Here is a 72089-nt window from a genome sequence, read left to right as displayed (position 1 = left end):
AACTGACCCACAAAGAAAGCGTACTTCCTTTTGACAGCTACATGTGCCACATCTGTAGCTCAAACTGAAGTTCGCCAAGAGAATAAGATCAAGTTTATTGTCCAAATATTATTATGAGACAATAATATTTGACTTTTCTATTTTTGACAGCTAGTCTAAAAATAGACTTTGATCACTCCTGCTGTGATCACTCCTGCTGTGGTCACTCCTGTTGTGATCATCCCTGTTGTGATCATCCATAATTTTCTTGCGGGCCCACGTAGTGAAGGCGACTCTTTTCACTAAGCTCCATCATCTTGTTGCATTCTCAGCAAGCATTTCTTGTTGCACACTTTTCAACAGATTAAGCAAGGATAAATTAACGACAACATGAGAACCTGTGAAGGTAAAATGCTACAATGTGAATTACAACTGTAAATGAGAAAGTACAATTATATGATAAGCATGATTATGTTATGTCGAAAATTGGAATGTATACCACCTATATGTCATTTATGTTTCCTGTAAATTTCCAAATTGTGAACCAATGCTGAGGGTCAAGTATGAATACACGATGTACATAAATGTTCCTTTTTCTTTAATGTTAATGTACATACAGTTAGTTATGGTAATTACAGTGGGAAAAAAGTGTTAAAGAGAATTTCACTTGCCATATAGTTGTGGAAGGTTGTGAAAGGCCAGAGGGTCTTGGGTTGATGGTGGTTGAAAGCCTAGATGAGTTGATGATGGTTTTCTACCCATATTTCCTCTCAATAGAGATATATGATCTTAGTAAAGGAAACGAGTTGGCGAAGAGTGTGAAGAGGGGAAAAAACCTGACGAAACTTTGTTTATTTTTGAGCTTATTAGAGGAGGCCCAAAACTCCTCATAAATGGGATGATGTCAGAGTAATAGGTAGGACACTACCAATATGAATCTTGTATTGGACCATGTGCGATCATTGGAATTATTGAGTTGGTTGGCTAGGGGAATTACAGGCTTGACTTGGTATGGTTTGTGTTAGAGAACTGTCTGGACGTGAAAATGGCTCAATATGGTTGTGGAAGCTAGTTCCAATTTATTTGGAAGATAATTATTTTTCCAATGTGGTTCTCGTGGCATAAAAAGTTAACTAATCAAATAAACAATGTGTTAAATTTGAATTTTACATGTGTGTGCGTGCAAAGAATATTGTGTACACCTTGACAGGAAAGGCGTCTAGTGCTGAGAAATAAATTATTGGATGTGTAAGTTCCTTTATTATTTTATCAATCTTATGAATGTATTTAGTAGAAGCTAAGACGATTTCAACTTTATGAAATTAATGATTATTTCAATGATTAGAGAGCCATGTTCTCTCTAAGTACTTTTAGAAGTATTGTGTGGATGGCTTTAGTGGGAGCTAAGACAATGTCCACATGGTGCAGTCATTTATCATTATGATGATTATAGGATTGGTGATTTCTGAGTAGCTGTGGAGGTACGTGGTTAAAATATCACTCAACAATGCATAATTGATTGATAGTTAAAATTATTTCATTTGATTGAAAATTTTGTGATTAATGTGATGATATTGACATTGTTACATGATTCTTTCCATGGAGTCTGTGAGACCACCTATAGTTAAAATGTTTACATAAAGTGACCATAATTTCAAAACATAATTGGTAAGTAATGGTAATTCAGTATAGATATTTTGTTTTTATTTCTATGAAACTGAATAATGTATAAATCCCAGAAAGTAAAAATTGCTTCTCTTTGCAACTATAAGTGCCTATGACTATTGATAAAAACTTCAGTGTCTCATTTAATGGAATTTCTTGGAGAACGATACTCTTTCAATTGAAGTGGAAGGATTCCCTTTTGGGTGGTTTAGATTATTATATCAAGAGTAAAATTTTAAGTTGCAGTGAGAGAAGAACACTAGGGACACCTTTCTATTTAAGGGGGCAAGTATGTAATATCCCTAATATAGAATTTACCCTTTATCACAATATTATTGTTCTAAATTGATTAACATTATGTTATAATTAAATCAAGAATAATTTAGGGTTAATAGTTAACGCTAATGACCTTTTCATTCATTATTCACCGATGAAACCCACAATTAAATTTAGAGGCTAATAGAATATGGGAAAGAGATCATCATATCCTCTTTTTGGAGGATCGAAGCACACACTTCATCGACAACTTTGTATCAGAACCTTGTTCTACACTTTGTTTTTCATCATATTTTTCTCTGGCATTGTTTTGTCCATGAATTGTGCCTTTACTTCCCCTCTTAATATTTTTGATTATAATTCATGGCTACGGGATGTTAAGCTAAACATAAAATGCACTTCCATGATTGATGGGATCACTCTTGTAGTGCCTCCTCTAAAACCTATCATGATAACATTTCTTGAACCTTGTTCACTCTTGAACAATGTTTTACCTCCAACTGAAAACAATAGCAATTCTTGATATATTTCATGCAATTAAAATCCTTACGAATTTAAAGATAATGAATTCAAAGAAGTATCCAATGAAAGCATATATGGTGGTTCTGTAACATTGCCTCTTCCCTGGTCCTCACAAGCAACCAGCAAGTCGGGGTAAACATGCGATGGGAGAGACTACTATAAGGGATTCAACTTCCATGGTGACCTTTAGGAAATGCATCCGATGTAATATGTCAAACAAACCCATATACAACAACAACAACACCCTCAGAAGAAATGTCAACCACTCAAACATCTTGTCCTTGAGTCTCATTAATGATTTAATCCTTTTAACCCCTGTTTTCTCTCATGCTATAGGAATGATAGCGTCCAACAACCCAAAGTATCTCTCATAGGCCTACGTGCTAGCGACTATGGAATTTTCTCAGCAGTCCTATGCCAACAACCTCGAGATTTGGGCCACTTTTCTATCCTAGAATCTCGACCTCTACGTAGAACTTGCTACAACCTTCAAAATGCATCAAAGGCGTGATAAAAATGTTGATAAATAAAAAATCAACCTCAACACTAGGCCTAAGCATCCCCAACCGAGACTCAAATTCTATCAAACACTTGACATCAATGGAACCTACTGGTCTGGGAAAGAAGACAAAGCATAAATGACTGAAATAACTTATGAAAATAACCAAAAGGATCGTCTCCTCCAACATTGATATATTATATCATCAATTAGTTTGTACATCCATCCATTCAATAATTACAAGTAAATACATGAAATAAACATGACATGAACCAATCATTTAGCCATGCTTATAACGAGCATCATATAAATATCATAGATATGACAACTATTAAATCCACATATAAGAAAGTGTAAAAATAAGAGAACTTAGTTTTTATTAATCATAGGAAAATCCAAGCAAGTTCGGGACTTCCACATACCACCTGACCATAGACATGGATGAACAAAATCTCTCTTTCAGTCAGTCACCCCCATGCCATATTCCAAGAATGAATGTGGGATCTCATAGAAAAACCAATCCAAGAAAAAACAAGGCAATAAAGAGGTTAAAACACCTCCACCGTCAACAAACTGTGATCACACTGAAACGGTGCTTCGATCACAACCGAATTGAACTTGGAATGCCACGCAAAATTCATCACTATCCTTGAAGAATTTTTTTTCTCATTTTCTCTGAGGATTTACTGCAATCCAAGCCTAGATCACTAGGCCCTAAAAGAGGCGAGTCTCTTAGGATTTACCACAATCTAAACCTAGATCACTAGGCCATAAACATAGACTTCTCCCTCAAGCTTTACCATGTATCCCACCAAAACTAGTCAAGGGATTCCTAGGCCTTTGGGAATGAACCTTGAGACCACCTCCACCTTGGATTCTGAAATCGATCCAGAAAACCAAAGCTCAAAACTAAGATAAACATCCCAAAATACCATGGCATCCATAAAAAGGCAAGTCTAGGCTAAAAACCACTCTGATAACCCGACAAAACCATGCCACTAACAACAAGAGAACCATACACCAACATGAAAATCCATGCATGTCCAAACCAGCTAGGAAATCACACATGCAAAAGGTTACCTGCAAGTATTCCTCCTGAAGCTACTTGATCCTGCTTTTCTTTCCTTTCCCTTTGCTTGATTTTCCTTCCTTGATCCAAAGCTAGAGTGCTCCAAGAAAACTCTACGTGACCAAGAGTAAGAGAAAGAGAGAATAATGAGAGAACTCCAAACATGAACTAAAAAATGGTTATCAACTGGTCCTGAGAAGACTTTTTATTAATGACACCTCTATTTCTTCATTTTCCATTATTTTCCTTCAATTTCCTCCTCACATGCAACTTGTGACCTTTCACCTTACTTTTCTCATAATTTCCTTTATTTTCATAAACAAATGTGCAAAAAATGCCTTTTTTTCCTTTTAATTCCTTTTCCTTATCCTTTTCCAATTTTCGTTAGCCAAAACGCACATCCAATGATCACCACTAAGATATCTTTACCCAACATTCAACTTGGAATAAGTGTCCCTTCACTGTGGTCTTATTTTTCCTTTATTAAATTTATTACGTAGAATTTTCACAAGGGTTGTTGCAGGTTTGTTCGAACTAGATGTAACTTCTAATTGTCATAATTATTATGATGATTCTAAGCATGAAGTTCCTTCTATTTTTGTGATTAAACAAGTCCAATGAAGGTGTGGATTCCATGAAGCGGAGCATTGCACCTCTCATATATGCTTGACCATTCTGATTCAAGAGATATGTATTCTTATCATTTTTCTTGAAAGAAAAGTTTATAAATGAATCTTATTATTTTTAAAAGAAAAGAAAGTAATCATTGTCTTGAAAAGGGTTCATATTAGTATCATTTGTATAGATTATTCATATTAAAAGATAACTTATGTTTCTGTGTGAATTCTTGGAAAAGATTCCATAGCTAGATTAACTATGTGAATTGCATGCTTCACATGCAGAAAAAGTTAAGTCAAAGTTGTATTTTTATAAAGGTTTGTTTGGTTTTCATGCATAATAGGAGTTTTTTTGGGTTAACTAATTTATTTATTTGAAAAGAATGCATGAGAAACTTGCACATAATAGAGAAACCATGTCATTTCGTAGAAAATATTGTAAGAGAATCATGTCCATGAGAGATAAGTAGCCATGTTTCCTTTGAAAATAGTATATGATTATCATATTAATCTCTTGGAAAGATATATATATATATATATATATATATATATATAGAAAGGCCAATTTCTTGAAAAGAAAATATATATATTGTTAGGTTTCTATACTACTAGTGTAGCCCCTTATTGTTATTAGTGCAACTCCCTTATCGTATTGTTGTGCCCATGTAGTCTCCATATTGTTATTATTGTGCCCCATAGAAGCCCACTATTCTTATTGTTGTGCCCTCAAAATATTATTTCTATGTAGGCTCTTATTATATTGTGACCCCTTAGACTCCTATATATAGAAAGGAGGTATTGTCATTTGTATCATTTAAGAATTGTTCATTTGTGTAATGTAAAGGAGGTTTCCCCCTTGAAGTGGCTAATTTTGAATTCATTGATCTATATCTTCTTATATTTTTTGATTTGGTTGCATAACATTTGGTATCAGAGCTTCAGATTCTAGGGTTTCTCTGCTTCAAACATGTCATTGTGAAATTAAAAAACATTTGAGATAAAATCTTGGTGGACCGCCTGTATGAATTTTAGATCTTGTATTACTATATTGTCAGAGATATGATCCAAGGAAGTTAGGGTTTTGGCAAGCTCCAAAATTTGATGTCAAACATGTGACCTTGGGAAAGCCATCATAACTTTCTTTGAGCATCATATTCAATTTCGTTAAAAGTGACATAAATAGGAGGGACTTGTTGAGTATCATTTTCAGGACCAAAGGTTGAAACAGTGACACATGGCACTTCGTACAGGTTTGCTCAACTAAAGTAATCTATAATCAGGTCATTGTGGGACATTGGGCATAACTCTTTCTTGGAGAATATAATATTGATCATACTTGTTGGGTTGGAAAGAGACTCATAGGGATACCACATGAAAAATTTCATACCTTTGAGATGTAAAATTAAAGATATATATAACATATTAAAGATCAAGCTCCTAAAAGCAAGAAAAAGAATGAGTCAAATCAAGAAAATAGAAATATATAGAAGAAAAATTGGATGGATGATTTGAAGAATGCAATTGAAGATAAGATAAATCATTTTATCTAGGGCATGGAAACTAATATCGATGTTATAGAAGCATAATTGAAAGGAAACATGGAAGATTTGAAGAAACACATGAAAGGATTGAAGGAAGGTTGGACAAAGTTGCTAGAGCAAACTCATAATGAGAACATAGGAAATGTTAATCATGATTTCATAGAACCTAACGTTGGATTAAAGACCCACCATATTCCAAATATTGATATGAGGAAGTTTAATGGCAAGGATCCCATAACATGGATACTACAGATGGACCAATATTTTGATCTCCATAATGTGAAAAACACACAGAAGGTACGTATTGCAACTTTATATTTAGAGCCCAATCAGTTTATATACTATCGATGGCTTTTCTCTCATAAAAAAATTGTCACTTGGTCCATTTTTATGGAGGATATGATAGCACATTATGAGGATACAAAGAGCAACACCTTATTTAGCCAATTGATAAATCTCAAACAAAATGGTTAAATGGAAGAGAACATTGAGGAATTCCAAAATTTGAATATAAGAGTAAATGATATTTCAGATGGGCATAGGTTTGATGTGTTCATAAGGACCTTGAAGGGTAATACCCAACATGAGGTTCGTCTATGGGAACCTGATTCATTGGAGAAGGCATTCAGGTTGGCAAGAAAATTTGAAAGAAAAATTATGGCAACAAGGAAGCCTACCACTCACAAATATAAAGATGGAAGTGTTGTTTCCCCTAGCCTTCCACAACATACAAGTTTGACACCACAACAATTGGAAGAAAAAATAGCAAAAGGGATTTTTCATAGTTGTGATAGAAAATACATTAAAGGTCATAAGTGTACTGAGAAGAAATTATTTTACATAGATTGCGAAGAGGAGAAAGAAAAGGAACAAGAAATGTCAAAAGAAGAGGATATACACGAGGAAATGACCCTAGAGAAAGAGGAAGTGAATCTGACCATATATTGTAATGCATTTGTACAAATTACAACTCCTCAAACTCTCAATATATATGGAAAAATAGAGATCATGAAAAAATGCTTGGAAGGATATCTTCATTGCGTTGTATATAATAAATAAACAGAATGGGTCAAGCAGTTACCTCTAGTTGAATGGTGGTATAACGCTTCAACAAAAATGACCCCATTTATGTGACTTTATGGATATCATCCACCATCCATCACATCCTCTTTAAGAGAAAACTATAAGGTTCAAGCAATGAAATATGACATCAAGAATCAACAATAGATTCTACAACTCTTAAAGGATAACGTCACTTTGTCCCAGAATCAAATGAAACAACAGGAAGATCAACATCATAGTGAAAGAAGTTTTGATGTAGAAGACTGGGTATTTTTGTGGCTACAACCATAAAAACAAATGTCCCTCAAGCATGCTAAGAAGGATAATAAATTATCACCAAAGTGTTATGATCCTTATAACATGCTACAAAATATTGGTACTATGGCATACAAATTGGAGGTTCCTTCATCTTCTCGAGTGCACCTAGTTTTCCATGTTTCATGCTTAAAAAGGATTGTAGGTGACAAGCTCCTAGTTCAAACAATATTACTGAAACTTGACGAGGAAGGAAAAATCATATTGGAACCTAAAGAAGTCACAAAATCAAGGACCCGCCAGCTAAAAAATCAATAAAATTCAGAGTATCTCATCAAGTGGAAGAACTTACTCACTAAAGATTCACATTGGAGGATGAAAATTTCGTATAGACGCATCTGGAACTACTCAAGCATTGAGGAAAACACTTTTTTGGAGGAGAGGGGAATGTTATGTCACTATACTACTAGTGTAGCCCCTTATTGTTATTAGTCGAACCCCCTTATTGTATTTGTGTGCCCATGTAGTACCCATATTTTTATTATTGTGCCCCATAGAAGCCAACTATTGTTATTGTTGTGCCCTTACAATATTATTATGATGTAGGCTCTGATTATATTGTGACCCCTTAGACTCCTATATACAGAAAGGATGTCTTGTCATTTGTATACTCTAAGAATTGTTCATCTGTGTAATGTAAAGGAGGTTTCCGCCTTTAATAGGCTAAATTTGAAGTTGTTGATCTATCTCTTCTTGTATTTGTGAGTTGGTTGAAAGAACAGTTTACATACAAATCTTATTATTTTTAAAAGAAAAGAAAGTAGCCACTGTCTCGAAAAGGGTGTAGACTAGTTAATCATTTGTATCGATTATGCACACTAAAAGATAAGTTACATGTGTGTGAATTCTTGGAAAAGATTGCATAGCTAGATTGTGTGAATTCCATAGTTCACATGCAGAAAACATTAGTTGAAAGTTGTTATTGTTTTAAAAAGATTTGTCTAGTTTTCATGAATAATAGTTGTTTGGGGTTAACTATTATATTTATTTGAAAAAAATGCATGAGAACCCTGCACATAATAGAGAAACTATGTTATTTCGTGGAACATATTGAAAGAGAATCATGTCCATGAGAGATAAGTAGCCATGTTTCCTTTGAAAGGAATATATGATTATTATATTAATCTCTTGGAAAGAAAATACATATATATATATATATATATATAACAATTTGTTAAAGACATACATACATGTGTACATAAAACTATTTACAAAATTTAATCTATATATAATAGCCTATATATATATATATATATACATACAATTTATAAAAGAATATATATGTATATATGTTATATATATATAGAATATATATTCTTATATATATATATATATATATATATATATATATATATATATATATATATTCTCTTACAAACATTTGTCAGGTGATACTTGGAAAGTCTTTGTGGATTTTGTGGAAAATAATTTTTCCTTGAAAAAGGTTACATGTCAACCTTGAATAACCAAAGAATAAATATTTCCTAGATCTCTATAAAAAAAAAAAAAAAGTTTAATTACAAACAAAAATATAGACTCAATGTGGTTAAAAATTTTATGCACCAAAGGCTATAGCTATTGTATAAAGAAATAGGAATCTTTATGCATAGAGACATTAGCTATTTTGGAAAAGATGTATTGCTTACATAGAAAGAATGGTTAATGATGGTAGAATTCTAGGGAAAGAGATATGTGTTGCATGCATGAGGGTATGGCTACTATGCTTTTAATTTACTGGAAAAACAAAAAAACAAAAAAAAAAAAAATATTGATCGATGGGGTTTTATATTAAATGAAATTATCCAATGGATAAGAAATATGCATATATAATTTTTGACATTTAATAAAAATAGTTGATGTATGAGAAAATGCATGTCAACATTGCACATAGAAGGTGAAGAAGTAACATCATTCTTTTGAAAAAGATAGTTTGATTTCTTGCTATTATGTTTGACTTCTTGAAAGTAAATAAGTTCTTCTATGTGCAAAAAGTAAATCTATTGTTTTAAACTTCTCCAAAGAAATGTGTTTTTGTATGCAAGGATAGAACAACTATTGAGTTATATTTCTTTAAAAGAAGATATAGTTATTTTTATTAGTTTCTTGAAAAGAAGATTGCGTTCTTATATGCAAATAAATAATAGTTATATTGCTAAAAGTTCCTGGAAAAGAATGTGTAAGGTGCACAAAATAATAGTCCTATTCTCCATTTCTCTAAGAAAGAATATGTGTTTATTTTTCCACCATCTTGAAAAGAGAAAAATGTATTTGCATGCGACTTACCTCCCTTCCGAAAAAAAGATTTGTTTTGCACACAAGAAGATTAGTTGTCATGTTAACTTATTTTGGAAAGAACTATTGGTTACATGAAAGAAAAAATAATAATTAATAAGTTAACTTTATTTTGGAATAGAGCATGTAATTTTCATGTACAATAGTTATTATGAATATCTCTCCTTTGGAAGAGTTTCTTTTGGAAAGGACATGCATTCACATGCATAAGAATTATATCTATTATATTAGTTCTTTTGGAAAAGAATACATAATGAAATACATGAAGACAATATTTTAGGGCTAGTTTCTTTTGAATGAATTTTATTTAGTCACATGCACAAACTTCAAGGACTATTGTAGTGGTTCTCCTCTTGAAAAGGAATGTATGCTTGTATAAGGGTAATATTAGTTATTGAGGTATTTCTTTTATAGGAATGCTTTGCTAGTTATATGCTTGTGACTAATGCATGTACAATGTTGTTAAAGGAAGCATGATGTAATATTTTGTTTACATTCTAGTTATGCACATGAATAGATGTTGAAGGAGTGTTAGTATATATTTCTTATGGGTTTTATTAATATTCTTGACAATAACAATGGTAGAAAAGGTTGTGACACATGTTTAACATTATGGAAAGCAATATACTAGTGTTCTATGTAGGTTGAATGGATGTCACTACAGGATAGTCAATCGATGGGAAGAACTAGGTCCCAAAGACACAATTATCAACGCTTTTGGGTAAATGATATCATAATGATTGTAATAAATTTTAGCTATATATGATGTATTTAAATGATATTTTTTTGAAATATTTTATGAAAATGTTTAATGGATGGACTCTCTTACAAGTCATTGAGTAAGGGGTGAACACCCTCAGGACTGTTTAATAATAAAATTAAATGTCTGTTGGTTTTCACCTTACAGGGTTTCTCGGGTATATTGGCATTCAATAATGTGTTTTCTTATTGTGTCATTCTTATGATGTTGATTCTTTGCATTATGTGATTTTTATATTATAAAGTATGTGATTAACTAACTAGTTAAAAGAATCAGGAAAATGACGCAAGGTTACATGAGAAAGTTTATGATAGTATGCTACAACAGTGATTGTTATTGTTAATGTAACTTAATATTCCTTAACTAAAATTACTCTATACGATAATAAATATTTGATTTGATAGTCAATAAAAAATTATGAAATAGTAAATTGGGAAATTACATATTGGTAATTCTATAAAAAAAAATTATAATCCTACATATTTCTACATGAAATTTACATGTCACAAAATTACATTCAACAATATTCATCTTTATCTTATTATTTAAATAATATCTATACAATTTTATTCTTTTAATCAAATTAATTTATCAACAAAATTTATAATAAACATATTTTATTATATAAAAAAAACTATTTTTATTAAAAAACATTACAACTATATATTTCAAACCCTGGTACGTATACAACACCGTGAGATGAAGCATACTCATCCAAAAATGTGTCAACCATCACATATTTAGTATTATTATCATTATTATCATTATCTATTTTTAAGATCACGGCCAAGACACACACCAAATTGGTGTATGAGACCCCCTTGTTTGTGGGACAAGGGACGAAGGCATACATACTCTACCCCTCTCGTTTTGAACATGTGACCTCTTATGAGGAAACACATGCTCTTAACTATTAGGCCCACTCAAGCTGTATGACACAAAATCACAACTACATTATGAACTAGTTATGCATAATTATTGCGATCTATTAGAGATATTTGGTATTTAGTTTATTATAATTATATAATGAACTTGTGAAATATGTAAATTATATGTAAAGTTATTATGCACAATTAATAAGTATGAGAAAGAGTTTTTGTAACACATTGGGAGTAGAAATGGCTTTTTTAATTTGTCTTTTGAAAAAGAAAGAAATAATAGTACAGATGTAAATTTATTTGGGTAACATATAAAGAAAGTGCATGCATAGAAGCTATGTTTATTAAAAATAATATTTAAATTATTTATGTAAAATATTATTGGTTTAAAAATTTTACAATAATTACATATGTACATGTTTTTGGAATATTTCAGATTTAAGTTTTAAATTTTAGATAAGATTTAAACAAAAATTATCAAAAGGGAAAGTAATAGCTAGTCAATACGAAATTAAATGTATTTATTACATAATTTAAAAATTACAAGGAGATAAGGAAGTGATTCAATACTATATTATTACATTGTTTCTCTTAAAGTTTGGATTATGCAATATTTTTTCCATCTTTATCAAAAGGCTATTCCATTTGAAGAAAAAAAATGCTCATATGTGAAGTTTGGAAAATGTCATAAACATATCAATAAGAAGGATATAAATTAGGTTAACCAATTGTTAAATACATGTTAAAATGACATAAAATCTATGTATTCGATATGCCAAAACTGAAACAAAGTCTAATTTTTGAAGCATCCCACTAGTGTTGGAAACTTTAATTGAAATGATAAGGGTTCTTGTTAGTTTAATTATTGAACTTTGAAATGCATGAAAAACTCTCAGATTCTAACAGGGCTTAATTTAAATATAGTTAAATGAAAGTAAAAATAATAAAGATATAATGGGACAAAGTTGTTAACCATTGTGTGCAAAATTGACACATTTTACCCAAAGAACTTGTCATATATTTGACTCTACCATTGAATTTATTGAGTATGAGTGGAATGGATAAATTGACTATTGTGGTATGAAATTGGCCCATCTTGCTAGAGAATCTGTTGTGTAGTGGACTATAGCATAGATGTAGATAAAGCAGTATTTGTGGTGTGGCTAGGTGATTAATTCTCACCTGAAGTTATTTGATTCCTTTTGTTTTGAATGCTTTTATTTTGTCATCATCAAGTTGTTTTATAATATTACTCACTACTTATGTAGTAAATGCTTTCTATGACCCATAATTATATATACTAGTATAACTCTCTCTCTCTCTCTCTCTCTCTCTCTCTCTCTCTCTCTCTATATATATATATATATATATATATATATAACCTTATTAATATACTAAAATTAGGGTACTATTGTATTATATGGTAATATTATTATCTATTGAGTTTTTAACTTATATGATACCTATAGTATATTAGCTAACTTGCACGTTTATATTATTAGTATATTATAATTATGATATGGGATTTAGTACCTTATTATAATTTAGGGTTCTAATATAAGTACTTAATTAGTTTATCCCATTAATGACCTTAATTATTATAATAGTCTTAATATTAGTATAGGTACTTAATTATAGGATAACAACTAAGATTTTATAAGCTATAATGTCATTATCATACTTAGGTGTTAAAGTTATAATAGGATAATAACTATTAACATCAATATCAATTTAGTAAGTTTATTAGTTTAATGGCCTGTTTGGATACTATTAAGACTATAAGTAAGAATGATAAGGAGATTATATTCCTAAGGATGTTATATTATGAGGCATTAATTAGGGAAAATTTTAAGAACCACCCTAAATTTATATGTATAATAAATGGGCTAATCCCCATGATACATAGGAAAAATGGGAGGCAATTTTATCAATAATATAATATGTATATATAATTTTTTTGGCGAATCTCTCACCAGATTATATTATGTTGTATAGTGATGGAGAATCTTTCACTAAATTATAAAATCTTGTAAGATCTTGGCAAATCTTTTACTGAATAATAAAACATTGTGAAGTCTTGGCGAATGTTTTGTTAAAGTATGAAACCATATATGATAATAAGAAAACATATTCATTAAACGGTAACATACTAACATACATGTTTGGAAAAAAGAAGCATAATTTTCTCTTCCTACAAACAATGTTCCAAGTTTCAGTGGCCATGTTTGTCAAGGTTCTTACAATACACTCTTTCATATCCTTCTATTAGTTTTGATAATATTCCATAACAAAGTTCTTGTAGCTGTTGATATTGACCATGAGTTATGTCAAGGTAGGAGAGATAAATCTTTTCTCTACAACTTTTGTTAAGCTACCACTTTTTTCAAGTTATCAAATTTCTTTCTTATTCCATAAACTCCAACTGTGATATAAAAAAAAACACATCAAGTTTGTTTACCCCAACATGCCAACAAGTAGCAAGCCCCAACTATATTATATAAGAAAGTATTAGGTGTCCCAAAAGCTTGAAGGAGATCTAATTGAAAGAAGTGACCATTGTGAGAAGCCTTCCAATCAATATATGAATATATAAATGTAGGTTTATTATTATTTTAATTGGAAATCTTCAATTAAATAATAAAATTTAATTATGTCTCTCCCAATATAAATTGTTTATTAGCAGAATTCACTACCCTCATACGTCTCGCATTTTTTAACAGTGTTGTAACATGCAGATTAATTTCCTTTTTGGTGAAAAATCTCCATATTTTAGGAAAACATGGTGCAGTGGCTCCAACCCCTACAGATCATTAGGACAAACTAAGAATAGCATAGAATATGAAAGGTTGTACAAACTAGCTTATTTTTCAAACAACTAATCCAACATCAGTACCTAAACTTTTTCATGAAGATATCATACTAAGAATGTTTGAAAAAAGGTGGGAAATATTCTGCGAGGCTGATGTGGAAAGAGTGATAAGGTTTCACTATTTTGAATTTTTTTGTTAAATCATAAAAACCAATATTAATGGAGATATTGGTATTTTTTACTAAATTTTGTGAAGTGACTAAATGTAGCTTTAACCATTCACCTTAAGATGTTTTTACAATATAATTTCCTAAGTCTATTTAATATCTTCATTATCATAAAAACCAACCTATATCCATCTTAACTCCACATCTACCACTCTTAGAGGGATGAAATCTATTTATCCCTCTGAGCACTTGGTAGACCCAGAATTAAGATGGATCTAAGATGATAGAATTTCCCCTTTAAATAGTCTATGCTCGCTTGAATACCATGGTATTACCATGGGTCAATACCATGGGTTATCATAAACCTGGAGCTTAAAAATTACTATTAGTAATTTATAATAATTAATAATTGATTTTTATTTTATTTTTTATTTTAACCAAGTTAAAATGTTTAACATACAATAAAATTACAACATCCATTTTTACTCTTGATCCACTAGGACCCGAGAGGGATCAAATATTTTTTCACTCTATGCTAGTTTGCATATCACAATATTTGATCCCACTTGGGGCTTAGTAGATCTAGAGTAAAGATGGATCTATGCTGGTTTAATTCCCCCGTTTAAATAGGCTACATTCCATGTGAATACCATGGGTCAATACCATGTGCCATTTTTTTTTTTATTAATACTAATATTAGGGTTAATAATGTTTTTTTGCATGGTATTAATAATAATCTAGCCCATGGTATTTGGCCCATAGTATTTTTCCCAAAGGTTTCACCTAAATATAATGCATTTTTTGAGTGTTCGTAAATATAAGGTGACTTATGGATTAAATATAAAAAAAAATGTTTTATTTATTTACCATACCTCTCCTTTATTTATATTTTTATTAATTTACCATACCTCTTTTACAAATATGGTATTTGGCCCATAGGGTTCACTTAAATAAAACCTCTTTTTGAGCCTTCATAAATAGAAAGAGGGTTATGGACTAAATATAAAAAGAGGTTTTATTTATTTACCATACCTCTAGTTTATCTATATTTTTATTTATTCACCATACCTTTTGAGTAAGTATAAAAATAGGTTTTATTTATTTACCATACCTCCACTTTATTTTTATTTTTATTTGTTTACACCCTTGCATGTATATAAGGTGACTTATGGAGTAAATATAAAAAATGTTTTATTTATTTACCATACCTCTCATTTATTTATATTTTTATTAATTTACCATACCTCTTTTATAAATATGGTATTTGGCCCATAAGATTCACTTAAATAAAACCTAGTCTTGAAAATTAGGGCAAATGGAAGGTTGTAACTCCTAATTTCAAGGGCTAAATTTACCTTTTTTACCCTCTCCCTTAAAATAAGGTGGGCTAACCTCCATACCTAATTTTTTTATAAAATAAATTTGAGGCGATTTGTAAAAATGTACTATGATACAAAATATTCGCCCACTAAAAATTTAAAACCCCTTAATTTCGCCTAAGGGTGAAAATTCGCCCCTAAAATTTTCCATGGCCTTAATATTATACCACTATAATTCAAATATAATAACTACAATTATACATCTTATAATGAATCTTATAGTTAATAACTATACTAATAATTTATAATCATATTTATAATTATAGGCTAGTTATACAAAATATGAATCCTTAAAATCAATAAAATGAAAAACAAATATTTGATATGTATCCTTAACATTTAAAATTGATACATAGATATCATGGAACAATTGGACCTTAAGCCATAGATCAATACAACTATAAATACCAAGAAAAACGTGAATCATTATATTACTTTATACCTAAAATATTAATTATTAAATCATTTTAAATCTAAAATAATATATGTTACAAATGCAAAAAGTACACAATAACAAATACACTTTACCGAAATAAATATCAAATTAAGCTGAGTTTAAATCTATTTTAGATATTTAAATATCACGAGAAAAGATAAATTTATAATTATTTTTATTATTTTTAAATATAACATTTTATAGTAACATAAAAATTTAAAATTTATTTGCAATTAATATAGTAGAATGAAAATTTTTACTATTAGATAAACTATATTAAATATAATTCCTGTAAGTAATCCATTCTAGATAAATTTTATTTTACAATAACAATAAATAACAACAATGGATTAAAAAACTACTTTTGACTGGTCTCTCTTCTAATTTGTTATAAGAATGCAATTTGTAATAGTTGAAGCTTATCCACGTATAGTAAGGTGCATGACAAGGAAACTCCACAATGTTAGGATTCAATGGCAAGGATGAATTCCAATAGGGGACGTGTAGCATACCCTGGTAACCTCACATGTAAAAGTAGGGAGTTAGATTTTTTTATGCAAATTACCCACAAGTACTTATCCAAAATCACTACTCCACATTCCTCATTAACCATTAGATATAATGTTGATTAGTAAAATTGAAATAGAGGACAGTAAATTGCATATCCATTGACAACCACTGTTGTAGTATATTAACATAAACTATCTCATGAACCTTGCATCCATTTCATGATTTCCTTAACCATATTAATTAATCACATGCTTGAAATTATGACTATCACATCAAATAAGGAATCATCGTCATCAAGGATTCAACATCATCAAACTGACACAATAAGAAATCACATCATTGAACATCGATATACCCTCGAAACCCTGTAGGGTGAAAACCAACAAACATGTAATTTTATTATTAAACGTTCGTGAGGGTTTTCACCCCTCACTCAATGACTTATAAGGGATTCCATCCCTTATCCATTGCTATAAAATATTACAATGAAATATCATTAAAATGTCACATAACTAGCTAAAATCTATTACATTTTCCATGAAACCCTTTACCTACATATCACCGCTTTCTTCATCCTTGTGGCATGATTGTTCAATCAATGTACGATCCCCTAACTTGTACTCATGAGCATGGACCGTTAGTTCTTTACCTACCACAATGTTAAACATCATTTTTCTTTGGCAAAAACCGCCAACATTTCTTGTCATTGTGGTAGTCAACAAGCTTTGGCAACAAGATTAGATACAATATTAATCAATCAATAATCAACCTCTAAAAGTGTTCCTTTAACATCTACTCATGTGCTTGAATTGTAAATATATATCAAAATATGCTTCTTCTAACAACGTTGTGCACAAAGAATTATCAAGCATGAAATAATAAATAACTAGTACATTTATTCAAGTAAATACTTGTTTTATTTTCCACAATTCTTATTTACACTAATGCATACTTCTCTTCAAATGATATAACCCAATAGTTCTACAAATCCATTTTCCTCTTTACAATATATAACACAATAGTTATATCTTCATACATGTAATAAACTATTGTTTCTATGCTTTTGCATATGTGTTATTTTCACATAGTTATTTTTCAAGAACTCATCATAGTTTCTCTATCATTAATGTACAAAGTTAATATGCATTTGTTTCCATGAGAGTATCATAACAAAGTCCTCATGCATTTGTTTCAACAAAGTATCATAATCAACCTTTCTTTTGCACATAAGAATGAAGATAATAATAACGGTAACCGCTTATGCATTAAACCATCCAAATAAATCAAACTACCCAATATGCAACAACCAAATCCTTTACCTTGTTACTCACCAAAACTTGTAACTTTTGCAAACTCTTGCAAAGGAATTAACACCATTAACTTATATTTCATGCATAAAAAGATATATTATTTTCAAAGAAGGTTCCTATGACTTATCTCTGTGCATTTTATCTATGCATAGGTTATTATATTTTCTCATAACTAAATATTGTTTTTCAAGAGAACTCTGTACCCATGAGAATATTTCATAAATTACTCTCTTTAATCTTTATTCACTTCCAGGAAAAGGACTATGCAATCCCTTTTTAAGAAAAGAGAATTCATCCTATCTTTTCTTACATAATCACTTATGCATGTTATATAAAGACAATAAATGCTACTTATCTTTTAATGTAGAAAATATTTATAATAACCATATTTTCCTATATATAGTAGAAACAACCTTTAACTACATGTAGTAATATATTTTCTCTACCAATAAAATATATCTAATAATCAATATTTATCTACATGCGGTAATATATTTTCTTTACAAGAGGAATATATAACCTTTATTTACATATACTAATATATTTTCTTTTCCAAGAAAATATAAAACAACAATGTCCTCAAGAACTTTACATTTCTTATAAAGCTACTTAGCTTTTAACACTCTCAAGAAAATCACAAAACTACTTAGCTTTTACTATGCTATGTGCATAAACTAAGCAACAAATATTTTCAACCTGCAATATTTTAATACATAGAAACTTTGCAATACCTCGCAATCATAACCAAACTATACTTTGTGCACCAAAATAAAGAATCTACTTTAAAGAACATGGACATTATTAACCATATCTTTCTGTGCACATAAACAAAGAATATTTCAAGAGATTAACTTATCTTTTTTAGTTGTACCTTCACAAGCCATCCAAAATGCGGATAGACCAACGAGAAATCCAAAGGCATTGTGAACAGAAACACTATGAAGAATACCTATTATCACGTCGTTGCCTGATGTCTTTGCTATCAAAATGAAAAGGCCAGCATTATAAAGGCTTCATTGTGATGCATCTAAAATCTTCCTCCTTCTAGAGTATTCACACTCAATGGATACAACGACCATGGAACTCTCTCAAACGAGGAAATGGGTATCTTTATACACTAAACTGTACTTGGATAGAACTTCGAATTGGAAACTCGAAGATAATGGAGCAAAATGTCTTCGGCTTCAAACATAGAGATATCTTGAAGGAACTTTGAAAGTGGAAGCCTTAAGCATGTGAGGTGACCCCGATGTCTCTACCACAACAAAGCCTTTATCTCAAACTTAGAAAATGGTTTAATCTTTTAAACGTGGTGATATCTTGGAAGGAACTTTGAAAATGGAAGCCTGAAGCATGTGAAGCGCGCAAGATGTATCCAGACCGAGCTTCCTACCCCCGATTACCTTTCCTTTCTTGATTTGTCCTCATTCAGTTATGAAGAATTTGTTTTCTTAACCTTTTCGTAACTTTTAAAATTACTATTCAAAAATGTTTTATTTACATTGAGTTCTTTTAGGGATGTTACATACTCCCCCCTAAACAAGAACACCATCCTTGGTGTTCATCTCTCATTGGAACTTTAGATTTTACTCATGATATAACCGTCTAAGCCACACAAAAAGTTATCCTTCCTCTTCAAAATCGAAGATTTAATTCCAAGAAATGACAATAAAGAAAATTTGTAATGTTATAACATAAGAAAAATCAATAGTCATAGGAATTTATAACTGCAAAAATATGCAAGTTCTAATTTCCATCACTTGGCCCTTATTCAAATTCATAATATACAAAAACAAATCTCTATATCAACTTACCATTACTTACCAACTACTCTTGAAAATCATGAGCACTTTCACGTAAGAATTTTAATAGTGATTGGATAACCCATCAACCCTCCATGGTAAGTAATGTGTAATGTATGACTAACAAATTCAATCGCATTAGTCCCAACATTTTGAGTCAAATGAAATAATTTTAACTATCAACCAATTGTGCAATGTTAGATGATTTTTAAATCATAGTACTTTTACAAGTACTTAAAGTGCACTAACACTAATCATCAAAATGATAAATCACTGCATCATGTGCACACTGTGTTAGCTCTTGCTAATGTCATCGACACGTACTTCTAAAAGTACCAAAAGAGCACCTAGCTCTCTAATCATCAAAACAGTCAATCACTGCATCAAGTGAAAATTGTCTTAGCCCCTACTAAGATGTTTACAAGATTGGTAATACAATAAAGGAAATAAAATTCCAATAACTCCTTACTGAGCACTAAAATCCTTTTGTGTTAAAATGTGCATGACATGTTTACACAATACATATAAAAACCATTTTTAACATAACATATAACTGATTATTTAATTTCTTTAGCTATGAGAACCACAATAGGCTAAAGAATTCTCCTCCCAACCCATGGGAACTGGTTTCCACAACAAAATCGAGTCATTTTCACATCCAGACAACTATTTGACAAAGGCAATACCAAGTCTAGTATGGAATTTCACTTGCCAACTAGCTCAAGAATTCCAATGACCACATAGGGCCGAATATAAGATTCCTCTTAGCAGTGTCTTGCCTATTCCCCTGACAGCGTCCCGTCTATGAGTAATTTTGGGCCTCCTCCAACAAGCTCCAAATCAATAAAGTTGCCTCAGGATTTTTACCCTCTTCACCATCTTGGCCAACTCTTTTCCCTTATTGAGATAATTGATCTCTAGGGAGAGGAAATCCAAGCAAGAAAGTACCATCAACCCCTTCGAGCAGGCAACCACCATCAACCCAAGGCCTTATAGCCTTTCACAATTATCTGCAACTCTCTAGCATGCTAAATTTCTCTTTTATCACTCTTCCCCAAAACAATTTACGTAATGAACCATATGAACATTATCATTAACAAAATAAACATGCATGTATACCATGCATTTACACTTACCTCAACATGGGTCCACAACATCTAGATTGATAGGAAACATAACTAACATACATGTTGTATGCTTTCTAATTTTCCAAATAACACAATCATGCATATCATATAACGTTATGCTTTCTCATTAACAGTTGCAATGTGATTTTACATTGAGAGGTTTTCTTGCAGCCATTAGTTTGCCACTACTTAATCCCATCAGCCACATTAGTCATAAATATGTATCATTTAACAAGTATTACTTTCAAAATCATTTTAGTTTGAGGAACAATACTATTATGAATAAAAGTAGATGCAAATATTCATTAATGTGTAAATTCCAATGATAGTTGAGTTAACAATCTAGACATTTCCAATTTCCCATAGTGTATTGTCATAAAAAGACCAATACATGAAGTAATTACCATAATCACTTGTTTAGTAATTGTAATAACCTTAAATCAAATTCAATTAATGCATATAAGTTCTATTAGTTAGTCATACAACACTAACCAATCACAACTGCCAACCATCTTCAAGCATCCATGACAAGACTTAATAAAAAATTAGTTATTACAGTCAAGTCTCATTACTCGACTCATTGTTTATTTTCAATATCTAAAGGGGTTCCTAAAATGTCTTTTTAAAACACTATATCTTCATATTCAAGGACATTCCCCGTAGTTTACATTCATGCATTCACTCATTAAAATCAATTAATTGTAACTTCAATCATGTTCATTAAATGCATTATTATTATTGCCATATTTACAAAGCAAAATTTGGTAGTTGATTGTTACTTTCCCTAATCAGTGTTCAATATTGTTTATAAGTGTGAAAAAGTTTTATTGTCTTTTATCCTCATCAAGAATCCAATGTAATGAACATAGTTTTGCAACAAACTTTATTACTTACTACTCAATGCAGTTATAAACATGAATCACACATATCATGTCAAAAGTAGTGTACTACATAAATAAATATGTAGATTATCAGATTCATACATGAGTTAATGTCCATTAGTGGCATACCTCAATTTATTTTCCGCTTACTAATTCCTAGAGGTGCCAGTGCTACAACCTTTAGATCTGATAGCACTTGTAACATACCCCGGTAACCTCACATGTAAAAGCAAGGAGTTAGAAATTTTTACACAAATTACCCACAAGTACTTATCCAAAATCACTACTCCACATTGCTCATTAACCATTAGATATAATGTTCATTAATACATAGATTAAATTGAAATAGAGGACAGTAAGTTGCATATCCATTGACAACCACTGTTGTAGTATATTAACATAAACTATCTCATGAACCTTGCATCCATTTCATGATTTCATTAACCATATTAACTAATCACATACTTGACATTATGATTATCAAATCAAACAAGGAATCATCATCATCAAGGATTCAACATCATCAAACTGACACAATACGAAATCACATCATTGAACACTGATATACCTTGGAAACCCTGTAGGATGAAAACCAACAAACATTTAATTTTATTATTAAACACTCATGAGGCTTTTCACCCCTCACTCAATGGCTTATAAGGGATTCCATCCTTTATCCATTGTTATAAAATATTACAATGAAATATCATTAAAATGTCACAATACTAGCTAAAAGTTATTACATTTCTATGAAACCCTTTACCTACATATCACCGCTCTCTACATCCTTGTGGAATGATTGTTCTATCAATGTACAATCCCGTAACTCATACTCATGAGCATGGACCGTTAGTTCTTTACCTACCACAATGTTAAACATCATTTTTCTTTGGCACAAACTACCATCGTTTCCTGTCATTGTTGTCATCAACAAGCTTTGGCAACAAGATTAGATACAATATTAATCAATCAATAATCAACCTCTAAAAGTGATCCTTTAACATCTACTCATGTGCATGAATTGTAAATATATATCACAACATGCTTCTTCTAACAACGTTGTGCACAAACAATTATCAAGCATGTCATAATAAATAACTAGTACATTTATTCAAGTAAATACTTGTTTTACTTTCCACAATTCTTATTCACACTAATGCATATTTCTCTTCAAATGATCTAACCCAATAGTTCTACAAATCCATGTTCCTCTTTACAATATATAACACAATAGTTATATCTTCATACATGTAATAAACTATTGTTTCTATGCTTTTGCATATGTGTTCTTTTCACATAGTTATTTTTCAAGAACCCATCATAGTTTCTCTATCATTAATGTACAAAGCTATTATGCATTTTTTTCCATGACAATATCATAACAAAGTCCTCATGCATTTGTTTCAACAAAGTATCATAATCAACCTTTCTTTTGCGCATAAGAACTAAGATAATAATAACGGTAACCGTTTATGCATTAAACCATGCAAATAAATCAAACTACCCAATATGCAACAACCAAATCCTTTACCTTTTTACTCACCAAAACATGTAACTTTTGCAAACTCTTGCAAAGGAATTAACACCATTAACTTATCTTTCATGCATAAAAAGATATATTCTTTCCAAAGAAGGTTCCTATGACTTACCTCTAAGCATTTTATCTATGCATAGGTTATTCTATTTTGTCATAACTAAATATTGTTTTTGAAGAGAACTCTCTACCCATGAGAATATTTCACAAATAAATCTCTTTAATCTTTATTTACTTCCAGGAAAAGGACTACGAAATCCCTTTTTAAGAAAATAGAATTCATCTTATCTCTTCTTACATAATCACTTATGCATGTTATATAAAGACAATAAATGTTACTTATATTTTAATGTAGCAAATATTTATAATAACCATCTTTTCCTATATATAGTATCAACAACCTTTAGCTACATGTAGTAATATATTTTCTCTACCAAGAAAATATATATAATAATCAATATTTATCTACATGCGGTAATATATTTTCTTCACAAGAGGAATATATAATCTTTATTTACATGTACTAATATATGTTCTTTGTCAAGAAAATATAAAATAGAAATCTCCTAAAAAACTTGAGATGTGTCATACATCTCTTCTCAAGAGGATATCTTGGGTACTTAGCAAGAACCTTGTGTAATTTATCCCAAATAAATATTAAAGCTACTTAGATTTTAACACTCTCAAGAAAACCACAAAACTACTTAACTGTTACTATGCTATGTGCATAAACTAAGCAACAATATTTTAAACCTGCAATATTTTAATGCATAGAAACTTTGCAATGCCTCGCAATCATAACCAAACTATACTTTGTGCACCAAAATAAATAATTTACTTTAAAGAACATGAACATTATTAACCATATCTTTTTGTGCACATAAACAAAGAATATTTCAAGAGATTAACTTATCTTTTTTAGTTGTACCACCACAAGCCATCCAAAGTGCGGACAGACCAACGACAAATCCAAAGGCATTGTGAATGGAAACACTATGAAGAATTCCTATTATCATGTCTTTGCCTGAGGTCTTTGCTATCAAAATGAAATGGCCAGAATTATAAAGGCTTCAATGAGATGCATCTAACATCTTCCTCATTCTAGAGCATTCACACTCAATGGATACAACAACCATGGAACTCTCTCAAATGAGGAAATGGGTATCTTTACACAATCAACTGTACTTGGACAGAACTTCGAAGTGGAAGCTGGAAGAAAATGGAGCAAGATGTCTTCGGCTTCAAACGTAGAGATATCTTGAAGGAACTTTGAAAATGGAAGCCCCAAGCATCTAAAGTGACCCCGATGTCTCTTACCGTAGTAGAGCCTTTATCTCAAACTTAGAAAATAGTTTAATCTTTTAAACGCGGCAATATTTTGGAAGGAACTTTGAAAATGGAAACCTCAAGTGTGTGAAGTGAGCAAGATCTCTCCAGCCCGAGCTTCCTACCCCCGATTACCTTTCCTTTCTTGATTTATCCTCATTCAGTTATCAAGAATTAGTTTTTGTAACTTTTTCGTAACTTTTAAAATTACTATTCAGAAATGTTTGATTGACATTGAGTTCTTTTAGGGATGTTACAGGACGAGCTTTGTCAGATCCATGTAAGAATTGTGGGATTTAGTTTGCAACAACGCTTAATAGTGGGATAACGGATTTTGTTACAAAATCGACACATCATTAAAGATTAAGCTACTTTGCAATATAAGAATTTTTTTTAATTACAAATTTGATTATTGACATAATTTTATTATAATGTAAGCTTCATGCATGAATTGAGAATTTACTATATTTTAAAGTTTTAATTCATTTAATTTTTAAATTAAGAGGCTTGGAAGTGCAACGGGCTATTTACTAAACGAATGGTCTATCCCAACCACCACTGTTGTTACAGTAAATCAGTGAATTCGAATTCAAATATTGACAGCATGATACATCTGCAGTAGAAAAATCCAAAATAGAGAGTAAAGGTGGTAGTCAGGTCGATGTCGATGCCCCAGTTTCAAAGAATCTAGGCTCAAAGTCAAGTCATTGGGGGCAACCGAAGAAAAACACCTATACTACTTATTAGTTATTTGTCGGTCAACCCTAGCTAAAATCGATGTAGGATTGTATGAACTAACAAATGCTGGTACGCTCTTATCTTTCCAAAATAAGTGTCAAAGTGTAAAAAAAAAAAAAAAATTAGTTTTTGATGTTTTTTTTGTAATTTTGGCAGGACTATATTTTCATCATTTCCAATATATCACCTCGATTGGGGTCAGGACAGTCACTTCACACCAATGAGTGTTTTAACAAAGCACCCAATCACCTGAATTGGAGTGGGGAATTGAACTAATCACTTCACATCAATGATGTTTTGACAAAGCACCCGATCTGTTTATCCAAAACCCCATAGACTAAATTAATTTTTAATATTAACTTTAGAAATTGTTGTTTAATTTTTCAGTCAAACTAAAATTAATTAAAAGATTAACTATATATCCAATATATTATACCTACTAACAGCAGAATAATAACTTAGAATATATATATAAGTATAAATAAATAGTTGATAAAAAAAAATAATAAGAATTTAAAAAATATAAATAAATAGTTGATAAGAAAGAAAAATAGAGATATTTGGAAAAAAGCCTTCGTGAGTGCACGAAAAGGAAGATGCCTAAAAAGAACATATTATGACGATTTAAAGAGAAAGAAAATAACACTTCATAAAATCTTAGGTGGAACCTAACTAGAATGCTTATGTGGTATGGCTGGGATATCTCACCCATGTTAATGTAACATACTTGTGTGAATATTGTACGAGTATTGTATATTAAGGTGAATATATCCTTTATTAGAAACCATAGCCTCCTAGAAAAACAAAGAGAAGAAATTATTAAAGTACTTAAAGAAACAAGTTGTAATAAAAATTTAGAATTAAGAAGCGAATCAATATTAAACTTGTTGGAATAGTAAAAATTATCAATAAAAATTTAGAATTAAGAAGCTAATAAATATTAAATTGGTTGGAATAGTAAAAATTTAGAATAAACTGTGACAGGAAAAGTATATAAAAAATAAAAATATATTGTTGTGAATAAAAAATTTAGTATCCAAATTATCTATATTGTTTTTTTAATATTAAAATGAGTAAAAAAAAATTATCCAAATTATATTCACTAGTATTTTTTTTAAATGGTTGGTATTTTTCCAAAGAAATTGTTAAAGTATTTAAATCAAATTAAATAATTTATTTCTTTAGGTCAGATAAACTAAATTTTGGTCTCAATGTAGGTTAACCATTATCATCATCATTAAAAAGAGAAATTAATTTTTGGATTTGAACACCTACATTTTCATCTAATTTGTCTAATTCTATCTTAATTCTTTATTTAGATATCCAAAACATAAAGAACTTATAATTATATCATTTTTTCGTATAATTGTGAAAAGGTGTTTATGATACCTTCTTTAAAAGACTTTTAGAAATAGATAAAACCTACACAACATCAAACAAACTTAAACAAAATAGATTTAACAAACATGTGACTAGCCTGCTCTTTTTCAGGCATGGATTCATCAATCAATGTGTCCCGCTGAACCTTAGACTTTCGTCCCTTTTTTTTCGGGATGAACATTCGCTAGGTTCCACATTTGTTGATGCCATCTATGCTCTAGTAGCATAATTCTCTTCCATATCGACTAGTTTATGTCCGTGACTGCCAATTTATTCTTGACTTCACCTTGAAAGCTCTAAATTTTTCTTAGCATCAACTCCAATTTCACGTTTATAAGAAACTGGAAATATTTATGTTCCCTCTCCTCTTCCTCATTTCATTGATTGAATGCACATAATAGACCTTCGATATATTCCAGGATCGTTTCCGAAAGAAGATTTATGTCAACTCACTCTTTGTCACGAGATGATACTCGTCAGGGAGAAACTACACAACAACGGGACTTCTTCTCAACATACGAATGCAACCTCTTAACACCATGACTATGCTGGATTGACACCCTCCCTTGCGCGTTGTCCTCTATTGGGGAGAATATTTATTACTCAACATTATATAAGCCTCGATGGGCCTAACGCCATAACTGTCATATCCTCCTTGACCATTGAACATCCTCCTTATATCATTTAATTGTAGGACTGGATCATCCATTTAGAATGTACTTCAATTTGTTTGCTAGGAATCCGAGTTGATATCAAGAGTGGGAGGGAATAATGCCAACTGGAGTTGAATTAAATGAATTTGTAGAGATGCTGATCTTTTCCATTTAAAAATCCATTTATCAATGTTGATCAAAAGGCTATCTAGACATGTGTGCGCATACTAGACAGAAATCATATGGGTGCGATTTGGACGGGAGTACTGAAGAGGTGGGATCTTAGAATGGAGAGTAAATGTATGTCGCAAATCCATGAAATCGTTCATCGAAAAATGGGTTGACGCCTTAAAAACCTTTCAATTCACCCACACGTCTATATCCTCGTGTTCCTATTCATTTGAACGGATTTTAGAGTCATTGATTAACACTTCTTTGCCATATGAGGGGGTCATGGAAATCGGGAGATTATTAATGGTTTGATATTCAATTCTAAGGACTCTTGGACCAATCTAGTCCCTTTGTTGGGCAAGCATCAGCTATAGGGTTCAGGTGCCTTACAAAGGTGATTTACAACATGGAAGCATTTGATTCCTCAAATTGTTGAAGCTTAATAGAAATTGTTTGAGAGAGATTGTTGTTGTGTAATCCATTTGCTTCCTATACTCAATGGATTATCATTAATGAATCTCTAAAAACCATAATTTTCAATACTTTTTTGGTTATTGATAACAACACACTCCAAGTATATTGAATCTTAATTTTTTTTTGTCAAAACAAAGAATCACTCCTCTCACCAAATTATAATTACTAGTTTCATTAATAATTATATTTTCTGCCCCGGATGCGGGTGGCGGGACGGCAACAATGGGCATGCCACATGCTATGCATGGGCTGCCCCGTGTAGACAATACGGCCTCCATATGAAGGCCGTCAACCAGAACCTGAACCCATTGCTGCGTTTAATGGAGTTAATGGTGAGGGCGGTAGGTTTATGGGGCTGTACAGAGCACTTAATGCGCGCCTGTATCGAGAGCATGAGGCAGAGCATAACAAGAGCAATGGAGGGTGCAGGGAATGTATGTCGGGCGAATTTGGGGAAAGAAGGAATTGCAGAGAGCCGAGGCGGTGGCAGCTCCATCCACTTCATCGTCGGGTGTCTGGTGGTTACTATCGCTGCCATAGCCTCTCTGGTTGCTGGTCCTGTAGCCGGAAGCACTTGGCTCAATTGCTGGGTGAGAACCGGAATTGGTCCACCTCGCCACCAAGGAACGGGTCTCAGAGAGGAAATTGGGCACCAGAGAAAGATTTGGGAGGTAATTGGTTCAGTCTTCGACTCCAAGCTCACCTGCACACACACAAGAGCAGAATCAGTTTCACCATGGCTAAACTCCGTCAGCGACAGCCGTGTAGAAGAGGTCCAGCTAGAGGCTCTTCCTCGCGAGCTCCAGCAGTGGATGAACATCACCGCTGTTGTTGCTGCTACTGCCATCGAAGAGCCAAAGCCACTCCACTTCCAATCAACCAGTTTTTGGAGGTTGGAAGTGCTGATGAGGACAAATCAGAACTTCCCTCCTTTGGCTCAGTGGTTTTCACATTGCCGAGGGCTGAGAGCTTCCCAGGGCTCAGTGCCCACATCTCAATTATGTTTACCAGAACTCCGGAAGGAAATGGGGAATCTGCCCCTCAAGACCCGCAGAAGAAGCAAGCGGAGGGCAAAGGCAAAGAAATTGTCCATGGATTACCGGAGGCAGGGGAACATAGCTCCGCTTTGGAGCCACCAGCGTCTGAGGCTGGTCAGCACGAATCGTCTCCTCCGATGGGGCCTGCTCCTCAGGGTATTGATGACGAGACATGGCGCAAGATGTGGAAGGGTAAACCAGAGGGAGAAGGCTGGGCGTACATCGTGGAGGACAACAGCCTTGCCGAAGAAGCTGATGCCTTCTTCGCGTCCCTTCCTTCTTCCTCAACACATCGAGAGGATCAAAATTGACACGGGTAATTCTCTCTTGCGCTTTCGTTTTGATGGCTGGAAGTGGTTGCCTACCTATTCGCCTGCTGTAATTTTGTTTGGAAGCTGGTCGGGTCTCATTTTCAATGGGTCAATTCTCAATTTCAATTTTGTCGGGTTGCTCAATCAATCCCATCTGGTAATTCGCCCCTGGTTATTAAGTCAATCCCATCTGGCGATTCGCCCCTGCGTGGGCAGTAATGTTTTGAATCCTCCTCCTGAGGCTCCAATGGGAGCCCGCTGATGTTTATTTCTGGTTCTGCTTATATGGTCTGGTGCTGCCCCTGCGTGGGAGCGTTATATCAGTGCTTGGTCTGTTTTGTTTTGTGAAGGCTTTCCCGGGAGGGAGACCTCAGAATTTGGTTTTTGGTTCCCAGCGAGCTATCAGAAGCCCTGGAAGACTCGCCTCACAGTTTGTAATTTTCACTTGTACAGTTAATATATGAATTAGATAGCTTTTACGTAGAAAAAAAAATAATTATATTTTCTGAAAAAGTTTGATATTAAAACATCCCACTATCTTAGTTAAAAACAAAAACAAAAAAACCTTTATATTAATCAACATTCCTATGTTGTTAAATTTTGATATGATGATAGAATGAAATTATATGATAATGGAGGTTTACTATGAAATCTAGGTTATCTACCTATTTCAATCCCCACTATCCCGAGGCTTCCTTAAGAATGCTTTTTAAAGAGACCAAAAAGGTCCTACATAAATAATGATCATTGGATTCCCAACCTATCGTAAACAAAACGAGAGTGTAAAGAAAACCATGAGAAACTTGTGGAACATTCAATAAGCTCAAAGGTGGTGATCGGAGAGAAGTTAAAAAGGAAAAACCTGCGGTGATTACTCGAAAAGTCAATGAATGGGTTGACGGACGAGTAACTAAGAGCAGTTATAAAGAGGTTGTATGGTTATATGTTATACAGAGTTATACAGAGAGGTTGTATAGTTATATTTTTGAATTTTGAAAATTTTATCTAAATGTTTTTAGGGATTTTTTAAGAGGTTAAAGAAGTTAAAGCCATTTATATATTAAAAATACATTTTAAACCATAAAAAAACTATAATTTAATGAAAAATTAATCAACTAAATTTTAATTAAAATCTCCAAAAACATATAAAAATTAAATAACATCATTTAATAAAAACCTTATAAATGTTTAAATGAGTGCCATCCAAAATTGGTTGTTGCTATTGGAAAAATTGTTGAATACTTAAATGGAGAAATAAGGAGGGAGGCATCCATAGGAAAAATGTAGCATGCATATATACGCAATAATAATAAAAAAATTATTTACTATTACACAACTCGCTATGCAAATGTATTAAATATGTACTGGAAACTAACATTATTCATAACATAAAAATATGGGTCCTACTAAGAAGGATGATAAATTGTCGCCTTCAAATGTTACTTATTCCACTTAAGGTAACTAGCAGAGCTTAGTTGTCATCTAACACAATCATTATGGTGAGCGTACACTACTACAGACATTCCTTGACAAATGTGGGATTTACCACAGTCAATCTACAAGTTGTTGATCCAACGGCTGAGCTATTCCCGGAGGGATTGAAGTAACCGCATACCTCCCCCATCTGGAATTCCACGACACTCGAGCAACATTTCCTCAAGGAAAAGGCTCTGCAAGAGGTGAGTGTTTGATCGCCTTAGGTTTTTGTATATTGGATAATCTACCAGCTGAAGCACAGGCCCGAGATTCAACTAAGGTTGCAACTTCTCATTGCAAGAGAAGTAGAGTTTATGGCGGTCTTTCTAGTCAGTTTTTCTCATTCTAGAGGTGCTCCTACTACAACAGGATTACCTTCCACTTTTCTGCAGATCATCCAGCCATGAAATCTTTGCATGATGGTTCTAAAGAGGTCCATACGCAAGTGTGTGTTCTGGTAATTACGAGTCAGGTTTGGTCAATTTTCAACTTATTATTAGCTTATCATTTATTAACCTTGTTAACAGAGATCCGGCCGAGGTTCCCCTTCTACGTTCCTCAGTCATTACAGGAAAGATTTCTACTTCCATAGTTTCAGTCTTTCCAAGCTAAGGGTTTCTCCTTACTTATTTCATTCTAACTCTCTGCAATTGCTTCTGCAGGTAAGGAGGAGTCCTCACAAATTTCTCTTACAGATTCAAGTCCAAAGCACTCTTAACCTACAGGTCTTGCCTTACTTTGCTCCAAGTCGATTTTTCTCACGGAATTTCGGCTCCTCTGATTTCGATTATAGATTTTGTTGTCCAGAACTACTGGTGGTAATCTAGGATTCTGTTTTGAGAATGACCAAGCAAATAAAGGCAGATACCTCTGTGCGGTTGTCAAGACAGTGAATAAGGATGTATAATTTATTTTCACGTCTGGAACGATTCTACTATAAATTATTGTTCTTTTTGTCTCGGAAATGAAATTGGGTTCTAGACAGTTTTTTTTTTTACTCTTCCAGAAAATATACCAACTCTGAAGAATTATTTTTGGCTTATGTTTATGTATAAGGGTGTTCTTCATAATATGCAAGTTTTGTGCTTATCAAATAGGTATTATTTGTTATTATGATGACGAAGTGGCATAATCATGTGTAAAGCTCCCTTTTCTGGGTTCTTTTTCTGCTCGTTGTCTTTTCAATATTCACGCATTACAGTTGAATAAGGGTTATTGATGGGAATTCTAGGTCCTGATATTTAAGTTTTATCTATTCTCTTTTATCTTGCATAGTGTTTCTTCTTAATTTGGTATTAAGAAATTTCATCATTATTATGTTTTAGCCATGTTGTTTCATGTGTAATCAACTGCCCACATTCATATGTTCATCTATTCGAATTAGAATCAGTACAGTTATAAGTTTATATTGGGTATCTATACTCCTTAGAAATGTATGGTTTCTTTTAATAACTTATCTGTTCATATTTCATGTATACATTAAACCACATACTTCTATTTAATACACAATATTCAAGTTTCTTTTGTACATTTATTTACAGACCTGTATATTATTAAATAAGGTTAACAACTGAGTTGTGCATTTATCTACAGACCTGTATACCAAGATTAAATAAGCTTAACAGTTGAGTTGTACTTATCTGTTTTCCTTTGTCTGAATAACTTCAACTCTTTGGAAGATCTCACCACCCAACCACAAGTATGGTGATGACGTCTAGACTCTCCCCTAAGATCTTCCCCTCCAAACAATGTTATTCACTATTTCAATTGAATCACTGCAAAAAATCGAGACTATTTGTCGAGTTTTGGGTTTCTTCAAGACTCCCACTTGTCTATTAACCCATATCAAGGAGGCTCCTTGGACTATTTGACAACATCCTACCTTCTCATTCAATTTCCTTCATTCATCTCTCCTCCCGACCCCAGCCCTTCCTTGGATTACCGCTCATGAGGGAAAGGATGGGTAACCACCATAAGTGTCTCAAGAGGTTAATGCAACCAATTCTCTAGTTTGAAATATGTCTATTTACGTCATTTATTATAAAATTACTTTGGCTAACTCAATCATACAGTCTTTCATGTTTTCGCTTAAAACATAATATGATAAAGAACTAACAGTAAAAGTAAAAGTAAAATAGTAAAGAAGTAAACATATTTTTCCATGTAGTTTGGGTGTTACATCCTCCCCCTCTCGTGAAGAACACCATCCCCGGTGTTCTTCTCAAGTCATAAAAACAACATTGGATAAGCTTTATGCATAAAATCCTCTTCCTCCTAGGTAGCTTCTTCCAGGAGAAAGTGTTTCCATTGCACTTTAACCTAGGTGATGAGTCATTTTCGTAACACTGTTCCTCCTCAATCGAGAATATGAAGAGTCTCTACCAGGAATTCTCCTTTCAGTTGGACCTGTTCATCATCACAAATTATCATCATTTTTTTTCAACTCGATGTATATAGATATACACTAGAATTTAAGTCACTAATTGAATTACATGCACATTTTTCCAATTAATTATATGATTAGGATCATACACATATTTCTTTAATAAAGAAACATGAAAGACATTGTGGATCTAGATATGGCTTGGTAGCAAAATTTTATATGCTACTGGTCCAATTCGTTCCAAAACATGAAAAGGATCGCATTACTAGGGTGCTAATTTAGCACATCCTCTCCACTCGAAAGTGATTTTATTTGGCTTAACTCATAAGTACACATTATCCACTTCCTCAAAATCATGGTAGGTTCTCTTTTTATCTGCATAAGTCTTTTTCCTATCTTGAGTAGCCTTCAAATTCTGGTGAACTGATTTAACTATTTCCTCCATCTCGGTTACCATATGAGGACCTAGTATTAATTTATTGACAGAGCTTCTCGAGTCTATGGGTACCCTAAATTTCCTTCGTGTATAATACCGCGAAGGGTCTCATTCTCAGTGACTCATGATATCCGTTATTATAAGAAAATTCAATCAGATGGAGGTAATCCTCCCATTTACTTGAATGTTGCATCACAAACATTCTTAACATATCTTCCAGAACTTGATTAACACATTCGGTTTGCCCATCCATTTGAGGACGGTAGGGAGTGCTGAACTAAATTTGTGTACCCAATCCAGAGAAAATAGTCATCCAAAATGGATATGTAAATTTTACATCTCAGTTAGAGATTACCACCTTGGGTATCTCGTGTAATCTGAATATTTCTTTCATAAATATATCAGCAATTCCGACGGTCTTATATGTCAACTTTACTGGTATAAAATGAAAGGTCTTGCTTAATTTGTCAACTACAACCATAATAGAGTCATGTTTCTTTTTGGTTCTGGGCAGACCTGTAATAAAGTCCAAAGTGATTGTTTCCCACTTCCATTTTGGAATAGGCAAGGGGTGAAGTAACCCAGCGGGATGTTTATGTTCCGCTTTCACTTGTTGACATTCTAAACATTTAGCCAAATATTGAGTAATGTCCTTTCTTAGGCTTGGCCATAAATAACTTTTCTAGATGAAAATAATTTCCAGTATCTAGGATGAGCAGCATATGGTTTCCTATGAAATTCATCCATTATAAATTGTTTAATAGAATTTTGATTAGGAACATAAATGCGATTCCTAAAAGTTAGCAGTTTATCTTGATTTATTCCATAATCATATTTTTCTCCGCTCTTCTGAGCATTATTAGCTTGCGGCCATAGGAAAATATATTCGGGGTCTTTATAAGACATTTCTTTAATCATATTGGAAAAATTTGACTCTACTTGGCTGAAATGTACTTCATAAATACAATTCATAGTTAAAACATCAGCACTCGATTCTCTTTCCCTTTAAGCTACCTTATTTCAAAATCAAATTCGCTTAAAAAGGTTCTCCACCTAGCTTGATGGGCATTTAAACTGGGTCATCTAATGAAACTGGTGAGACTACTATGGTCCGTTAACAATAGAAACTTCTTGCCCAACAAGTGGTGTCGCCACACCTTCAAAGCATGTACTACTGCTATCAATTCTAAATTGTAAACAAAATGCCATTGTTCATGGTCCTTTATTTTGTGATATTAGTATGTTGTAGATTTTACTTCTTGAGTTAATACTCCCCCAACACCTTCCTTACATGCATCTGTGCATATGAAAAATGATTTTTCCGAGTTTGCAACTTTGAGCATGGGTGCAGAATTAAGTAAATGTTTCAAGTGCTCAAAGCTCTGCTCCCATTCAACAATCTACAAGAAATTTCTTCCTTTCTTTTGTAACGAGGTTATAGGAAAGGAAATTTTCGAGAACCCTTGAATAAACCAAAGGTAATACCCTGCTAGGCCCATAAAGGATCTAATATCAGCAACTTTCTTTGGAATGGTCGACTCCATAATGGCTTTTATCTTCTCCAGGTCCAATGCTATACCTTTTGCTAAGAGAACATGGCCTAGACATTATATTTAGCCATTGTAAAAACCGCATTTACTATATTTAGTGTACAACTGGTTGCCTCGTAGGATTTGCAACACAATTCTTAAGTCCATCTCATGCTCTTCCTGATTATTTGAGTAAATTAGCATATCGTCAATAAAAATCAACACAAGTTTATCTAAATAGGGTTGAAAAATATTGTACATCAAACTCATAAAAGTTGTAGGGGCATTGGTAAGACCGAAAGGTAGTACTACGAACTCATAATGACCATAGCGAGTTCGAAAGGAAGTTTTAAAAATATCTTCATCTTTAATTCTTATTTGATGATACCCAGATCGTAAGTCAATTTTGGAAAATATGCATGCTCCCTGGACCTAGTCAAACAAATCATCAATTTAAGGTAAGGGGTATTTGTTTTTGATGGTCTGTTTATTCAGGTGACGATAATCAATACATAATCTTTAGGTCGCATCCTTCTTTCATACAAACAATACAAGTGCTCCCCATTGGGACATAGCAGGGCGGATGTATCCTTTTTCAAGTAGCTCCTGAAGTTGCATATTTTGTTCAGTCAATTTTCGTATGCATATGTGATTGGGGGCTCTCGAAATAGGAGTTGCACTGGGAACCTCTATGGTAATGTCAATATCTCAGTTTAGTGGTAGTCCATGTATGGATTCAGGAAATACATTAAGGAATTCTTGGATGATAGGAAGATCTTCTAGTGAAGTCATCTTGTTTTTAGAGTTAGTATATCCCACCTGAACACCATAAATTTGACAGCCTCTTCTAATACATCTGCCTAGTTGATTAGCAGTATTGGGATGTAATTTGATATTTTTATTAATTCCTTAAATTCCTTACAATCAACCAAGGACTAGTTATTCTCCAACTAGTCCATTCCCACTAATACATCGTATGACCCTAAGGGAAGTACATTCATATTTACATAAATCTGTTGTCCTAAGATGTCAACAGGACAATTTTCTATTTTTGTAGTTACCCTTCGCTTAGCACCTGTAGCTAATTGAACTAGCCAAGGTTTTTGAAATTTGATACTTTGTAATTGACATTCTTCTACAATTTTTAGGCTAATATAGCTCAAACTAGCACCTGGGTCAATCAAAATAGAGACAAGTTTTTCTGCAATCTTACCTTCACATTCAATCATGGTGGGTTGATATTCCGCTTGATGGTCATCCAACGCTGCATTGATCCTGGGCATGCTTCTTGTCACCTACCCAACAGTTGAGGCTTCTTGCATATTAGTAATCTTCTTTGTTCTTTCTCGATGTGGGCAGTTATTGTAGTAGTGAGGTTCTCTGCACCACCAACACTATAAGGGTTTCTCCTACAGTTGGTCATTTGTAGGTTTATTAACTACTTCATTTTTCCTGACTTCACTTTGTGCTAGGACCTTCGAGAGATTCTTTGCTGGAAACTTATTAAACATTATTTGATATAAATTATTTCCAATAACAACCCTCGCCTATCTATTACCTGGCAGATTCCTCATCCCTTTTTAGTTCAATATCGCCTTGTTAACTTCATTTTTATGTTTCACTTGCTGATAGAAGATGTAGGATTTTTGTATAGCTTCATCCATTGTTTTTGGATATTCAAATTCCATCTTTTCCTTCATAAAGTTATGTAGGTTGCTAATGAGGCATTGAATCTTACATTTTTCCTCCAGCATGTATGGTACATACCACATCAAAGAGGTAAATCGTGTTACAAACTCATCCATGGTTAAGGCCCCCAGTTTGAGATCATGAAAAACTTTTTCTTTTTCATCATAGTAACGTTCTGTCATTTATTTTTCCTTGAAATGTTTCTAAAATTTTGTCCAAGTAACTTGTTGTTCTTCATTTTTTCACACAATTTTTATCTCTTCCCACCACAGAGTGGCCTTACCACATAGGTGATATACAACTAATCTGGCCTTTAAATTATTGTCGTACTCGTAAATCTGAGAATAATTATCCATATCAATCAACCATGCTTTCGCTGCTTCCTCAGCTTCACCGTTAAAGATTGGGGGTTTTATTTTTTAAAATTCTCCTTGAAGTTCACTTCTTTTCCTTTTTTCTTCTTGATTGTGAGGGACATTATCGGAACATCCTTCATCATTATCTTGTCTCCCAGCTGACTCAACATTATCCTCTCTTTGATGGAAGGTTGCAGCTTTATTTCCATTACAGTCAGTGGGGTTAAGCCCACGCTGATACTATCAATCATACAAAGTTTTTAAAGTCCTGTCTCGTTCATGTCGTAACCTCTCATTATCAGTTCTCAAACTAGTGATTTCAGCATGTCACTGTTGGAGAGTTTCTAGTAGAGTTGTGTTGGCCTCGCGAGATTCTTCTTCGAGTTGTATCCACATTTCAGGATCGACCCCTACATAAGATGCTCCTAACTGGTTTGGCAATGTAGATCCCCTCTGCATTCTATCCTTAGGGTTCTCTCTCTCACTATATGTTCATTCATCCACATATTGTTTCACTTTATTTCCCAAGAAGCCTCAGGGTTGGAACCTAAGCTCTCATACCATATGTAAAATGAATATATACACAACAACAATAATAATAATAATAATAATAATAATAATTACACAACTCACGATTCAAATGTATTCAATAGGTAATAGAAATTAACGTTATTCATAACATAAAAATATGTGTCCAAACTTATTTCTTTCCCACTGAGAAGAATGATAAATTTTTTCCCTCCAAGGTTACTAATTTCACTTAAGGTAACTGGCAGAGCTTAGTTGTCATCCAAATCAATCATTATGGTGAGTGTACACTCCTACAGGATTTCCTTGACAGATGTGGGTTTTACCACCGTCGATCTACAAGCTATTGATCCAACGACTGAGATATGACTAGAGGGATTGAGGTAATTGCCTACCTCCACCATCCGACATTCCACAAAATTTGAGAAACATTTCCTCGAGGAAGAGGTTCTGCAACACACGTGAGGGTGTGCTCACTTTAGGGTTTTGTATGTTAGCTAATCTACTAGCTAAAGCGTAGACCCGAGATTCAACAAAGGTTGCAACTTTCCATTGTAGGATGAGCAAAGTTTATGGCGGCTTTTTCAGTCGATTTTTCTCATTCTAGAGGTGCTCCTGCTACAATAGGGTTACCTTCCACCTTTCCGCAAATCATTCAACTATGACATCCTTGCACGATGTTCCTAAGGAGGTCCATGTGTTTTAGTAAGCATTGGTCGGGCTTGGTCAATTTATAGCTTGATTCTAGCTTATCATTTATCAACCCTGTTGACAGAGATAGCAACGAGTTTCTGCTTCTAAGTTCCTCAGTCGTTAGAGGAAAGCTTTTTACTTCCATAGTTTTAGTCTTTCCAAGCTAAGGCTTTGTCCTTACTTATTTAATTCTAACTCTCAGCAATCACTTCTATAGGTATGGAGGATTCCTCACAAATTTCTCTTACAAATTTGGGTGCAAAGAAATCTTAACCTACAGGTCTTGCATTATTTTTCTCCAGGTCGATTTTTCTCATGACATTTCATATCCTCTCATTCGGATTGTAGATTTTGTTGTCTAGAACTACTCATGGTAATCTAGAATTCTATTTTGAGAATTGCCAAGCCACTGAAGGCAGAGACCTCTATCCGGTTGTCAAGATAGTGAGTAAGGATGTATAATTTATTTTCATGTCTCGAAGGATTCTACCAAAAATTGTTGTGTTGTTTGTACTAGGGCGGTGAAATTAGGTTCCGAACAACTTTTTTTTACTCTTCCAGAGAATATGACAACTCTAAATAATTATTTTTGGCTTATGTTTATGTATTAGCGTGTTCTTGATAATATGCAAGTTCTTTGCTTATCAAATAGATATTATGTGTTATTATGATGATGAAGTGGCATAATAATGTGTAAATTTCCCCTTTTTCTCAGTTATCGTTCTCCTCGCCATCTTTTCAAGATTCACACATTATAGTTGCATTACGGTTATTCATGGGCATTCTAGATTTTGATATTTTAAGTTTTATCCATTCTCTCCTATCTTGCATAACATTTTTTGTTAATTTGGTATTAAGGAATTTCATCATTATTCTGTTCTAGCCATGTTGTTTCGTGTGTAATCAATTGCACACATTCATGCATTCATCTATTCGAATTATAATCAGTACATTTATAAGTTTATATTGGGTATCTATATTCCTCATAAATGTATGGTTTCTTTCATAACTTACATGTTCATATTTGATGTATAGATTAAACTAAATACTTCTGTTTAATACACAACATTCAAGTTTCTTTTGTACATTTATCTACAAACCTGTATATTTAGATTAAAGAATCTTAGCAACTGAGTTGTACTTATCTATTTTCCTTTGTCTGAATAACTTCATTTCCTTGGACGGTCTCACCACCCATCCACGAGTCTGGCGATGAGGTCCAAACTCTCCCCCAATCTCTTTCCCTCTCGCGACAATGGTATTCACTCGTTAAATTGAATTACCACTAAACATCAAGATTATTTGTCCAGTTTTGGGTTTCTCCAAGACTCCCACTAGTTCCTTGGACCATACAACATCGTCTTGCCTTCTGACGTGATTTCCTTCCTTCCTCTCCTCCAAGCCCACGCCTTCCTAGGATTCCCACTCTTCAGGGAAAGGATGGGTAACCACCATAATTGTCTCATGAGGTTAATGCAACCGATTTTCTATTTCAAAATATGTCTATTTCTGTCATTTATTATAAAATTACTCAGCCATACGTTTTCTCATGTTTTCGCTCAAAACATAATATAATAAAGAAATAACAGTAAAAGTAAAAGCAAAACTCTAAAGAACTAAAGGCATATGTCCATGTAGTTTGGGTCTTGCAAAAAATATTTTGTTAAAATTTAGAGATAGTGTACTCAACCAAGGTAGAGCTCTTCGGCCTCACCAACCTTCAAAAAACCAAGGATGGATATAGAAATTACTCATTGAAGCCAAACTAAGGATAGATATACAAATAATTCAGTGAAGCCTTGTTTAGGTTTACATTAACAAATATATTCTTATATTTTGTAGATTTACATTTAGTAATAGTAATAAAAAATAAGAAAAATTCCATTTATATATATATGAATGATTATCATTAAAAATGGTTTATTAGAGTCCTAGATAAGTTATTATTAAAAAATGTTAAGTTTATTTCAATATTAGAAAATCATTAAGATAACTTCTTCAAGATTATCATAGTTTTCTTAATTTAAAAGGTTAAAATAATTGGCATTGTGGTAAATATTTTGAAATTTGGATTTAACTTTAAGTATATTATGAAAAAAATATTGAAAAAAAAAATGTTTTTTGTTTTCAAGGTTTTGAGTGTCTAAAATGTAACAAACCCTTTCATCCTAAAAGAATTTGGGGGAATTGACCCACGTCCAATTTCATTATAATATTTACAATTTTTTTTATTTAAATAATGTTTATTTTTTCTTTGCTAATAATCATGATAAAAAAAATGTTATACAAATATATAAATATAATTAGGTTATTTAAATTAAACTATAACTTATATATCTAATCATTTAAAATACAAAAAATATAAAATATTAATATTTATAAAAGTGTAAAAATAATATGTGTTAATATAAATAATGAAACTGTATGGAATAATAAATAAATAAAAAAACCATATTTTTATTTACATTTGTTTTTGGGGTTAAATCTAACTACAAAGTGTGTATTTAAAAAATAATTTTAATTAAAGCAAGCTAGGAAAAAAAAATAACATTATTGAAAAATAAAATGAAGCACAATATATTGTAAAAATATTATTATTGATGTTAAAAATATTATAATTTATAGTAAAAATATTAATATTTAAATTTATAAGTAATTAAAGATTAATATAAATTTATTTTATTAAATAATAATAGATAGATTTTAAATTATTAAAAAAATAATAATTTTCTTATTATTATTATTTAAATTTTGTTAAATGTACTTTAAATAGCAAATATTTTGATTTTTTTTTTTGGTAGAATTTGGTTTGAATATTAAGTTTAAGTAAATTCTAATTTTTTGATTTTAAAAGTTTTTTTTATAGTGACCCTGGACAACATATATAGTCTTTGTTACTAAGTAGAAAATCTGTTTTAAGATAAACTGCAAATAGATATATAAAATAATATATATATATATATATATATATATATATATATATATATTATTTTTATCTATTTTTACACTAATATTTACATAAATATAATAAATATATTATTTACATAAATATGAACTATATCAAAAATAATTAATAAGTAAATATCTAAAACTTAATTCTTTTATACCTTACAATCATTTTAATAAATTAAAAATTAATATCACAAACAATTATATTAAATTAAAAATTAATATGACAAACAATTATATTATCAAAATCATGAAAAAAGTAACCAAAACATTAATAATTAAATTACACTTTTATTTTTTAACAGTTCAATTTTTAAAATTTATTAATATTATAAAAACACATCCAAATGTTAAATCCATGATCTCTAAAATATCAAGACTCTATCTGATTTCAAAGAATCGCGATAACAAAACCTTATTCCATTTAACATTAAGAGTAAACCTCATCAAAACTCCAAACTAAACACACCGCCGAAAAAAACAAGAACTGCCATCTATATAACTAAATTGAAATTGAACTATATTTTAATCTCGTGATTAAATAGATATTTCTATCCACACCTGAAATCAGTACAGAAGGACGGTGCGACATTCATATTTTTAAATGTATAATCATTCGTTATGCCACTGCTGGACACGTTATCAATTATTTGGCAACGTGGCCTACTCTCTGAAGCCATTCACACTGACAGCTCTTTGAGGCAATCATGTTTCTTGAAACGATCTATGATTGCAGTGTCTCGAGGATGGATCAATCCGTTCTTATGCTTTTAATGGGCGCTTGCTATTGGAGTTGAGAAATCAGTTTGGATAAGATCTATACATAGCAAAATTTCAGTCTCTGTTTTATTTCAAGTGGAAGGATCAATCTTATTGCTGTCACGTAAAGTAAAGATGTATACGGCCAAGGAGAAAATGAGCAACATGGGTACCACTGCAAGGAAGGGATGGATAACGCCAAGGTTTCTGCCTAGGAGAAGGTATGGTCAAAATGTTCTTATTTTCATTCATTAAAATTGGTCTTTCCAGAAATGTTGATAATTGTGAGTCGCAGATCAGTTTTAGGATTAACATGCATATAATATGTGTTATATATGTGTTAGTGAATAGATAGAGGATTGAGTGCGAGGGATTTGGGTTTTGGCTATTGTAATTCACTTTTGTTGTTATATGTGTATGCAGCTCGAGAAAGTTACTACACATAACCTTACAGACCGAAATAGCCCGTGAGATGAAGGAGATCAAGCACGTGAAGCTGAGATGAGAGCAAACGCCGCCAAGGCTGAACACATCGCTACAGACAGAAATAGCCCGTGAGATGAAGGAGATCAAGCACGTGAAGCTGAGATGAGAGCAAACGCAAGGCTGAACACATCGCTGAAAAAGAAGCGGGCAAGCAAACTGAACGCTCTCATACAATCCACCCTTAGTGTAAAATATCACAACAAATTATTTAATTATGAGTAAAATCTTTATTAGTTAATGCAAAATAGTTTTGTAAGTTAGTAACGAGATTTATACGGAATAATAGTTAATTGAATAATACTCTTATAATTACGGAAAACCATTCTTCATTAAAAAAGAAAAGATCCTGTGCATGTTTGTTTGATACCCTATCAAGGTTTTACCAGGGAAATCATCTTGTGTAAATGTGTGATTTCATTGAGTTTCTATCGAGTTTTTCCTTCGCTCATTTTTTTTTTGTAGAGATGACGTTGACAAAGCCGCCAGAGAAAAGAAAACAAAACATGCCGTAGTCTAATGATAACCGCTGGACGCAGCTGTCAACCATCATTTGAATGAGACGCATTAGTCATTTGCAATACGCAGCCGTCATTTGAACGAAAGCTGCCAACACAACCATCATTTGAACGAGATGCAGCTGTCATTTGAAAGACGCAGTCATTTGAACGAGATGTGTTGGGTATTATTTTGAAATGGAGAAAATACCAAAAACCAAATATTCAAACACACATAGGCAATGCTTGTTTTTACTTTGCTCCAGGATCTTTTATACAAGAAGACTTAAAAAAAAATTCACTCAGAGACAGAGTATTTCAACATCATAAAATATTTCTGATAAATTACTGGTTAACTGCTGTAAATCCCTTTTACATTCACTACAGTGAAAACAAATTACTTACTGGTGTAAAACCTTCATTCACATTTACTGGTGTGAAACCATTTTTTTACATACTGCTGTAAAAACAAAATTTACACAAACTTACAAATGCGCTCCACCATTTTCTTTATCCACTACTTGTCCAAAACCACACATGGTTTTTCGGTTTTTACTGCATCTTCGTTTTACAATGCTCCACACAAAAACATTACAACATATTTGTGCACTGCTGTGCATACACCCTCTGGTTCTTCACATTTTACACACTGCTGTGTGTTTTTCCTTTTACTGCACCCTCGTATTTTTTTTGAGCACACCCTTAAAAAAAACTTCCCGTGTGCCATACATTATATATTTAACACATGCCGTATATAAGAAATATAAAACATATAAAAAATTAAAACTATGCGCCCATGCTCATATTAATGGGACTCCACCAAAAATTAAGTATGTGCCCATAATCATTTAAGACGGGCTTCCACCAACCTTCGTAAATGCATTAAAGGCCTCAGCGTTTCCTCCACGGCGGTCAACGAAAAGACAAACATTATACAATTTGGTTTTGGGAAGCCATCGGGTCCGCACTTCATCGCATCGCAACTTTACTCATGTTAAAGACCCCGACCCTATGACATTGCCGATAGCGATGTGCTGATGCGATATCGGCGATCGCTCATCGGCGATCGCTCATCGGCGATGTTTCATATTGCTGCCACTGACTGCCTCCGATGCTCCAACCCGCCGATATGCCGACTTGCCGATATGCCGACACGATCTGGACCGCTGATCGGCCAGATTTAACGGTTGAGATTTAAAGTGGATCCTTTATTCTGCAATTTTAAATTTTGAGTGTTTCTGCCTCCCGATCCTTGGTGAAGTGCGCGGCTATAGTCTTCATGCTGCTGCATGGCTCAACTGTTGCATAGTTGAAATTATATTTTCAACACTCCCCTTTAATTTCAACTGTCGGGCATTCAATCATACCCAAACACTTCCTCAAAAATTCAAAGCTTTTCTGATCCAATGGCTTTGTCAAGATGTCTGCAACCTGTTCCTGAGTGCTGCAATGTTGCAAACTGATTTCTCCATTGCTTACCAATTCTCTGATATAATGAAACCTTGTATCAATGTGTTTCGTTCGTTTGTGAAACACTGAATTCTTTGACAATGCAATAGCAGAGCTATTGTCACAATAAATTACTGTTTCTTTTGCCTGCTCTTGGCCTAGACTTCTCAACATCCTTCTCATCCACACTGCTTGACATGCTGCTGCTGTAGCTGCCACATATTCAGCCTCTGCTGTAGACAATGCTACAATGGACTGCTTCTTAGAAGCCCATGAGATGGCTCCTGAACCCATGTTAAAAACATAACCGGAAGTGCTCTTCCGATCATCTACACTTCCAGCCCAATCACTGTCAGTGTATCCAACGAAATCTGAATGTTCTGAGGCATGATATAGAATTCCAAACATTTTAGTGCCTTTGACATACCTCAAAATTCTCTTTGCTGCCTGCCAATGTGCCTCCTTTGGCCTCTCCATAAATCTGGAAATCAAACTAACAGCATACATTAAATCAGGCCTAGTTGCTGTTAAATACATAAGGCTGCCCACAATACTTTTATACAAGCTAGGATCAAAATCCTTGCTTCTGTCCTCTCTGCTGAGCTTTAATCCCATTACTGTGGGAGTGATTGCTGCCTTGCATTCTTCCATCTTAAATCTGCCCAAAACTTGATTTACATATCTTGCTTGAGATATAAAAATCCCTTTTTCATTTTGATCTACTTCTATGCCTAAGAAGTATCTCAACAAAACCATGTCAGTCATTTCAAATTCATCCTTCATGACTGATTTAAAATTCTCAATAAGACAAATATCATTTCCAGTGAAAATAACATCATCTACATACAAGACAACAATTAAAATTTTACCATCCTTTTCCTTGATGTAGACTGTGGGCTCTCCTTCACATTTGTCAAATTCATTATCCAATAGATATGAGTCTATCCTGCTGTACCATGCTCTTGGCGCTTGCTTCAGCCCATAAAGAGCTTTCTTCAATTTGCACACTTTGTGCTCTTCACCTTTCTTCTCATAACCGAGAGGTTGTTCAATGTACACCTCTTCTTTTAACACTCCATTTAGGAATGTTGACTTCACATCCATTTGGTAGACTTTCCATTTGTTTTGAGCTGCTATGGACAACACTGCTCTCACGGTTTCCATCCTTGCAACCGGTGCGAAAGTCTCCTCATAATCTCTCCCATACTGCTGCTTGTACCCTTTGACAACCAGCCTTGCCTTGTGCCTTTCAATCTTGCCTTCAGCATTGCTCTTGGTCTTGTAGACCCATTTCACACCAATGACTTCTTTGCCTTTTGGTAACTCTACCAAATCCCATGTTTTGTTTCTCTCTATGGCATTCATCTCCTCATTCATAGCTTCTATCCATTTCCTATCTTTAATTGCATCTTCGAAATGAATAGGATCATCAACATGACAATACAAGGCAAATAAGGAATTCATTCCTTCATTATAAATGTCACTTAGATTTCTAAACTTCTTACCTCGTTCACTTGGTGTGCAAGTGCTTGAAGATGCACTTGAATTTCCTCCTTGTGGTGTGCTTGGAGAAGCACTTTCATTTGTCCTCAATGGTGTCCCTTGCTGTCCTTGTGTTGGCGCTGCTGTTTGGGGATGCATTTCAGCCACCTCCTCTTCATCTTCATCATGAGACAAACAGTTCTTGACATTCACTGTTTTCTCTATGCTTCCATCCCAAGCTTCCTCTTCAATGAATTGCACGTCCCTGCTTACAAAGAACTTCTTGGTAGATGGGATGTACAGCCTGTAGGCTTTGGATTCATCACTGTATCCAATGAAAAGACATTTCTCCCCTTTGCTGTCCAACTTCCTCCTTAGCTGATCTGGAATGTGTGCATAGGCCACACATCCAAAAACTCTCAAGTGGGTGACTCCTTGCTTTCTCCCACTCCATGCTTCTTCTGGCACCTTGTTCATCCTGCTTTTGTAGGACACCTGTTCAAAATATACACTGCACAATTTACAGCGTCAGCCCAATAGTCATTTGGCAAATGCTTTGCTTTCAGCATGCTCCTCGCCATGTCCATGATGGTCCTATTTTTCCTTTCAGCAACTCTATTTTGCTGCGGAGTGTACCTTGCTGTAAACTGTTTGTGAATTCCATTTTCTATGCAAAATCTTAGGAATTCCTTGGAGATATACTCACCTCCTCTATCAGTTCTCAAAACTTTTATATGCAGCCCGCTTTGGTTCTCCACAAGTGCTTTGAAATTTTGGAATTTCTCAAAGACTTCACTTTTGTTCTTGAGGAAATATATCCAAGTCTTTCTTGTAAAATCGTCAATGAATGTTAAGAAATATAGGCTGCCAGCTAATGATGGAGCTTGAATTGGTCCACACAAATCTGAGTGGATAATCTCTAAGGGTGTCTTTGCCCTTATACTTTTCCCTGATGGAAAACTTTCTCTATGTTGTTTTCCCAATATGCAGCCTTCACAAAGGCTGTCTGGCTTCTCTATCAATGGCAATCCTTTCACCATTCCTTTCCTACTCAACAAATTCAGACCTCCAAAATTGAGATGTCCAAATCTCAAGTGCCACAACCAATTCTCATCCTTTGGCACGCTTTGGAAAGCCTCTTGGGTAACTGCTGCAATTTCTCCTTTGTTTTTCAAATCTGCCCGGATCCTGAGAGGGAACATCCTGTTCCTTGTCATCTTCACTTCAGCAATGCATCTTTTGCTGGGTGGTATGTCCATGATGGTGCACACATCATTTACAAAATAAACATTGTAACCCTTTTGGATAAGCTGTCCAACACTCAATAGGTTACATCTCATTCCGGGGACATAGTAGACATCTGCTATGGTTTTCCTTTCTCCTTGCTTTGTAAATATTTTTACCTCCCCTTTTCCCATAACAGAGACTTTGCTATCAGTTCCTAGTGTGACCTCTGATTTCATATTCTGATCTAAAGCAGAAAAGAAGGCTATGTTTCCTGTCATATGGTTGCTGCAACCTGAGTCTAAAAACCAAATTTCCTCACTGTTTGTTTCAGCCATGTTACAGGCTAACAACACATTACTTTGACTGCTGTTTTCTCTAGTAACATTTGCATTTTGTCTAGTGTTCATATCATGCTGTTTCTTTCTACAATCACTTGCATAATGTCCATACTTTTTGCAATAATAGCATTGAACATTAGATTTATCATACCTTTGTCCTTGAGCATGATATTGTCCTCCTTGTTGGCTGCTGCCTTGGCCTTGGTTATGATTTGGATTGCTGCCTCTTCCTTGTGCATTTGATGAGTTGTTCCTTCCTCCTCTGTTCTGGCTTCTGCCTCTTCCTCTCTTGTTTCCTCTACCTTGACCTCTTCCTCTTCCAAAGGACATCTGGGTCTTGAAGGCTTGCTCTAGAGATGAGTTTTCATTCCTACTCAACCTCTGCTCATGTGTTATCAGTGATGCATGTAGCTCATCAACTGAAAATCTTGAGAGATCCTTTGTCTCTTCAATGGTGGTGACAATGGCATCAAACTTTGAGGGTAAGACCCTCAATATTTTCTCCACAATCCTTCTGTCTTCAATGGTTTCTCCATGAGTTCTCATTTGTGTGATTACACCAATCACATGAGTGAAGAATGAGTCAATGTTATCTGACTCTTTCATGTTCAGATTCTCAAAATCCTTCCTCAGCAATTGAAGTTTTGCTGTCTTCACTCTCTCCATGGCTTGATAGGCTGTCTTGAGGGTTTTCCATGCTTCATTGGCTGTCTTAGCTGCTGCTAACCTTGGAAACATACTCTGGTCTACTGCTAGATACAACAACACTCGGGCTTTTGAATCCTTCTTCCTATTGTTCTTAAGCAGATCCTTCTCTCCCTGAGTTAATGCATTGAACTCAGTTTCATCTGCTGGTTCTTCAAAGCCATCTTCAACTATTTCCCATAAGTCTTGGGAGGCAAGCAGGGCTGTCATAGTTATTGACCAATAATCATAGTTCTTCCCATTAAACTGTGGGAGCTGGGTGTTAAACAAACCCATACCAGTGCTTGTGCTGGCCATTCCTTGTATTCTGATCTATGCCACTAAATCCTTCACTGTGTGTTTAAACAGCTGACTGTTTCTTCAGCAACACAAAAAAACTTTGTGAAATACCTGAGTATTCTCTTGACTGAGCCTTCACTTTGCTTGAGAAGTTTTACTGCTGCAACAGGTCCTTCTTTTAGCTTCTTTGTCACCTTCAAAGAGCCTAAGCCTGCTCTGATACCACTGTTGGGTATTATTTTGAAATGGAGAAAATACCAAAAACCAAATATTCAAACACACATAGGCAATGCTTGTTTTTACTTTGCTCCAGGATCTTTTATACAAGAAGACTTAAAAAAAAATTCACTCAGAGACAGAGTATTTCAACATCATAAAATATTTCTGAGAAATTACTGGTTAACTGCTGTAAATCCCTTTTACATTCACTACAGTGAAAACAAATTACTTACTGGTGTAAAACCTTCATTCACATTTACTGGTGTGAAACCATTTTTTTACATACTGCTGTAAAAACAAAATTTACACAAACTTACAAATGCGCTCCACCATTTTCTTTATCCACTACTTGTCCAAAACCACACATGGTTTTTCGGTTTTTACTGCATCTTCGTTTTACAATGCTCCACACAAAAACATTACAACATATTTGTGCACTGTTGTGCATACACCCTCTGGTTCTTCACATTTTACACACTGCTGTGTGTTTTTCCTTTTACTGCACCCTCGTATTTTTTTTGAGCACACCCTTAAAAAAAACTTCCCGTGTGCCATACATTATATATTTAACACATGCCGTATATAAGAAATATAAAACATATAAAAAATTAAAACTATGCGCCCATGCTCATATTAATGGGACTCCACCAAAAATTACGTATGTGCCCATAATCATTTAAGACGGGCCTCCACCAACCTTCGTAAATGCATTAAAGGCCTCAGCGTTTCCTCCACGGCGGTCAACGAAAAGACAAACATTATACAATTTGGTTTTGGGAAGCCATCGGGTCCGCACTTCATCGCATCACAACTTTACTCATGTTAAAGACCCCGACCCTATGACATTGCCGATAGCGATGTGCTGATGCGATATCGGCGATCGCTCATCGGCGATGTTTCATATTGCTGCCACTGACTGCCTCCGATGCTCCAACCCGCCGATATGCCGACTTGCCGATATGCCGACACGATCTGGACCGCTGATCGGCCAGATTTAACGGTTGAGATTTAAAGTGGATCCTTTATTCTGCAATTTTAAATTTTGAGTGTTTCTGCCTCCCGATCCTTGGTGAAGTGCGCGGCTATAGTCTTCATGCTGCTGCATGGCTCAACTGTTGCATAGTTGAAATTATATTTTCAACAAGATGCAGCAGTCATTTGAAAGACGCAGTCGTCATTTGAACGAAAGTTGCCAACACAACCATCATTTGAACGAAAGCCACTATTTTTCAGTCAAGCGTAGAGCGAGGAAAAGGGTTGCCGTTGTTGAGAAAGAATGTTTTCGCCGCGGAAGAGAAGGAGCCAACGGTCGCTGAAGTATGCGCTCGAGGGAAGCACCCGTCATGGAGCAAAAACGTTGCTTCTGGAAAAGAGAAAGCCGCTGCAGCCACAATATTACCGCTGGAAATGAACCAAGTGCCATTAATTGTTTGAGAGGGGGCTGCCAACAAACTTCTGCAGAGGAACAAGGGAGTGCTGCGGAGAAGCAAGGCCATGCTCGACAACGCAGAAATGTAGAAGATGGATATTTATGTTGAAGGACGTAGAACTTTAAAATTCGGGTATTTGTGAAAAATATGTTTTTAAAAAACATATCTTTTCCAGAATACTTTTGTTTTGGGTTTAGAGAATCCCTGAAAATTTCCAGAAAGTTGAAGTAGGGTTTCATTAAATTGAAGAACAAATATTTTTTTTTTCAGGAAACTCAAAATACACAAATTGGAATTTTCAGAAAACTATTGTAGGTTTTTCAGTAAATTGGAAAAAAAAAACGATTTTTTTTTGGGAAAGGAACAAAATTCTAGAAAATTTTTTAGTAACCGAAATTGAAGTACAAAATATTGAAAAAGCTAATTGGAGGAATGGAAATCAAAATATTTTTAAAGAAACCCTAGTTGAAAGGTCGAAATAGTGGGAGGAAAGAATGGCCAAAATGACGAATCTAAAGTTCAAAGTGGAGAAATTCACGGACAAGAATAACTTTGCTCTATGGAAATTGAAAGTTAGGGATTTTCTTGTGCAACAAGGGTTGCACAAAGCATTGGACTGGGTGAAGAAGAAACTTGCTAGCATGATAAATTCGGACTAGGAGGACTTGAATGCCTAAGCTCTCAGTACCAGATTATGCTTAGCCGATGAAGTTCTCTTCAATAGAGTTGAAGAAACTTCAACAAGAAGTTTGTGGGGAAAACTAGAAACAATATATATGACCAAATCGTTAGCCAACAAAATTGATCTAAAAAGACAATTGTACGCCTTTAAGATGAAGTAGGGTACAAAAATTGCAAAGCATCTAAATGTTTTTAATACACTTATTTGCCAATTGTCAGATATGAAAGTTAAATTTCAAGAAGAAGACAAAGCGATCACCTTGTTCTGTTCCCTCCCTCAGTGATGGGACCACTTCATTACCTCTATCAGTTTGAGCACAACTAAGTCTTTGGAATTTGATTCAGTGGTGGGAGCTCTGTTAGCTGAAGAAGTAAGGAAGAAGTCCAATGTTTAAACCTCTGCATCACAAGCCATAGTATCGAGAGGATGGTCAAAAGAAAGAGGGGAGAAAATAAGAGGATATTCGAGGTCTAAATCAAAGGGTAAAAAGTGTGAGGCCAGATGCTGGTACTGCAATAAAATTGGACACCTCAAGAAATATTGTTGGAAACGGAAAGAGTCTAATAATCCAAAGAAGGAAGAAAATCAAGCTAATTCAAGTATGATAGATGAAGTTTTATCTGCTAGAGAATTATGTATGATAGATGAAACTTTACCTGTATGTAATGTCTCTCAAAATTTTGAAAGTTCGTTGTTAGACTCTACTACTTCTCATCACATGAGTCCACACAGAAATTGGTTTACTTCATATGACGCTATAAATGGTACTTTTGTGTTTATGGGTAATAATCTATCATGTCAGACTCTTGGAATGGGATATATCACGATTGAAATGTATCATAACATAGTTAGAACATTAACTAGTGTTATACATGTACTTGAATTGAAGAAAATTTTAATTTCCTTGGGAGTGTTGGACTCAAATGGTTATAAGTTTACAGGGCATAATGGAGTGTTGAAAGTCTCAAAAGGCACCCTAGTCGTTATGAAGGCAGAAAAGGTAGGGAATCTTTATAGACTCAAAGGAAGTACTCAGGTCAGTGAAGAAATGATTATGTTAGAGAAAGAAGAAGAAGGCACTGGCCTATGGCATCAATGATTGTGTTACATGAGCGAGAAAGGTCTTCAAGTACTGATGAACCGTAAATTACCTCCTGATTTGAAATTCTTGAAGTTGAATTTTTGTAAACATTGTGTGTATGGAAAATAATGTAAATAGAGGTTTAAAACTAGAAGTCATAATAGTAAATAAATTTTAGACTATATTCATTCTGATCTGTGGGGACCATCTCCTGATGTATCGTATGGAGGTGCTTTATATTTCCTAATGTTTATTGATGGTTTCTCCTAGAAAGTTTAGGTCTTTATGTTAAAAAAAGCTTGTGTATTCAATGTCTTTAAACAATTTAATGAAAGGGTAGGAAAAAAATAGGAAAATCAATTATATTTTTAAGAACTCAATGGTGGTGAATTTACTTCTCTAGAATTTCAACAATACTGTAAGGATGAAGGAATTATTAGACATAAAAGAGTTGTTTATACTCCTCGGCAAAATGGCATTGTTGAGAATATGAATCAGACTCTTATGGAAAGAGCCAAAAGCATGATCAACAATGCTAACCTACAAAAGGAGTTATGGGTAGAAGTAGTGTCCAATGCTTGTTATTTAGTTAACAGATCACCCTCAGTTCAATTAATTGTAATATTCCTGAAGAAGTTTGGTCATCTCAGTCTTGTGATTATCATATTTAAGGATATTTGGTTGTGATCACTATGCTCTTATTACTAAAAATCAGCATTCAAAATTAGATCCAAAATCGAAATGTTATGTCTTTCTTGTGTATGACTATGTGGTGAAAGGATATGGGTTGTGGGATCCTACTTCATGGAAGATAGTCATTAGTAGATATGTAACATTTGATGAATCTTCTATTTTTAAAATCAGATGTTGAAAAAATTGAATAGGAATAGGTATCGCTAAATCAACAAATTCAGTTGGAGGCTAGACTTTTTTCCGAAAGTTGAAAAGGAGAGACTTCTGGAGAAAAAGGTGAATAAGATGCAAAGGAAACGATTGAAGTTTCAGATCCAGTTCAGAAACCAATCACTCTAAGAAGGTCTACAAGGGAAAGGAAAACTTCCAAAAGGTATGAACATTCAGCTTCATCTTTTTCTTTGATTACTGAAGATGGGTAACCTTCTTGTTATCAGGAAACATTGGATTATACAGATAGAGAAAAATGGAAAATGGATATGGAAGAAGAAATGTATCCCTTAGCAAAAAACAATACCTCGGATCTTGTAGAACTTCCTGAAGGGAGAAGTGTTGTTTAATTCAAATGGGTCTTCAAATTGAAACAGAAAGTTGATGGAAGTATCGAAATGTATAAGGTGAGGTTGGTAGCAAAAGGGTATTCTCAGGTTGAAGGTATTGACTTTCATGAAATTTTTTCACTAGTTGTAAAACGTGTTTCTATTCATACTGTGTTGGCACTAACTACATTACTTAACCTTGAGTTAGAACAACTAGATGTTAAAATGACTTTTCTGCCTAGTGATTTGGATGAAGAGTTATATAGGGAACAACCAAAAGGTTTTGTATAAGATCGTAGCAGAAGATTAGTTTGCAAGCTCAAGAAATCATTATATGGCCTGAGGGAGTCTCCGAGGCAATGGTACAAGAAGTTTGACTCCCTCATGGTGAGTGAGAACTTTATTAGAAGTGAGTATGAATATTGTGTATACTTCAAGAGTTTTAGTGGCATATTCATTATCTTAGTTTTGTATGTTGACAATATGCTTATTGCAAGAAATTTCATGGAAGAGATCAACATGTTAAAGACCCAGCTCTCTAGGACATTTGATATGAAGGATCTTGAAGCAAAAAAACATATCTTGGGCATAAAGATACATAGAGACATGAAAAATTGTAAGCTTTGGTTATCACATCAAAAGTATGTGGAAAGAGTAGTTGAAAAGTTCGACATGAACAATGTGAAACCTCTTAATGTTCCATTAGCTTCCCATTTTAAGCTTTCTCTGGTTTTGAGTCTTAGAACTGATGAAGAAAAGAAGTATATGTCTTGTGTACCATATGGTAATGATGTAGGAAACTTAATGTATACGATGGTATCTATAAGGCCTGACATTTCACATGCAGTTGGAGTTGTGAGCAGGTTCATGGAAAATCCAGGTGAAGAACATTGGCAAGCAGTGAAATGGGTGCTTTGGTATTTAAGAGGCACAAGTGATCATTGCATCATCTTTAATGGTGGTGAAGGATCAATCTGCAAATATGTGGATGCTGATTATGCAAGTGATTTGGACAAAAGGAGATCTACTACAGGTTATGTCTTTACTCTTGTAGTTGGAGCAATTACTTGCATGTTGAAGCTTCAAGAAACAGTTGTGTTGTCCACTATCGAAGCAGAGTATATAGCTACTTCAGATGCGAGTAAAGAAGAAATCTGGTTAAAGGGTCTACTTGATGAGATTGGAAGGACGCATGAGAAAGTGAATGTATTCTGTGACAGGTTGAGTGTTATTCACTTGGCTATAAATCCAGCTTGTCACAGCAATACCAAGCACATTGATGTAAGGTATCATTTTCTGATACATGTGATCGATGGCGGAAAAGTAGCTCTCAAGAAGGTCCATACATGGGAGGATTGTGGAGACATAGTCATGAAGCCAGTTACAGTAGAGAAGTTGTGATGGTGTTTAGCTTTCCTTGGTTTGCAGATGAGATGATGAATGGGCATGGGCAAGGGATGAGGAAAATTGTTGTCAAGGTGGAGTTTGTTGAAATATGACAAAAAGGTATGTGGTTATGAGTAAAATATTTATTAGTTATTACAAGATAGTTTTTTAAGTTAGTAACGAGATTTATACCTAATAACAGTTATGTAATGGAGGAAAGGCTCTTATAAAACTGGTTAATGCTCGAGAGAATGTAATTACAGAGAATCATTCTTGATTAATAAAGATCTAATCCCTTGCCCCGTGGATGTTTCCTTGATACCCTGTGAAGGTTTTACCACGTAAATAATCTTGTGTAAATGCCTAATTTCATTCAGTTTCCATTCAGATTTTCCTCCACGCATATTTTTTTCTTTGGTGTTTAATCTTATTTTATAAATTTAAGTTCAGAAGTGTGGCCAATATTGGTGGTGGTACTAGTTATATGACAATTAGTACTCCTGGAACTTATGATCCTTCTCCAACTGGCTGCAACAGTAGAGATTACCTGTGACATTCTAAAATGAATCATGGAGTGGATAGAGTATGATGCATGAAGCCCCACTTGTCTGTTAATGGTGGTAGTATGTGTGTATATTGTTAAAGTCTATGGAGCCAGTGTTCTTAATATTATAATAGGAAAATGCGAACGAAGTGGGTATTGTCCGTACGTTTGGTTTCACCCATCATGGTATAATTCGATTCTCCTCGATTTGTTTTTTTCACCGTGGTGTTGTTACCAACTTATTTGGTAGTTTAATGATTCCCTGTAACGTCTTCCATATAGTGTAGCATCATAATTTTGTGGATGAAATATAAAATTATCCTTGTGAAATAAATTGTGGGGGAAATATTAAAACTACTTGGTTTTGTTGGGATATCATTGAAATGCAGGAAACAGACTCAAATCATCAAATCTTCTAATCTTCTTCTAAATTATAAAATGGAAATAAATTATAGAAGCGAATGTACAAAATGGAAATAAATTATAGAATAGAATGTGCAAAAGAACAACTTCTCTCAAAGCTATGGAAATGTCAAGGGCTTTCGTTTATACAAAATCTGTGTTTTATTGTCCATCAGGTTGATCCAATGGTGAGGAGTATATTGGAATTTAAAATGTATTTAATTCGGAAATTCAAATGCAAAATGGGAGTCAAACAAAGTATTTATGTACCAATTCTTATCATTACTCAACAAAACGAAAGGATCAGTTACATTATTTTTGCGGGTAAGATGAAGTAAACCAAGGCAAAGTAACTTGCATGAATAATGGTCTTTTGAAATCAAAAACCAAAATTGTTATGGATGGGATTATGAATATTACCATTGACTACCTAATAGAAAACTTTTCATGTCTGCACGGAAATCCACTAGTTGACTAGGCAATTAGATGGGTCCCATAATTTTGATCCCTCTTTAATGGGAATATGAAAGATATGTGTATTAATTGTATTTTGATGTATAGAAAACCTGACTAAAAACTAATACAACTAAGTCAGTAACCTGTGTCAACAAATTCTTCCTCTGTGTAAACACCTACCTCCACTAGGTTCGACGTATAGTGTAAATAGGAGTAAAACAAAAGAGTGATAACACCATATTCGTTGCTCTGCTCTGCTTTTTTTTTGGGATAGTTACCGATAGGTTAGCGTTGTTTTTATCTTATAGTTACCAATATGTTGGTTTGTGATTAAACGCATGGGGCTTCTAGTTTTCTCATTATTCTAGAGTGCTCTATTTCCACAATTTTTTTTTTGACAACAAAACAAGACTTTATGCAATTTCTAACATTATAGTCCCTGCCTCTTAAGCATGGTCTTTGTTTTTTTTTTATAGTTATCGATATATATATCGTTTCTATAATTTGTAGTACTTCTGATCCCTCTTTAATGGGAATATGCAAGTTAGACGTATTAACGGTCTGTTGTTGTATAGAAAACCTAACTAAACAATAATACAACTAAGTCAGTAACCTGTGTAAACACCTGCCTCCATTGGGTCCATCAGATAGTGTAAATAGGAATAAAACAAAATTTTGAAAAGTGTGCAACAAGAAATGCTTCTTGAGAGTGCAACAAGATGATGGAGCTTAGTGAAAAGAGTCGCCTTCACTAAGTGGGCCCGCATGCTATTTTTGGCGCAAGTCTATTTTTAGACTATGTCTATTTTTAGACATATGGATCATGTCTATGGATTGCAGGTTGCTGTTTATGGATGATTGGTCAAGTTGGGAAAAATAGATGGACTTCTATTTTTGATGAAAGTGTGAGTGATCACAGTGTGAGTGATCAAAGTCTATTTTTAGACTCGCTGTCAAAAATAGAAAAGTCAAATATTATTGTCTCATAATAATATTTGGACTATAAACTTGATCTTATTCTCTTGGAGCACTTCAGGATGAGCTACGAATGTGGAACATGCAGATCCTAGAGGGAAATACATGGTTACATATGGGATGACTAATATTTGCATGCAGGACTTCAGTTAGAACTCAAGTGAGTTGAGTTTAGTGGACTGGAGGTGCAGTTGATGGAGTTGTGTTTAGTTTAGCTTTGTTAAATTGGTTGTATTTAGTCTAACTGATCAATAGACTAGAGATGAGTTGGGTGAATTGGTTATTAATTAATTCACAAGTTATTAACTCATAATACAACTATAGAATACATCAGTTAACTCAGTTGCATGTCAGTGCATGTTCAGTTCAACAGGGACAGGTGGTAGAGAATCAGATTGCTATTAGTTGTGACTATAGTTGTGCTCCAGATCTTGCACAATCAAGGGATTGAGTATGCCAATGAGTTTGCTCACGTATTTGCCCAGTATTGTAGCCTGTGCTCACGTCCAACAGAGTGTGAGTGATTATTTGCAGGTCAAATACGAGTTTGGTAAGCCATTCTCATCAGTTCTTGAGCAGGTATTGAGCAGTGGTGGCAGGCAAGCAGTGGAATAGATTTGGAGATCAGATCTGAGCTGTATTGTGTGTAACAGGTGGAGCTGGTACTGGATTGCTTGTGATAAGCATTGTACTTTTTAATGTTACATGATTCAATCAATATAATATACAGATAGTGTGGGGTTTTTAGCGAGATGCTTTCCCCGGGATACATACTGTGTTTATGAGTTTGATTGATGCTTCTATGTGTGCCTATGAATGTTTATGCTTCTGTAAATTGATGATCAACGTAGAGGAGGTTATGTATTATGCATGTTCCGCTTATAAGTGTATAATCAAGATAATCTCTGTGAATATGTGTCATATTATTCAAAGTTTCTACACAAAAGAGTGATAGCACCATATTCATTGCTCTACTCTACTCTTCTTTTGGGGATAGTTATTATTTTTCGGATAGTTACTCATAGGTTGGCGTTGGTTTTTTTTTTATAGTTACCAATATGTTGTTGTGTGGTTAAAGCCATGAGGATTCTAGTTTTCTCATTATTCTAGAATGCTCTGTTTCCACATTTTTTTTTGACAATAAAATAAGACTTTATGCAATTCCTAACAGTATAGTCCTGGCCTCTTAAGCATGGTCTTTGCTTCTTCTTTTTTATAGTTATCGATATATAGTTTCTACAATTTTTCCGTTAGTCTTCCATACATAACTTTTCTATTAGTCATTAGTCTTCCATATATCTCTAGACGAATCTTTTTGCACAGTCACTACTCCGCACTATTGTTTTACCATATTTGTTCTTTCTAGCATGATTTTCAAATGTTTCTATGTCACCTATTATCATTACAAAAGTTTTTTAGTAGATATTTTTCATGTCACTCAAAATATCTGATCAAATTTTTCATGTCAATCCACGATTACCAGTAAATCCAGGATTACCATCTAGTGTACACTTAAATCAAAAGTACACTAAAATCAAACTTTATCATTACAAAAGTTTTGTAGTAGATTTTTTTCATGTCAATCCCAATATCTGATCATGTCAATCCATGATTACCATTTGCTGTACACTTAAATCAAATGTAGACTAAAATTGATCAAATTTTTCATGTCAGTCCAGGATTACCATTTAGTGTACACTTAAATCAAACGTACACTAAAATCAAACTTTACACCATTTAGTGTACACTTAAATCAAACGTACACTAAAATCAAACTTTACACCATTTAGTGTACACTTAAATCAAACTTTGACTTAAATCAAACTTTTCATGTGCAAGGAGTGTTCGACAAACTAGAGGTGTGAAGTGTTCGACAATGCGGAGGGGGGAACGTGTGCAGATGTGGAGATGCATGCATAAGATGAGAAAGAATAGTGGGGAGTGGGGAATGTATGCAGATGTGAAGATGTGTGTATAAGAAGCGTGTGAAAGAATGGTGTGGAGTGGGAATGTATGCAGAGGTGTGGAAGTGGATATGTATGTAAAAGAGAAGTCTCATGGTTCGGAGTGGGGAATATATGCCGAGGTGTGGAAATGGGGATGGAGATGGAGATGTTTGCAGACTTAAAATATAAAACCTCACAAACTTTATTAATTTCTTTACTCAATTACATCATGCTTATATAGGAATTCCTAACCACTCATAACTAACTCTGTTCAACTACTTATAACTAATTCTGTTCAACTGCTCCATAACTAAATCTATTTCTACATTATTTTCACATCCTCCCTTAATGGAGAAATGGATTTTCTACCATACCTAACTGACTTCTAGAACTTGTACTTTGAACATCTGTTGTATTCTCTAGATTGCTCTAACTACTGCATTAACAGAGGGTAGTTGGGATTAATACCTTTCTACCACTCCCCCTTAATTCCAACTATATAACAAACTATATATTCTTAATGATGACGACTTAAACTTTAACTTGCCTGCTGGTCTAAGTCTCAGCTAGGCTTACAACAAAACATTTCATTTTTGTCTTCTTATTAAAAGGTCCATGCTTGTTCCTTTTCCATTGCTGGTGCAGTTTCATCTTCACCTTTTTGGGTTTCCTTATGAAATTCCTTTGCTCCTTGCTTACATACTTAACGTCAACAACCTCTTTTGGATTGAGAGGCAATGCAAGATCTCGAACGAGGTAATTTAATTCATGTTCTCCCCACTTTCCATGAGGAACCAACGAAGGAGTCACCAAAATGCATTCATCTTTGAACATGAGCGGCCTTCGAAGAACATCCATGGTAGTATCCTCCAAAGTAGCAGTCATCTTGAAAGTAGATCCAATAAAACTTCTAACAACCGGGCAAGTTTTAATCTCAGTGATTTCTTCAACAGCGTGATCCTCAACAACATGAGTGATTTCTTCAGGGACATGAGCTTCAACAACATGAAACTCTTTGTCAATGGACTCAAAAACACTGCTAATCCCAAATGGGTTCATGAGAAAATGATCATTAAAAAGATCATTGTCAAAAAAATCTAAAATAATAGACATATCAGTTAGCTTTATCACACTTCAAACAAAACGCCTTTTCTACTGCCTCTCTCTGCTCTCCTTGGCCCTCCGGGCTCCTCCAATCAGACCCGCTGTCACAAACGGTGCTCACTAACAACACTCTCTTGAACAAGACCCACTTACACGATTTTTGCAACAAAACAAAGAAAACCGGGCCGACTGAAAAAGAATATGACCACGGTAGTAGAAACGGTGGAAGCTTGCAAAACACACCAGCAAAGTTCTGGCAGCAAGGTTTCAAGAAAATCAAAGAAACACACGCAGGGAGTCTCCGTCTTCTTCTGGACACACCGGTTCTCACACCACTCCTCACTCAACAACGCTTCTCGATTATATACGCACACACCCTTGGGTGGTGCTGTTCGAACTCGCAGCCTCCAGTCACATCCACGGCACAACGGTTTCGTGAAAGACCTCCACGCACAACTCCGTCTTCCGTTCACGTCTTTCACCAACAGCTTTATGGCAACAGCGGCCGTCGAACTTCCTCTCCGCATGCAGGACTCACGGCAGCTCTCTTCCTCTTCAAACGACGACTTCAGAAAAACAGTGGCACACTCTACAAACTCACACCACTTGATTGCCTCACTGCCTCGGTTACACCCTTGCTTCAGGCTAAAACAGAAATCGACAGCAATTCCACTTGGACGCAGGCTCTATGCCTTTTGTCCACACGCAGCAACGCAGGGAGGTCCGCCTCACGCAGGATCTTCCACAAGCTCTCACGCTGCAACACGACTCCGCCTCACGCAGGATCTTCCACAAGCATATCCAGCCTCACGCAGACACTAATTGGCCTTCTACACCTGCGCTCTCACCCCAGCTCAAACCCTGAGCTCTGATACCAACTTAAAATATAAAACCTCACAAACTTTATTAATTTCTTTACTCAATTACATCATGCTTATATAGGAATTCCTAACCACTCATAACTAACTATGTTCAACTACTTATAACTAATTCTGTTCAACTGCTCCATAACTAAATCTATTTCTACATTATTTTCACATGCAGAGGAAAAATACAAGAAAAAAATCCACATTTATCCACCATTTTCATCCCCTCCTAGAATTATCAACTCCTTTCTCATCTCCCTGCTGGCATTATCAACCTCGGTAGCATTATCAACTTGGGTACGAGACTAGATATGCTCTTGAAATTTTTTTTCCAACTTCTCATCTAATAGCATAATAAACTTGGGTACCGGACTAGATATGTTTTTGAAAAATTGATTCCAATGTTGTTCAAGGCTGGGCTCATTCGAGATCCACCCAATATTTTTCGGTCCCGCAAAGTCGACTTCGAACATTCATATCTAACAAAATGAATATAGAAATTCCTAAAAAATTTATCTTCCAACATTCATATCTACAAAAATAATTATAGAACTTCATAAAAATTTCAAATGGCATAAGATACTGACATAAAAAGATTATTCAAAATTAGCCATTCAAAATTAGCCACCATGTTGTCTGAGACTTTATTTAGCATCTCGTTTCCCTAGTCACCTCAATTTAGCCTGGGTTTTCTTTTCTAGTGGTTGGGTGGCCCAAAAACTTTAATGGAGATTGTTCTGCCTAGGTCATGATCAAGAAATTGGGGTCTGCATCACCGTCATCCTCCTCTCGAGCCTGATCCTGCACAAAATCAATCAATTCCCCACCTTCCACCGTTCACGTATTTTAATTTTCGAACTCTACGTTTAACATGTATACTCTGCCATTTCTTCCTAGATCGACTACAAAATAATACAGGTAGCGATAGATGATAGGTAGGCTTTCGTTACCACCACATCCATCTCCATCAGTTTCCGGCAACCGCAAAATATAGGAGCCAAGTTGTCGGCTCCCTCTAATGATTTTCCCTTTGGAAGGGATGGTATGTCTTGCATATAAATACTTTTTTTCAATGTGATTATCAACCACTTCATTGATCTTGATATATGTTGGGAGACTATTCGAATTATCATAGTTCAAGTTCTAGGGAAGCGGTATATTCACTTTAAAACATTCCCAATGCCATTCACTATCATTTTCTCCACTTCTTGAGAGCTTCCATCCATTTGAGAGTTCAGAGGAATATGCTCATCTTCGTTTCCATATGTAGCTCGACTCTCCTCCACAAGTGAAATTTTAGCTCCAATTTTCGGAGTTGACATGTTGTTTTAAAAAAAAGGAACGACAACTAGGTTTTTGTTTTCTACACCTAGAAAAGAAATGTGCCTTCCACATAGACAGTTTTTATAATAGAACAACAACTAGGATTTTCTTCTATGCACCTGTACAAAAAGTTGTTCATATGGTGAGATCATTAAGGGATTTAAATTTAACATTTTCAAAGCTAACTGGATCATCGCCAAACCACGGTAAAACCAGTTGTTCTTATTATGAGGAATCATAATTCTCAAATAGATGGTTTCCTTGACTCTTGCCTCGCATATATTCATTTTCTTTTACTTTCTTTCCCATAATCGAGATTTGTGAAATGGCTAGAAATTACAGTAGTTACAATAAGATCCTACAAAATTGAATTGTAGTTCCTCGTCCCACACAATCTTGTGTCAATAGTGTTGTCCACAACTTATACTTGCAGGTCAACCACGTTTCTAATGTCGACGATTTAATTCGAGTCAAAGCCAATTGGGAAACTAACACGTGGCATTCGAAACAGTGGAGGGTCCTTCTGGCATGGAAGAAAATATAACAAAAGCATTTCATAGAAAGAAAAACAAATATGGTTTCCAAGGAAACTAATTTGAAATTTCAAATCCTATGCATTATATATATATATATATTTAAAAAGCCAAAGGTAATGTTCAGATGCAGATTGATTTATTTAGAGCTAAAAAATTGAGAAGTATAACCTCTTAAAAATATAATCTTACATGCATGTTTTAGATTATTATACAATTTATTTGTGTGTGACATATTTACAAAACCGTTTTTTGTTCATCTGTCTAGAAGTGCGGAACCTTCAATAAAGATTTGTTGATATCATTTTGACATTATTATTGGGCTCATGAATCCTAGTGAGCATTTTTTGTTGGTTTCTCACACTCTTATCACCTTCGTATATATATTGGATGTTACATTAGAATTGATAGACACAGATAGTAAGCGTATCTAATGATATAATGTTTTTTGATGCTAGATTCTAAAACATATGACTCTTCATACATTTCTCTTTGTTTGTTGCACATTTGTTTGATTGAAGACTAAGTCACTTAATTTGCAAAGTGTTGTTTGGACTTGGACTTGTTTGGCCGCTCAAAGTAGGATAGATTACAATTGTCTTCAAACCTACCTATGGAGAAAGTGATTGGAGGTGCATGCATCCCTTTTTCTCTCTCTTAGGTAAAGTGCTGGGGAAGAGCACTAATAGTGTCAAGTAAACTGTGTGTCAAGCACTCACTAACTAATTGATATTTAGAAAGAAAAAAAAAAATTAATTATTTGTTAGTACTATCAAACATTGAAACTAAAACGTTTTTCACCAAGGGAATTATATCACATAAAAATTGGTTCAATAAATGGAAAATTAAAAATAAAATTATCAAAAATTAAGATTTTCTTTTTTCAATTTATTAGAAAATGAAAATATTAAAAGTTTTTTAAAAACTTTTTTAAACTTGGTTAAGTAATGCAAATCAAGAAACTATTGACCACAAGATTTATAGGCTGTGGCAGAGGCTAGGACAAAAACTAACTCGGGACATCCATGTTCATGATTGTAGTAATAAATTCATTTTTAATCATCATTATTTTTTCTTGATATGGATATCAATAAAACCAACAAATTATAATAAATTTAAATAAATAAATACAGCCACATTAAATAAAAATTAAATAAATAATAAGTTTAAATAAATCAATACAACCACATTAAATGAAAAATAAACAAATAAATTATTATGGTGTCCAAATTTTATTTAGCTTTTCATACTTTTGATGATAAGTATGATGGGTTATGTTGTCACTTTCTCAAAAGAGAGTTTGACTTGCACCAAGAGGGCAAAAGAGCAGAGAGGTTTGGAGGTAGCCACCAAGCCATAGAAGCACTCAAAGCCAAATTAGACACCATCCAATGGATAGTGCTCAGAAATAACTTTCCAATTGTATATTGAACTCCCCAAATGGACTCCAAAATCAAAAGTTAGAGCAGGGAAAAATATTTATGTTTAATACCGGATCTCGCAAACCAGAGTTTTCTAAAGCAGAAACACGGAGCGCATCGAAAATAAAAAATCAGTGATCATCAAAATCACCTTATCGGGGATTAGAGGTCTAGGAGCATATCACAAATCGCATATCAAAGGTCCATGGCAGTAATGCCACAAGCGTAGCAAAGAGAAAACCAATGATTTATGATCACCGATATCGGAGATTGGAGGTTATAGTGATCCCACATATCGGCGATTGGAAAATTGGCAGACCGGTAGGGTAACAACTATAAAAATGTTATGAAATGGAAAAGTTCTAATATAGTGTAAAATTACCAGGAGGGCCAAAAATGTTTTAACAAAGGATTTTAGTGAAAAACCAAGTATTGGCGGGCCTTTTCTCTCTCCTCAAGTGGGCCATGTGGCAGAACACTAGTAGATCTGATAAAGACATGGGGCAGATGATATTATCATGATGTAGTAGTATAGCGGACACATGGCATGCTGATATGGCATTTTAAAGGGTCCTATGGGGGCATATTCAGGTGATACGTGTTACCACTCACAAGGTGACACATGGAAAAGGATGATATCATCTCGCAGATCGGTGATTGGAGGATGATGCAAATCATTACATCAAGTTTAAACCTTTGATTTAAAAGCTCTGATTGAAGGGCTCCAATAAGGGGGCTAGCTAGTGGTCACAGGGAGAGCAAAGAACCAAGAGATAAGCAGGACATAAAATCCCGCATATCGACGATCGCAAGTATCAAAGGGTGAAGAAAAAGATGATGTTATGAAATTGTTGATTCCGATATCCTCGGTGGGCCCAATTAGCGTTCAACAGTCGCAAGCTATAGAGGGCACAAACTCTCCCTTATCTTTTATCAAGTAGGCCAGATTCCATCATGCATCAGAGATCACGATGTTGAGGAGGCACCGAAGGCGAGCATTAGAAACCCCCGATATGTAAGATTCTATGTAACAAAGGAAAACTCCCCCCAGAGGGGGGGCCCAAAGGCCCTATTACCCGAGGACTAAGCGCCTGGTCATAACCCCTATTCACATGATGAAAAAGTGGTTAAAGTGGATTAGAATGCCCTGCCCTCTAAGGACATTTAATGAGAAGTAAAAATGTGATACCTTTTCGAAGAGGTAATGCGAAAATTTAAAGGAGTGGTGGGTTTGTAGCCAAGGCATCTAAGGGAGGGGATGGATCATTCAAAAATCGGCATGGGTTGACCCTATACGGCCCCTTGTGGCATGAAATCAGGGTTCAAACTGATAAAGTAAATAAAGAAATGGAAGCTCGGGAGGACTTGATGATCCAACATCGTGCTCTAAGCAGGGGGAAGACGAAGTATCACCTCAGGTGACCTCTACTTATGTACTATGGCATGAAAATTATAGTTGGCCACTCCCAGCTTTAGAGAATGAATGATTTGAGAAGTAAAGGCAAGGAACAAGCTAAAGCAAAGGTGATCATAGAGATCGGCATAGAGATATTTTGTTGGTTTTTTCATTTGACTGTTTACTAGTTTTTTTATCTTGTAATGTGTCGCCATTTAATGAAGCAATTAATATTTTGTAATCATTTTTAGGCCATAGATCCATCCCAAGCCGAGGTAGCTAGTTGATCTGATAGTTGAGGCTCGACTCAGATATTTTGTAGTAATTACTATTCAACGCTCCCCTCTCCAGATAAATAGCGGGAAGAAATACTTCACAAAGGTTCTGAATCCTAAAGAAAGAACTACATGTTATTTTCAAGAATGTATGAGTCAGTTTATGATATGTGTCTTTCAGAATATTAAGAAAATGGCGGTGATTCCTCCTTCGAGTACTATAGTATGTTACCTCCCTGTTTAAATTCCATTATGTTCATGTTTCCTCTTAGATTTCAGGTAATTGTAGCTGCTAGAAATGTTTCATACGTTCTTATAGATTCCTTTGTATTGAGTTGTTAATGCATGTGATTGTACGAATATTTGAGATTATATCTTTAAAATTGTGCTCCATGAATCATCACACCCAATCCTCTTTCATCCATTATGTCTACATATAAGTTAGATAAGTGTATAATTCTTGAGGCTTCATGATCCATGTGATGAGGATAGAATTATTGACGCTTCAAGCTCTACGTGATGAGTTATTCTATATCCTTATCTTCTCTCATTGCTCTGACAAAGCTTATTAAACTGTAGGTCCTTGAACTCCTCAACCTCCACTAGTTTACACAAATATTTCTATGAGTTTTATACGTGAAGAATTACTAGAAATACATGGCTTGTGCCTTTAGATGAATGAGCCAAACCATCTTGTTTGATATATATATAGAGACATATGTACAAAAATATATGTGTTGTCTCCAGCTTCCTGAGAATCATATGAAACACACAAAATCTAGATGTTCTAGGCACTGGTCTTGTAAGCAATATGAGATTTCCTCTCGAAGAAACAACATCTTTTAGCATCGTTTCCAGGGAACTTATTGAATGATTTTTCCCCTGGGATATGAAAAATTAAGTACTCTTTGTGTAGGTGATAAAAGACGTTCTGATTGCATCCTCATCACCTTGGTGACTCAACAAATCCCATTATCATTTATCATCCTAGCTTTTAGAAAGCATCACACTCGCTCAAATACCTCTCAGCAAAAAACCCCATATACATCTGACCCAGAGAAATTAATTTTCAAGAGAGTCTGGAAGGAGAAAAGTCATACTACCTATGCTATTGTCTCATCATTCTTTGAAGATTCCTCATCCATCTCCCAACCAATTACCACTCACTACTCAGAATTTACTCCTAAGATCCTTACATACCCCTCTCTCAATCTATCCACTCATACCACTATGGTTTTGGCCCAAGTTCCTCCGAAAAATCTCAATCTCCCTTCATTAATTCAGCTGGTTTTTCCATGTTTTAAATTGAATAAATATGCTCCTCTTGATTTACCTCAAACCCTAAGTGATATGCCTCAAGGCTACCTAATTCTTTTGCCTAGATTCAATGGGGAGGATGAAAACACTTCACAAAGACACATTGAAACCTTCTTTGCTTTTGATGAGAATCTAAATGTAGAACAAATGGAAGTGGTCCTGAGACTCTTTGTATAATCCCTTGATGGAGAATCCATAAAATTGTTTAAAGCCCGACCTAATCCCTCCATCACCACTTAGAGGAACTCGAAAACACTTTCACACAAAAGTTGGGTGAAAAGATAAATCATCAGTATGTCCTCATAGAGTTCAATGCTATAAGGAAGGGCCCAGAAGAAGATATTTTAGAATTCATAAAAGGGTTCAACAAGTAGTATAATAACCTATGCGGTGAGATAAATCCTCCTCAAGTTGCTTCTCACGTAGTATTTGTGGGAGCCTTTGAATTTGACTTTGGTTTTACCCTAAGAGAAAGGAAGTCTCGCACTTTGGATCAACTCCAAGTTGATGCTCTTGAGGTAGAAGAAAATTTCACCTCGGTAGGGAAGTTAAGAGGTAAGGATGAACCTACTAAGAAGAAAAGGGGGAAAGAAGAAACATCCTCCTCTGGTCAAGCTAAAGAATCACCAGATCTAAAGTGGGAAGAAATCGATAAAATCATCAAGATTTTATCGCATAAGGTGGTGAAGCTTGAGTTGGAGAACAAGAGTCTCCTAAAACCGAATGCTCAAGGTAAAAACCGAGGTTATAACCCATAGTACAGACGGCCACCATTGTAGATACTTCCAAGGCAAAGAAAATAACAACTCAATGAGATCCCTCATCCTCTATTTTTAGATTCATATGATCTCGATGAACAATCATCAGATCCACATGAGATGCAGGGAAACTTGTATTCCTCTTTCTGAAGAAGAACATGAAAATATGGCTCAATAGGAGACAAGTCAAGATAGAGAAGAAGCAGAAAATGAAGAGGACTTATGTGATTATTGTAAACAATTTGTGGATTTCATGAAAGCACAACTACACCTAAGGTATGATCTAATATCTTCAAGAAATAGGTCAAGGGAACTGGAACAAAAAGAGGGAACTGCTCCCCAAGATATTGCCCCAGTGCCAGATAAAGGGAAAGGTAAGTTGAATCCTTATTCATCCAAGGTAAAAGTCTCCTCAAATAAGGAATGCAATAGATCTATCAAATTAGATCTAACTTATGCCACTATTCCCACTTTTGGAGGTGAAGAAATGAGGTTGTACAGAGAGTCCATATTTGTAAAAGTTGTGACCCCAATTGAAGGTTCTAAATATTCTATAGTTTATGGAAAAGAAAGTAGCCTCTCCTACCTGTTCCTAGAAGAATATGAGACCATATTAGAAGAAACACCAGTACAACTAATGATGCAGTTAGAACACCAACACATAGATGAAAAAAAAGTGTTGAAATTATACTTTGATAGAGTGAATTCCAAAGGGGGTAAAGGAGCAGGAATATTGTTGGTATCTCTTAGGGAAAACTTGATACCCCTCTTGTTAAGGCTATAGTTTGAGGCAACCAAAAACGTGGAATGTTATGAAGAATTGCTCCTTGGGTTACAAACAACAAGGAATATGAATATTGAACACTTTATTGTGCATGGAGACTCAAAATTGATTGTAAAGCAGATCAGAAATGAGTGCCAAGCTAAACAACCCAGATTGAGGACTTACGAGAATTAAGTATGGGATTTGATTGATAAATTATTCCTTGCCTTTAATATCCAATTTATGCCCAACGAAGGAAACATAATGGATGATTCCCTTGCTATAGAAGCAAACAATTTTAAACCCCCTCAAAATCTACTTCTCAGGTACAAGGTGGAGGTAAGATAAAGACCCTCTATACCTAATAATGTCAAGCACTGGAAGGTATTCGAGGACGATGAGAAGATCAAACAATTTATAGAAGTATTTTGGGAGTTTTCCAACTCAACCATTGATCAAGGAGAGGAAAAAGAGACAGATCAAGAACCACCTTCGTGGGAAGACACAGTGGCTAGACATAAAACTTTAGAACTGAAAGGGAATATCATTCTTCGTGGGCTAGTCCCACTGGAAAGATTATTTAACAAGGATGATGTAGTCTCCAAACCAATGGCTCTGGAGATGGATGAACAAATAGAATATTACAATATCGACTCAAAGGATGAACCCAAGATGGTCATACTATCAAAAGGAATCCCCTTGCAATATGAACAAAGGTATTTAAATCTCTTCAAAATCTATAAGGATGTTTTTGCCTAGTCTTATGAGGATTTAAAATCATTTCATACTAACATCATAAATCACGAGATTCCTTTAAAGAGTGGAATACAACCATGCAATCAGAAGCTCAGGAAGATTAATACACTCTTACTCCCCCCCATTGAAAAAGAAGTGAGGAAACATCTACATGATAAAATCATTGTGCCTTTAAGGTACTCACAGTGGGTGGCCAACTTAGTCACAGTCTAGAAAAATAATGGAGAAATAAGAACAATGTAAACTTTGAAACAGGAAATATAAACTCAAAATGGGAACTTTCGCCAAAAAACCCCGAAAAAAATCAAAAACAGTGCCACAAATGAAAAGTGTGTATATTGGAACGATGGTTTTTTTTAGGGTCAATTTTTAGCATGTTTTAAAAATGGTAGTGAAAACAAAATTTTCATGATAAAAACAACCTAAAAATGAAAAGTGTTGATACTGGAACGATGGTTTTTTTTTAGGGTCAATTTTTAACATTTCTAAAAAATGCTAGTAAAACCAAATTTTTATGTGCAAAAAAAGAGTTGTTTATGAGGAAAAAAACACACTAATGTTTTTGGTAGAATAAAATTTTTCTTTCTTAAGTATAAATTCAACATGTTTTAATAATGACCATAAAGATAAAAATAATGGAAACTGAAATACATTAAAATTATATTAGTTTCCATCCATTTTGTTAAACATATAATAACATCACACTAAAGATTGTTAAAATTCTAATTGTTTTCAACCATAACATTAAAGATACAAAGAAATTTGGAATTTTTTCCACCATAAAATTAAAAAACCATGACATTATGAACAAATTACATGACTAAATTAATCAAAATGTCATTATTTGTATATTGAATGAAACATACATTATATCTATAATTTAATGTTGCATTGTAGATATTCTAAACAATAAAAATCGTCTTAATTAAGACATATAATCCAACAACATAAAAATGACTCATAACTTCTTATTTAACACCACATGGAAATCAAAATTTTTATTTCAAGATACGATGAAAACATCAGTTATATAAAATGTCTTAGACAATTATTCAAAACCACTCATATTTTCTTACACACCATCAGAATTCACATCTTCGGATGAATGACTAGATGCAGAAGAAGATGTTCCATATTCTTCTCTTTCATCAACTAGTGCCCTATCTGAGTCCACATGCATGCCCACCATTTCAAGTTTCAAAATTCTTCTAGATCTACGACTGGATTCAGCAGACTCCCATCTCAGCACTCTTCCTTCTAGTAAAAATATTTTCAGAATCTCTATTGTCTTGAAGCGAAGAGTTCCTCTCTTTGTTAAATTGAAGTCATAAACAAGTATGTCAACATCCTCCAACTTTAAGAGGTCTGTGCGATTACGATTTATATTTGTACCCTTTATTTTTCTCTTTCCTCCATTTTTTTTGTAAACTACCATCTCTGGCTTATGCACACCATTGAATGGGTGTGTATTTGTGGCATACCAATGTACTTCAGCACCTGCAACATCCTCATTTTCTGTAAAAACATTTATAACCTTAGCAACCCATAGTGGATAGCCATTGGGATCTCCATCTACTAGCACTACGATCATGCAACCCTCCTTAATATCCTGCACTGAACCCATGTAAAGGTCTTCCATGGCCTCACATTGTGCACAAGATCTTCTAGAACCAATATACATCTCTCTTTCCTCTACCTATGAAGAATTAATAATACCTTGATATTGTTGTTATCAACAATGTTTATTTCCTCATGTTCAGTTGACACATTTTGTGGCCAAATAAATGGATTTTTCAAATGTATATATTCATTTGTTGTTGTTGAAATGATATCACTTTTATTATTGAAAAATGACACCCACCAAACTGAATCAACAATTTCAAAGTACTCATATGTCTATCTAATACATTTTTTAATTTATTCTAGGCAATTAGAATAATTTACATCTCTATTCTGTCTGAGTGGATTATGAACTTCACCAAATGATTGTAATAACAGTATTTTTGATGCAAATATTGGATGATCTGGAATGAACTTCAAAAATTCCAAACCTGATGACGATGCCCATTCTGCAGTACTTGAATACTTCTTGCCCCATATTAGTGTGTTCCCATCAATTGTTTTGATACGAAATTGATGTTGGAAGCTAATGTCATTAAGTTGTTCAATGCATTTCTCCTCACCATGCAATCCCAAAATAAACCTTCGCATGTCAACAGTTTCTTCCAACGCATCAATAGTAGGCTCTAGAATGTATTATTTCTTAGTACATTCAATTAATGATGATAAGCTCCCAACTTCCTTCCTCCTCAATGTGACTGAAAAACGACTGAAAATCTAATCAATATGGTCATGAGTGTGCCCAACAAGAAGGAAACAACCCTTTACCTTCTGAAAATTTCTCAATTCAACAAGAATGTTTAGACATCCAAAAACAACCTGATTT

At 34.1% G+C, this 72089-nt stretch overlaps 1 long non-coding RNA gene across 1 annotated transcript; it reads left to right on the top strand.

Moving 5' to 3' along the window:
• Nucleotides 1–42320: 42320 nt before the first annotated feature.
• On the top strand, nucleotides 42321–42912 carry LOC149152547 (uncharacterized). Its single transcript, XR_016262444.1, has 2 exons — nucleotides 42321–42539; nucleotides 42742–42912. It is a non-coding gene; the product is annotated as an uncharacterized LOC149152547 (long non-coding RNA).
• The last annotated feature ends 29177 nt before the right edge of the window (nucleotides 42913–72089 follow it).

Source organism: Pinus tabuliformis, chromosome 9, assembly GCF_031772625.1.
Source record: "Pinus tabuliformis cultivar Carrire ecotype Pingquan chromosome 9, CPIR1, whole genome shotgun sequence".
NCBI classification, from domain to species: domain Eukaryota; kingdom Viridiplantae; phylum Streptophyta; class Pinopsida; order Pinales; family Pinaceae; genus Pinus; species Pinus tabuliformis.
Note: the sequence above shows the minus strand (reverse complement) of the source record. Positions and strands in the feature narration are given on the sequence as shown.